Genomic DNA, 57,537 nt, shown 5'->3' with positions numbered 1-57,537 from the left:
TGAAAAGCCAAAGTCCATTGAGCAGGATCCTCACACCCCCCACCGTCCCACCCAGCCAGGAGCCAGGGGCCACGGGGAGCCACAGGGACAGGTGTTGGAGGTTTCCAGAGAAGAAGTGTCTGGCAGGCCACCAGCTTCGACAGATGGGCCAGAGAGGCCAAGGCTGGAGCAGGGGGACCTTCAGCTCACTCAGGCCCCTCCCTGTTGGCCAGCCCACTTATCCCTTGTTAGCCCTGCAGGTCCCAAGAGCAGCTGCAACCCAGCAATTTCCCCTGTAAGGCCTGGGCTGAGAGGAAGCCCCACCCAAGGAGCCTGGGGAATCTGCCCCTAGGCGAAGATCCTGCGCCTCCTAGACACTCCTGCTCTATTCTTATCCCAGCCCCCAGGGATGCAGCAAAAGTAGCTGTCATGCCCTTGCTGACAGGTGTGGGTCAACCCAGGGCAGGAGGGAGTTCAGGGCAGGGCTGCTAACCAACCAGCAGGTCCTTACAAGGAAGCAGAGCCTTGAGTGGGCTGGTTGAGGGTCTGGGCTGCAGGTATACTACAGACAATGAGGAAAGAACAGGGAGTGCTTGGGCAGCTGGGACGGAGGGCCCAGAGTAGGGGGGCCTGCTCTCCAGCCACCCACCAACAAGAGGGTGGGCCCTCCTACCCTTCTGCCCAGAATAGGGGGCTTGGGTGGTAGAAGCGGGAGCAGGGAAAAGAGCTAACAATTCCCCCTCTTCTCCTGGGGTGGCCCTGTGAGGCCACTCAGGCTCTGCAGGCACCACGTGTAGAGCACAACATGAGTGGTGTCCCCTGGATTTGTGCAAAACGACAGACCTGCCAGACTCTCCCCAACTCAGCCCCTCCTGGTCCCTGGAAAACACAGACCTGTCGCTTTGTTCCCCAAGCCCTGTTGGACACACACACACACACACACACACACACACAGAGCCATTCACCTTGGAAGGTCCCACCCAGCAGCAGTGAGAACAAAAGCTCTGCACAAGGGAACAGAAAAAGTACCCCGGGACCACCACCCTCAGCCACCTGCCTTCCCCATGCCCCCCGTTTCCTCCAGCCCTGGCCTCAGTCCCCCCATCCCCCAAAGCAGTGTGCCAGCTCGCAGGGACAGCTGCAGAGCCTGAGTAAGGGATCGCCCCTAGGGGGCCAGATACTTAAGGAACCAGTGACTCCTGCGGCCCCATTGCTGGGGCAAAGGAAGAAGAAGACTGGTCAGTCTACAGCCCAGGCACCAGCTGCACCTCCAAAGCTGTGGGTGGACACAGCATTCGAGGGTTACAAGGGATTGGTGACACGAAGGTAAGGCTTGCATCTTCCTTCAGGAAAGGGGCAGAATCTGCTAACTTCTGAGCCCAGAGGGGGACAGCAGGAGCCGGGACAGGGGAGTGGTCTCGGAACCCGGAGGGAGAAGCAGTCCAGGCAGAGAGATATCATGGGATGAGGGGGTTAACTTTAGCCCCAAACCTTCTAATTTGGAAGAAGGCTTTGGGGTCCCCTGGAAGGACACTGGACTGGGAGTCAAGAGGCCAGGATTCTAGTCCGGGTGACCTTGGACAGGTTATTTCTCTGACATCAGTTTCTCATAAACAAAATAGAGGTTTAAAAACCGCCACTCTGGTTAAATAAAAGATGGTGTGTATACCCATTCGTTGGAATACTGTGTAGCTGTTAGCAAGGATGGGGAAACTTTACGAACTGGGATGGAAAGATCTCAAAGATGTAGAAAGTGAAAAGAGGGCTGAATATCGTGTATAATAGGCTACCTTATGTGTTAAAAAAGGGTAGAGACAAAAACATATTCATATTTGCATGAAGGAGCTCCTGAAGGAGCCCAGAGACCACAAGTGGTTACCTGCTGGGGAGGGCTGGGTGATGGAGGGCTTGGGAGCCGGAGGGAGCCTCTTCACATGATGTTTGTATTGTTTTACTTTTTAACTGTATGATTGAGTTACCAGTTCAAAAAAAAAGTATAAGAAATAAAAACTCAATCTCTGTCTTTACCATGTCGCAAATGAAAGCAGAGCTGTAGCAATGCTTTGTCATCTGTCTTAGCATTCCCCCAATGCCAGGGCTCCCCAGGGCCCAGCAAGAAGATCCGCAGTTTCCTTTCAAGGCCTGCTCCAGTGTGGCTTAGTCAGGAAGTTCCTTCTCAGGTCTGACTTCATTCTCTCCTGATAATACCTCCAGCAGTGCCCCCCTAGTTCCATGTAGCTATCAGTAGTTATCCTCAACTCCCTCTGGGCCTTACTGGGTGTGCTGGGTAAGTCTAAATCCTACCTCCTCCCCCTCCAAGTACTTGGAATAGTTTGGCGCTAGTCAGTGGGGGACAGGCCCATTGGTCCTTGTAGCCAACCAGGGAAAGGGAGACACTAAGGGAAGAGAAGAGAGGCCAGAGAGAAGAGGCTTGCTGCCCAACCTCTCCTCACCCTCTCCTGTGCACAGCCATTTCCCCCTGTGTCCACCGGTCCCATCCCTACCCCACACACACACACACACATAAGAACATCTCTGAGTCTCCCTCTTGCTCCCTTCCTTGTCCTTCATGGCCTCATCCTCTCCCTGGTCCTCCCAGGTGAGTGCCCACGCCTGCTGTCACCATGACGACCATTCACCACAAGGAGATGCTTCAGGAGCACGTGTCTGTGGAGTTCTCCAGTTGCACCACCCACATGCAGACCTTCTCCCAGACAACCAAGATCGTGGGAGGCAAGTAGAGTGGGATGGCTGGAGGAGGGGGTCAGTAATCAGGTAGGGGCAGCCTTTCTTCCTCCAGTCTTTGTGACTGCTGGGCCCCTCAAGAGCCCAAGATACCACCAGCAACCCTTCCCAACCTGTGTTTCTAATCTGTGCTTTGATAAAGCTTAGCCAGCCAGATGCTCACCCACAGATCCAACCTCCAGAAAAAAAGCTTAGGAAAAATCAGTCACATGGATGTGTGTGAGTGATTGATGAACTCTCAATTGCTTAAGATCAGAGCCATAGGCAAATACCATCTCTGATGGTAGAATTTCAGGCATGGAGGAAGTTAGGGAGGTAGCAACCTTATCTACCTATGAATAATGATGCTGGCCCTGCCTCACTTAAGAAAGAGAAGACCTGGAGCTGCCAGTGGAGAGAAGATGAACACATAAACAAGTGACTTGAGCTTCCAGGCACTCAGCCTTTGGGGACCAGACTTGGGGGAGGGCAGATCCAAGGGAAAGCTGAGAAATGGTCTCAGAGCAGAACAGACTGTTTTAGTCATGTCTCTAGAGGAAAGTGATTAAAAGACGACCAGGGACCAGGATATTGAATTCCTGTCCTCCCAGTCGTTGCTCCCTCCTTCAGAGTCCTCTGTGTACAGAGGTGAAGACCAGATAAACACTTTACACCAATTCCTCCTGGCCAGTGAGGCAGGGCAAGTGGAACAGCCAGGACTCAAGACCAGAAGTTGCAAACTCAATTGACTATCGTAGCGATTCTCAGCCCTGACTGTGCACCAGAGTCACCTTAGTGTAGGAATGGGGGGAGAGGGGAGTGAAAAAACCCAGCGATATGTGAGTCTCATCTCAGAGGATTAAATCTGGTGGGTTTTTGTTTTTTGTTTTTTTAAGATCTCCGGGGATTCTGATGTGCAGCCAGCGTTGAAAACCACTGGCCGATAGTGTCCAGGCAGGGAACATAAATGCAGAAAAAAAGACTGAGGTGAACTGGACAGGATGTAGTCCATCTAAAGGGACAGTCACTCTTCACCTCCCTCCCACTGACTGTTAACATATGGGAATGTGAGTCCAGTGCTGAGGATCCAGAAATCTGCATTTTTATGTGAAATCTCTCAGTTTTTAGATGTAGGGCTATTTTTTGTTTAAACATTGTAAAGGTCAAATTAAAAAACATGTGTGGGCCAGGTGCAGCCTTTAGAACTCTGATCACTATTTAATGCTACTGGGGGACCAGAACTTCCAGAAGAGAAGCCCAAGAGACCCGTAAAATCCCAAAGACAAGTTTCCATCTAAGAGAGAAAAATGTAGAACTCAAGGCTTTGACCCAATAAAGATTGACTAGAGGGGTGGATGAGGCGTTGGCTCCCCTAGTGGTTGAAATTTGTCATAACACAATGACCCACCGACTCTAAGGTCCTTGTTTCTCGGGCAGTGCTGGTCCTGCCCCCCGCTGACCTAAAATGCTCCACCGTCCCCTCAAGATAAGGTCAGCCCTCCAATCCCAGGCTAAGCTCCGCCTGTAGCCCATTCTGACCTCTCGCCTGCCGCCACAGAGGAAGTCGTGACGAGGAAGTCCTCCAGCACCACAGAGTTCTTCAGCTTGGTGACCCGGAGTTCCAACATCCCTGCTGGCGAGAGCATCCCGGAGTTCGTGGATAAGCCTCAGCCGGTCACCGCGCCCGAGGGTGCGTCCCTCCCCGCGTCTCCCCAGGCCCCTGGGTGCTTCCCTTTCCTCCCCAGTGCCCCAGCCGCCACCACCACCACCATTGTCCTCTCAATACACAATCACTGGCTGGGTCGGGCTGAGGGTCCCTGCCCTGCCCAGGGCTGGGAGCAGGTAGAAGGTGCAGCTTGGAGGCTAAGAGGGAAAAAATAGGTCCTGTGCCCACTGCAGGGGATAAAGCCATGTTCCGAGCCCGGGTGCAGGGGAACCCCAAACCCAACATCTCCTGGAAGAGAGAGAGCGGCACCCCCATCAAGGAGTCCGCCAAGATATTCTACGACAGCATTAACAAGGAGCACGTGCTGAAGGTGCGACGTCCAGTTACCCACAAGGTCGGAGGCGGGGACCCCTGGCATGGGCTGCAGGTCCTGTCGCAAGCAAGAGATCCACAATGGAGACCCAAGAACTGGCAGATGGGAAAAGGGGCTGTCATTGCCCTAGAGGAGGGGCAGGATAAGAGAAACCGTGTCAGGAGCTGGGGGTTGCCAGAGTGAGCAGGGGACCAAAATTAGGGGAGGGGTAAGGCAGAGCTAGGACAATGGCAGAGCAAGGAGGGGGCAAGACCAAATGGAAGAGAAAGAGAGGTTCCAGAAGGTGAGTGAGCCCCAAAGGAAAGTGAAACCAAAGCTATGGGCGTGGCTAGAAGGGGCTAAGACCACGGTGGGCGGAGCCAGGCTGAGCTGGAGCGGGACCGGCACGGAGAGAGGGTCTGGTCCTAGAGTGTAGGTGAGGGTGAGGGTTCCTGGGCTCTTCAGGGGAATCTTCCAGAAGAGCAATGCCAAGGGCCGATCATCCTAAGGTCTAGCTATCTTCTGCATGCAGCCTCTGGCTCCAGACCCTTTGAGGAGAGGGAGGGATGGGTCCCTGGGAGACCTAGGCCTATAATTATTCCTGTTCCTCGTCCTGCCCGGACTTCCCACTGTGAAAGGCAAAGAGCCTCCCTTCTCCCCACAGATGCAAGTTGCTTCCTTCTCCTCCCGAAGGCGCATTCTAGGACCCTTAGCCCCTACAGCACACACAAGCTGCCCCAGAGCCCCCACTACTGGCCACTCCCTACACAAGTTCATTCATTCGGCAAGCACTTTCTAGGAACCCACTGGTACCCAAGTGCCTTTCTACAGGCGCCAGAGCAGCCTTGTTCACCCCCATTTCTTCAGGGGCTCAGGCCAATACCTGGTACAGAGGAGTAAATCCGTGTTAAATAAAGGCGTGCTCAGCCCAGTGCCAGAAACTGCAGATAAAGTTGCAAATCAGAGGAAGTCCCTATTATCCAGGAGCTCACAGCCAAGGGGGAGAATCCAATGCAGAATCAGGCTCCAAACAGACACACGCACACTGACTGCTACCTGGCGCCTCCTAATCACAGAGGCTGCTTAATCCTCCACACATACATCCAACACTCAGCTCCTCCCCCAGCCCAAAAGAAACACCCTCCTTTCCCATCTCACAGAGAGTCCCCCTGTGGTTCCCTCCCCACCTCCCCTACTAATGGCCTGACTCTGATCCAGCTGGAGCCACTGACCTCGGATGACTCTGACAACTACAAGTGCATTGCAAGCAATGACCATGCAGACGCCATCTACACCGTGTCCTTGCTTGTGACCGAGGGTGAGCCAGCCCCATTCTCCTGGCCTTTCCTCTTAGGGACCAAACTCCCTCTGTCTGACCCTGTCCCTCTCTCTGTCCTCAGGTCAAGAAAAAATGGATTTCAAAAAGATGTTGAAGAAGAGGTGAGGCTGGAAGGCTCCTCTGCCCAGGGTGTGGTCCCCCCACCCTCCAGGCTAGAGCTTCTGGAAGGCCTTTCAACAGCCCCCTGAGTTAATGGCCCAGCCTCCAAGAATCCATGGAGTAGGGAGGAGCATCTCATGGTTGGGAGAGGCTCCCTCTGTCTTCAGAGAAAGGCACTAAGTCCAAGCTTGGCACCCACTTCCTTCCAGGGGACCCCCTCCTCCCAAGAAGCAGCAGAAGAAGGTGACGGATGAGAAAGAGATGCTGGAGATTTTGTCCAAGGTGCCCAAGAAGGACTTTGAGAAGACCTGCATGGAGTATGGTTTCACAGACTTCCGGGGGCTGCTCAAGAAGCTCAAAGGGATGAAGAAAGTGGAGGTAGAGGTCAGTGCCCATCAGGGAGCAGGGAGCTGCAGGCCAGGGGCTGGGCCTTACCGAAAGTGCTAGTGCCTGTGTGACTCCCGGTGGCAAGGTCTCCCCACCATGCACGTGCATACTCAAGGGCATTCTCTACTGCAAGGGCAGGCAAGGAACTCAGGTCACCCTCCTTCTATCTCTTTTCTCTTCACCGCTCCCTAATGTATTTGCATGGATTTTGGAGTCAGACAGACCTGGGTTCAAAGTCCAGTTCTACTGCCTTATTAACTGAGTGAACTTGGGGGTCTCTCTGAACCTGTTTCTTCATCTGCAAAATGAAAATTATACTTTTCTTTTTCATTTGTTTTTGTGGTGTTGTTCTCATTCATTCACTCAACAACTCATAACTGTTAAGCATCTACACTGGAATTAGAAGGCCTATGTAACGGGCCCAGGTACATAGTGACTATTCCGCAAATGGTGGTTCCTTTCTCTTCCCTTATCATACCCGTTTCCCCCTAAATCTTCAAGTTGTTCATTGTAGGGGGAGGGGGGTGACGGGGAGCACAGTTATCTAATCAGCCTAGTCATTTCTCCCCAGACCTTCAGGGGGCTGCTCCAGCACTGGAGACACAGTCTGGGCAGATTCCAGATTCCAGATGCCTCTGACACCTGCCTTTTTTTACCACAATCTCTCAGACCATCCAGATTCTGAAGCCCCTGGAAGACATAGAGACCAAGGTGGATACCACGGTGGTCTTAGACTGCATAATGGAGCTGAAGGACCCCAATGTCAAAATGACATGGATCAAGGTGGGGAGAGCACCTAGGAAGGGCCCACCCTGGAATATCGTTTTTTCTCTGCACCCCTTTCCTTCCAAGACCCTCTCATTACCCATAAGCCCTGTCCTCTCCTCCATCCCATCAAAAGGATGCCATCTGGTATGGTTGAAACTGGATGAGAGCTGGGCTTTATTCTTAGATGTTCCACCAGTTTGCTGTTTGATTTGAGACAGTTACTTCCCTTTCTCTATACCTCAGTCTACCCATCTGAAAAGGCTGGATTAGATAGTCCTGCAGGTCACTGAAGATGGGCCTCTAAGAGAAAGTATCTAGTGAACTCATGCATATTAAGAGTTCGGGCCTCGGGAGAGGCAGAGACCCTGGATCCCACCGAGCCAGATGATGAGGCTAGAGAGGTCTTAGGGGCCTCTGAGTGTGTTTGAGGATCTTAGAGAGGTAGATATGGCACCTTCCAGCTCAGGCCGGCTTTGGGGAATGGAGACCTCTAGAAATCTCCTCCTAAACCCCTTCATCAGCTTTTCTACCTATTCCATGAGGCAGGATAATGAGCCACTGAGGATCCAGTACTCCCTGGGCAAGTATGACGTGAAGCAGGTGGGCACCAAGCACATGCTGGTCATTACCAACGTGAACATGAACGATGCAGGCACCTACAGCCTGTCCGTGGGCAACAAGCGGATAAGTGCAAAGCTCACAGTGCTGGGTAAGAATGTGGGCACCAGGCAGCACAAGGAGGACACAGTCAGGGTCAGGGCAGAGGAATATCCAAGGATGAGGTCCATGGGGACATGGGAGGAAGGCCCATGGGGCTGTGCACAGATTGCATGGGGTTGGGAGTTAATGGCGGAGAGAGACATGGGGTATAAGGGAGAGGACTATGAGATAAAGTGCTGTGGGGGCAGTGTAGCATAGTGGTTAAGAGTACAGCTTCTGGAGTTGAACTACTGGAGCTCAAATCCCAGCTTCTGTCACTTATGAGCTGTGTATTTGGGGCAAGTGATTTAACTTCTGTTTGCCTCAGTTTTCCCATCTGTAAAATGGGAAATAATGGTAGAGTCTACCTGAATGCTTTTATATGTGCAAAATGGCTAGAATAGTGCCTGGCGCATATCTAAAATCACATAGAGAAATATTCTTTCTAAAATTGCTGTTAACGTTGCTGTGGAGGAGACCATATGAACATCATGGGAGGAGGCTCTAGGATTCACAAGCAGAATGAAAGAAGGATGCTTTCCCCAACTGTGGGCTACAGGAGGCCAATGACACCTGAGTCTTTATGCCCCACGCCCCTTCACCATCCTACCCCTCAGGAGGGAGCAGGGATACAGCCCAATGAATGCCCCTCCTACTCTTTTTTGCAGATGAGCCTCCGAAGTTCTTGGGAGAGATGAAGCCAATGAAGGTGACGGAGCGCCAGACAGCTGTATGTGAGATCTGCCTCTCCAAGAAAGTGCCCAACTTTGTGTGGAAGTTCAATGGAAAGGAGCTGAAGAGGGATGAAAAGTATGAAATCACTGTGTCTGAGGATGGTTTGACCCACACGCTTAAGATTAAGGATGCCAGACTCGGTGACAGTGGCGAGTTCTCTGCTGAGGTGGGGGACCTGGTTCAGAAGGCCCAGCTCACTATTGACCGTGAGTGTTTGGGCCAGAGCTTGAGGGGTGGGCTTCATGCCACAGCGACCTCCATGTGATCATCCATCCATCCATCCATCCATCCATGTATCTGTCTATCTCCTCCTTGCAAGGCCCTTTGATGGCTACTAGAAAGATAGAGAGTTCTCTCTGCTAATTCCTAGTCTAGTGGGAGAAGCAGGTGTGGAAATGGAATTAGAACAAAAGTTCTTAAGCAAGGAGTCAAGACACTCTAGGATCTTACTATCGTCTGGGAGATCATGGGCCAAGAAATTATTAGCCTTTATGGCTCTAATATCATATATTACAGCCCATCACTCTTGACTACTTATATTCTTATACCTAGTTTGGAGAGTTGCACATGATGGTGGGTCATACATGTGAACCACTATTGACACAAGTGACGTGAAACAATCATTGCTGTGATTGAGGGAGACATGGAGGCTGTGAGAACCCAAAGAAGAGGTACCACCTGGCAATGTCAAAAAGGATGTGATGAGATGACGGCAAAGCTTTACCAAGTAAAACAAAAAGGAGTTCAGTTTTCAGAGAAGGGGCAAGAGAAGAGGACATTCTCAGGAGAGGGAATAGCATGTGTAAAGGCCCAGACACCAGAGAGACAATGCAATTCTGGCTGGAGCTCCAAGGGGACATTAGAGATACTGCCTGCAGTGCTGTGAGGATGTAAAAGCTGTTGTCCCATTTTACATATGAGGAAAATGAGACTTAGGGAGTGAATGCACTGCATACAGTCAGCTAGGAAGTAAGAGGCAGAGCTGGGACCCTCCCTGCCGGGTACCTCTGTGAGTCGGGTACACACTTCATGTCACAAGGCCCTGTGGTTTCTAGGGTCAAAAAGAGCAGGACAGCATCTAGCTGCAGAAAAGGAGGTTGGGAGCAGGACCAAGTGTTTGTCTGTCTGTCCATAGGCATCCCTATAAAGTTTGTGAGCACCCTCAAGAATGTGCGTGTGAAAGAGAGGAACTGTGCATGCCTTGAGTGTGAGCTGACATCCAAGAATGTGACCCTGCGCTGGATGAAGGACGGACAGCTGCTGGAGCGTGGCTCCAAATACAGCATGAACCATGAGGGCAAGCGAGCGGAGCTGGTCATCGAGGATGCACAGCTCAGTGACGGTGGCGAGTACACTGTGGTGGCCATGCAGGATGGGGACCCCGTGGAATACTGCAGTACTGCTGTAGTCACTGTGGAAGGTATACACCCACCCTGTCAGTCCCCACTGACCAACGCCCCAGCCCTAACAGTTTCCTACTGTGGACACCCATCAGCCCCCTGACTGACTTCAATCCTCCTCCAGACCATGATCTAATTCTACCTCCCCACGCTGACCACCCCCATCTCCCAAATTCTGACCATCTCTACCTCCTAGACCCTGACCATCCCTCATCTTTTGAACTCTATCCAAAATCCCTTGACTTCATCCATCCTTTACTTCCAGACTCTGACCATCCCCAGCAAACCTGGTCATCCCACACCCCTAGACCCTGACCAGCCCCTACTCACTATCCCTGACCACTCCTCACTGACTCTGAACACCCTCAACTCCCAATAAACGCTGGGCATCCCACAGACCAGCATAACCAGCTAAATATCCCAACTCCACTAACCACCTGCATCCCACCATCTAGTCCCCTTCTTCACCTGAGCATCCTCAGTCCCCACTGACCATCCTCCGATGATCAGCCCCCCATTAGCCATCTCCCAGAATTCCCAGTTGCCATTTCCCAATGCCATTGACTTTTCCCCAACCGCCCCCCACCTACCTGCTCTAATGCCCCCACCGACCATTACCCACTTGCCCATTTCCAAACATCTTGCTCATCATAAATGATTTTGATAGATGCCACCAGCCCTTTTCCCGTAAGCCCCTTCCACCCCGATACCCTAACCCAGCCCCTGCCCCCTTTCTCTCGAGAGCGGCTGGCCACCGTGAAGAGCGGGATGTCCGACGTTCACGCGGCCACCGGGAGCCCGGCTGAGCTGTGCGTAGTGCTGAACGACGAAAAGGTGGATGGCGTGTGGCTGAAGGATGCCGAGGAGGTCCGAGGCAGGGGCCAGGGAAGGGAATGCAGGACGAGGCGGTCGACCGGGCATACGCTCGCACTCATGACCGCCCCTCGCCCCGCAGATCACGGACTTGACCGGCGCGCAGATCGTGAAGCAGGGTGCGGTACACAAGCTCATCTTCCCCAGTATGGGGCCAGAGCACGAGGGCAAGTACACATTCAGGGCCAAGGGTGCAGACAGCGAAGCCTCGGTATTTATTGCAGGTAAGGTCGCCGCCCACTACGGACAAAGCTAGACCACGCCTGGCCCGCCCACCTACTCCTAGCTCCTCCCCCATCCCCCATGGGCTCCTCCTCCACCCCTCGGCTCCTCCCGCATCCCTGCTCTTCGAGCCTTCCTTGCCGCCCCTCCCTGCAGATCCTCCAACCATCGACCCATCGGTACTGGAGACACTGGCCTCGCACCCGGTGACCGTGAAGGTGGGCCACACCGCGAACATCAAGGTGCCCTTCCGGGCAAAGCCGCTGCCCAAAGTGACGTGGTACAAGGACGGCATGGAGGTGACGGAAGAGGAACGCGTGTCGATGGAGCGTGGGGAAGACCAGGCGCTGCTCACCATTTCACACTGCGCGCGGGAGGACAGTGGCATCATTATGCTCAAGCTCAAGAATGACCATGGCTCCGCCACAGCCACTCTGCACCTCAGCGTGCTGGGTGAGGCCAAGACGCTGGCTTGGCTGGGCTGGGGGCACCACGCAGGCTGAGGAGAGAGTTGGAGTTCGGGTTGAGAATGGGAATGAAGTGCTGGCTTTGCAGCCAGAAGAAGCCCATTTCCTAACTTCCTAACTAGGTGGCCTTGGGCAAGTCCATTAACTTTCCTGAGCCTCAGCTTCTCATCTGCGACAGGGTGGTTTTTTAAAGTGCCTGTTTCAAGTGAATTTAAAGACTATAGCAGAGTGTACAGCACGTACTTGACCTTCAGATGTTGCTGAAGTATTGTAACTGACTTGGAGCTGAGGACCTGGTTGGAAGTAAGGTGGAAATGATGTAAAAGAGAGGTGGAATTTAGGATGAAAGTGAGGTTCATTTGGGAAGAATATTGGAGTTGGAAGTGAAATGGAGTGAGGGGAGGTGAGATAGGGTTGAGGATAGAATGAAATTGGAGAGAAAGATGGAATGGGGGGTGGAAATGGTATTTGGGATGGGTCTGAACATAAAGTTAAGGAAAGAGATGAGGAGCTGGCCTTAGTGAACTCATATTCAACATGCAACACACATACACACACACACACACACCAGCTTCACCTCCTCCACCTGCATCTCCATCAAGCCGTGGGTGTGGATGGATTGGGTTTCAGTTCAGTTCGGCAGCATGACTGAGCACCTCCTCTGTGTTCTCAGTACTGGGGACACAGGGATGAGTTATCCCCAGCAGTCCCTCAACCCAAAAGGGATAAAAACTGGCAGACATGTAATTATAAAATAAACTGTAGGGCTTCCCTGGTGGTGCAGTGGTTGAGAGTCTGCCTGCTGATGCAGGAGACACGGGTTCGTGCCCCAGTCCGGGAGGATCCCACATGTCGTGGAACGGCTGGGCCCGTGAGCCATGGCCGCTGAGCCTGCGCGTCCGGAGCCTGTGCTCTGTAACGGGAGAGGCCACAACAGTGAGAGGCCCATGTACAACAATAAATAAATAAATAAATAAATAAATAAATAAATAAACTGTAATAAAAGAAAGTACTGGAGTTCTGGAAGCTGAGAGGAGGGGAGACCTTGTCTGGAAGAGGTAAGTGGGAATTAGCTGAGGCGGGGGTCCCTCAGGTCTCCAGTTCACTCATTCCTAGGGGGACAGGAATCTCGGGGGGGCAGGGATCAAGCTACTTGGGCAAGTCTTAGGAAAACAGTGACAGAGGGAAGGACAAAGGATCCGCAAAGCTCAGAATCTAGCTATGTCTCAGTCTGGTGGACCTCCAACCAGTGGGATGAAGCCCTTCTGGTCCTTTGCCCCAAAGACACATTCTGATGCTATCTTCTGTCCTTAGACCGTCCCAAGCCTCCCCAAGGCCGGGTGGAGTTCCTGGAGCTCTCGGGTAATTGTGTGCACATGCAGTGGAAGGCCCCGAAGGACAACGGCGGGCGGCCTATAACACAGTTCATAGTGGAACGGAAGGCAGTCGGCAAGAAGTCCTGGATTAAGATTGGTGAGGTGGACAGCAAAGTCACCAAATTCTCCACCAACAAGGTGGAAGAGGGGAAAGCCTACCAGTTTCGTATCCTGGCCGTCAATTCGGAAGGAGTGAGCGACCCGCTGGAGACACAGGAAGTGTTTGCAGGAAATCCTATTGGTCAGTGAGAGAGCCCTGTGCTCAATGGGGACCTCAGGGGCCACCGTGGGGACCTTCAGCCGGTGAGGAGCGCTGGTCTGTGGGAGATTCCGCAGGGTCATCTCTAGCTGCCCCACGAGACAGATGGCTTCTAGAGTAAGAGCAGAAGATCGTTTTGGACGGGAATTGTCAACTTTTTCCAGTCAGATCACATGCACAACACACTCCCGTGTGTATATCCAGAACTGTGCACAATTCCAGGGAGATAACTCCACTTGTTTCTCCATTCCAGGAATCATCCTATATCCAAGGGAGAATAATGTTACTTTAGGGATAGCCTTGAATCCACTCTAATTTTTTTTCCAAAGAAAACCCTTGACAACATTGGCATTTTAATTATGATCACTAGTTAATTACTTGCTACACTCCTCCCAACTGATCTCCATGTTTCTGTGTGTCAAGACAGTACATTAAAAACTGTGCCACTGGGGATGCCACAGGTTGGAAAATTCAAGTTGGTGGTTTTCTATCTTGGCTACACATTAGAATCACTTGAGGTCTCTTAAAAAATGCTGATTCCTGGTCTCCACCCTAGGCCAGCTGAATTAGAATATCAGGACACAGGACCCAGACACTAGTTGTTGGTGGTGTTTGGGGTTTTTTTTTTTTACTCCCCACATGACATTAATGTGCAACTAGAGTTAATCATTGGCTTAAGTTTTTTTAAGGAAGGGACCAGAGCTCAGCATGGGGTGGGCAACTGTCTACATGCTCCCCCACCTAACCTCTGCCCTCTCTCTCTCTCCCACAGAGCCCCCTGGTCTTGCCTCCCAGCCCCAAGTGACTGATGTGACCAAAGAGGCTGTGACCATCACATGGAATGCCCCCACCCAAGATGGGGGAGCCCCAGTGCTCGGCTACATTGTGGAGCGGAGGAAGAAAGGCAGTAACCTGTGGGTGCCAGTCAACAAGGACCCCATCCAGGGTGAGGTCGAGGGTCAAAGGCCCAGGAGGGACCAAGGGAGACTTTGTTGGGTGGACCCATGTACCCGTGCTGCTCTGAACATACTCCCTCCTCCAACTCCTTTTGTGGGTTTTAATAGCATCTCAGGGGCTTCCCTGGTGGCGCAGTGGTTGAGAATCTGCCTGCTAATGCAGGGGACACGGGTTCGAGCCCTGGTCTGGGAAGATCCCACATGCCACGAAGCAACTAGGCCCGTGAGCCACAACTACTGAGCCTGTGCGTCTGGAGCCTGTGCTCCGCAACAAGAGAGGCTGCGATAGTGAGAGGCCCGCGCACCGCGATGAAGAGTGGCCCCCACTTGCCGCAACTAGAGAAAGCCCTCGCACAGAAATGAAGACCCAACACAGCCCAAAATAAATAAATTAATTAAAGAAAAAAAATAGCATCTCAGGACCCCCTCTTCCACATCTATGGTCTCCTACCACGTGGACCACCCCTGGCCTCATTACCCCTCAAATTCCCATTTCAGGCACCAAGTACACTGTGGATGGTCTCCTGGAGGACACAGAATATGAATTCCGAGTTGCAGCTGTGAATAAGGCAGGCCCCGGACAGCCTAGTATGCCATCCAGCTCAGTGGTAGCCAAGGACCCTGTCAGTGAGTATGGTGCTGCCAGGCCCCAACACATAGTGGAATTAGCCGTTTGAGGTAGAAAGAGGATTTCTTCCTGGGAAAGTCTAACAGGAGGGGATCACACAGTCTCCACTCTCTGGGAGCTGCCAGCCTGATAGAGGGACAAGATTCACACACAAGAGAAAGCCAGCAAATAAAGATTGAGAGTCAGGGACAGTGAGGAGATGGGTGGAAAAAAGTTTTTATTAAATGTTGAGTATGTCTGGTTAGGTGAGGTAGTTGAAGCATGTTTGAGGATTGAGCAGGGGAGTTGGGTAAATGGTTGGGTGGGTGCTGAGCTTAGGTGGTGAGATGGGGATATCACACGTGAATGGGTGTGGTGCAGAGGGCTGAGCTAAAGGCTGGAGTTTTGAATACAGAGGGGTTGAGTGTTTAATGTATATTAAATTTGGAGGGTTTTGACTTCAAGGGTGAAAGTATTGAGACTGAGAGAATTAAATTTAGAGGTTGTTGAAGGTGAAAGGCTGGGTATTGAGCGTTTTAACTGTGAGTGTTGAAGGTAGAGGTGTTGAAAGTTAAGTTTCAGGGGTATTGAGTACAGGAATTGGGCATGGTGTTGAGTGGAGAAGAATCTGGGGGCTGACTAGTTGTCTGTGTCACGCAGAACCCCCGGGCCTGGTGCAGGGCCTGCACGTGTCGGATTCCTCCAACTCCAGCATCTCCCTGGCTTGGCTGGAGCCTGCCGAGGGAGACCCACCCTCTGGCTACATCCTTGAGATGCGGGCTGAAGACACCAGGGAGTGGTCCAAGTGCACAAAGATCCCCATCTCGTGCACCTGCTACACAGTAGGAGGCCTCACCGAGAGGCAGAAATACTTCTTCCGCATCCGGGCTGTGAACGAGGCTGGGTGTGGGGAGCCTGTGGAGCTGGACGAGGGGGTCCGTGCCATGCCACCACCAGGTGAGGGATGCAGACAGGGCTGGGGTGTAGGCCCCAACATCCTAGCTCCACACCTTCCTCTCTGGGACCTCATCCCACAGGAGAAAACTGGGCGATGCTGTGATCAAGAAAGAGTCTTCCATGCTTGTGCCTGGACAGACCTAGGGATAACCCCAGGGGCTTCCCTGCCAAAAACAAACAAACAAACAAAACGAAAACCAAAAACCCCACTCATTGCGTGCCAAATAGTATCTACTGTGTGCCAAGGGAGGTGTTAGGGATTTAGAAAAAAATGAGACACAGGACCTGCCCTAAAAAGTCTTATATAATAATAGAGGGAGACAGATGAGAAAAAATAAATAAATGCTTCACAGCATTGCAGGGTTGCTAGATGTCTGTGTGGCCTGTAGTGAGAGCATGAAGGAGAAGAGGTTGGGAAAAGCTTTGGAGGGGAGGCTTAAAGCTAAGTCTTCTGGAAAGAGTGTTCCATGATCGCATCTCTGTCTCCTCCATCTCAGCTGCTCCCAAGTTTGACCTCAGTGCCCGGCTGAAAAGTCACATGGTGGTTCACGCTGGGACAGCCCTCTGCATCCATGCCGCCTTCTCTGTGAGTCCTACCCTGGCCCCCAGATGCCCACCACTTAACCAAGTTGGCTGCTACAGCTATCATAGTCTCTGCCTCTGCCTCTGCCCCTCGCCAGACCCCTGGCCTCAGAGCCTGGCAGGAGACTCCTGGACAGTGGGATAGGGCCTGCCCCCAAATACCACCCAGGTGACCCCTGGTGCCATCTCCTGTCACCACCCAGGGCTCACCACCACCCACCGTGATCTGGCTGAAGGATGGCATGCCCACCAAGGGCAGGGAAGCCATCACCAAGAGCAAAAACCACTCCCAGTTCCTCATCAGCAGCACCAAGCGCTCCGACTCAGGGGTGTACCGCATCTTGCTCCAGAATGAGTTTGGAGAGGCATACCATGACATCCACGTGCGTGTGGCAGGTATGACAACAGGTAGAGGCCTGGGGAGGCATCACTGCACACACTCCCTTGTGCTGCTTGAGTCCCTACCACTGTAAAGTCATGCCTTAAGGTAGTCAAGGCTTCTTTGGCACCACAGAGCAAGACTTTATCAGCCTTTGCCTTAAGGCGGAGGGTCGTTTTCACTTTTTCTCAGTGTCTTGAAGCCCCAGAGGCATTGAACTAGGACCCAGCCCTTGTTTCAGTCTCAGTCATATGTGGAGAGCTTCGGGACATATGCAGAGGAGGGTCTGTGAGCATAGAGAGAGCAGAGAATGGGTAAGAGGCAGGAGGGACAGATGGAGAGGAGTCCATTAAAACTTGGGGTAATTTGCCTATATGTTATTGGAAATACTTTTAAAGTTTGTGATGTGGTCACCGAGAAAGCCTTTTGGGGGAAACTTCACAGTCCCACAGTGTCATTGCCATACAGCTTCGTTAGAATTCTTGAACCACAGCTGAAATGAGCCTTCTATTATTTTTCAGTCCCCCCAGATATTTAGAATTTTAATAAAAAATGTGGTGGGTAAAAACTTTGGAAAGAGCCTTTTCATTATCTTAGGTTGCAGGGAACTTTGTAGGTTTTGAGGTTTAACACATTGTGTATTATTAAATTTACATTAATCACTATGCCAAAGAGAATGTGAAACATTCTTTTGCATTGATGCATTTTGTACCTCTCTCCATTAAAATCATAACAGCCCCCCCAAATTGGGTGGCCTCTTAGAGACGGCTGGAAGCTTTATAATAAAGCCCTAAACCCCCAAGAGATAAACGGGTGAACTTTTATTGAACAGATCCTACATGCCAGGCACTTTATGCAACATTTCCGTGATAGTTATTGTTAGCCTCATTTTGCAAATGAGGAAATGGGTCTCAGAAAAGATAAGTAACTTGCCACAGTTCACAGGGCTAGTAAATGGCAGAGCTACACTTCATAAATAGTTCTTTCTGACTCCAAGACCCCCAGCTGCCTGAGAGTTAGAAGAAGGTAAGGTGCCCCATCCCATCCTCCTTAGGGCTTGGCAGGTAGCGGGGGTGGGGGCACAATACTTCAGCCCCCCAGGGTGGCTGATGAACCTTCGGACCCTTCCAGATTTTCCGCAGCCACCCACAAACCTGCAGCTGATTGAGGAGGTCCCGAACACGGTGACTCTGACCTGGAACCACAGCCCCGACGTGCAGGAGGACAGCGAGGCCCATTACGTCATCATGAAGCGGGATGCCAGCACCGCCACCTGGTTCACTGTGGCCGAGCACGTCTTCAGCAACAAGTACATGGTGACCGGGCTACTCCCCGGCAGGAAGTACTACTTCCGAGTGCTGGCCCGGAACGAAATCGGTGACAGCGACCCGCTGGACTCCAGGGATACCTGGCTCGTCAACAAGGACAAGAGTGAGTCTGGGGACTTGGGGATTCAGGTAACGTCTGGGATCCCTGATGGCGGGGATGAAATGAGGGTTGCAAGGGGTACCCAAGATTGAAGGTAAAATCTGAGGAGCACTGAGGTGAAAGGGTTAATTAACATCAGGGACGCTGGGGAGAAAAGCAGAGGTCTGGAAGCCTAGGGGAGGAGATTCCTTCGGGGTACACTGAGGGGTGGGACTAACGCGGAGGTGGGGTGGGGAGGTCCCCTTGGGGGCGGGGATGACAGTGGGGGGCCGGAGGGTGAGGAGGGGTTGTGGAGCTGAGAGGCTGACTGAGGTCCTGACTGAGGACTCAGGGAGGGTCCAAGGAGCGGGGATGACATCCAGAAACCCTGGAGGGAGGGCATTAAGGGTAAGGATAGCTGCGGGAATCTTGAAATGAGGGCCTAAATTGGAGAGAGCAGAGACCGTGGAGGCTGCGAGGGCGTTGGGGAAAGCTCGGATGGGGAGTTAAAAGCCAGATAACAGCTCAGGTCCGGAGGCTGGTGGCTGGAAAGAAGTCTAGGACGCCCGGGTCTGGAAAAGCGTTAAACCCCGCGGACCTGGTTTAGGTCTTGGAACCCATGGGGGTGGGGGGGTGGCGGAAGGGGAACCTTAGGAACCAGTATAAAGTCGGGGCCCCAGAGTTGATAGCGCATGGGAATCTAACTCAGGTCCTCGGGGTTCCGTGAGCTGGGTCTCCGGGGCGTCTTAGGAGGTCTAAGCCGGCGCGCGATGGATGGGGGCCTTGGGGTGCGCTCACCGCCCTTCGTGTCCCGTCCACGCAGTCGAGGACCAGAGCGCCAAGCTGAAGCCGTACCAGCAGAAAGACTGGCGCCACGCGCCGCGCTTCCTGACCCCGCTCAAGCCGCACACTGTGCTGCGCGGCCAGGACTGCACCATGACCTGCGCCTTCCTTGGGAACCCACGGCCCACCGTGACCCTCTCCAAGGGCGACGTCAACATCACGGCCAACTCCAAGTTCTGGTACAACTCCACCAGCGGCGTGTGCACCATCGTCATCCCCACCTGCACACTCAAGGACAGCGGAGAGTACAGCGTACTGGTGGAGAACGAGCTGGGCAAGGACCGCAGCAGCTGCACGCTCACCGTCTACGGTGAGGGTGTAGCGCCGGCCGGCCCGGGAGGTTGAGGGTGCCTGGCTGTGTCCCGCGTGGGGCGGAGGCACTAAATGGCGGCCTCCTGAGCCGTTGATTGACTCTTTTCCTATGGCTGGCACAGGCTTTTATTTAATCTGACATGGGGTGGCGTAAACATTCTCCAACTGGCCATAGTTCGTACCACTGTCCCATCTTCTTGATGTCATTTGTTATGTGCCTGGCCCCTGCAGACTTGGGAGTTTGCAGTCTCTCAGTAGTCTGTAGTTTGCAACCCTTGGTGGGCCTAGACTTGCATTTGAAAAAGACGCCAGTCATCAGGCCTAAACCAGACTTACCAATCACAGTCTCCCTGGCAGGGCTCTGGAAGGAACCTTTATGTTTACAAATTTTGCAAGTGGTTCTGATGTGCAACCAAAATTGAAGACTACTGGTCTGGGGTAAGGATAGATGGGAGGCACTGAAGGGAACCTAGTGGAGGGAGGCCCTCCGTCTGCACATACGTGTGCTATGTTTCTGCTCATGGGTGCACACATAGGGGAAATATTCTATTTCTTCCTACACACTCTACTGTCTTCACAGCTAAACAGCTAGTTGCATGAACTGTCTAAATGCAAAGATGACCTGTTTTGCTCCTCTGTTTAAACTCCCTCCTAGCTTTCCCATGATCCTTTAGATAAAAATCACAATCAACAAGGCACCACCCCCCCCACCATCTACCTCTCCAGCCTCATCCTCTGCCACTCTCTGAAGTCTCCATGGCACACTATTGGTGTCCATGGTTACAGATGCCTTTTTTTTTCATCCTGTCATAGATGCCTTTCTCTGGGGAAAGGACCTGGTCCTGTTGCTCTGTCTCTCAAATACTCAGCTAAGTGTCTGGCATTGAGATGATGCCTCCACAGTGGCTGCTGAACTGTGTAACAGAACTAGGCCAGGGAAGGCCCTGTGGGAGACATCCAGCTCTCATTCCACAGCTAGAGAGATCCCTGACAACTTAGTTCTGGTTGTAAGCACATGGGCACAGGGCCCTGGCTCCAACATTCACCAGCCATGTGACGTTGGCAAGCCACTCTGAGCTTGTTTTCCCATGTACTGCTTAGGGCTGTTATGAGGATTAAATGAGATAGTACACAGAAGTGCCTGGCACAATGCGTGGCAAATACGAAATGCCGAATAACTGGCAGCTCTTGGCCCCACACACCCAGCTGATCTTGGGAGACTAGGGCTGGCAAGGACTGAGGATCCCGGGCAGGGTCCAGCCCCTGGTTCCTGCATAGCGACTGCAAGTCCAGCAGTTTGGAGTTTCCCTTACCCCAGCATCATTCACACTAACAAATACTTGCTTCGCTCTTTCAGACAAAGATGACAAGGCAATTCTAGCCTCCGTCACTGAGAGTCTGCAAAAGAAATCGAAGTACCTTATGTGAGCTCCAGCCCAGACCAGGCATCAGGAGGATGCTGTGATGTGGGTGGGGCTTCTTGGCCCATCCTCTGTGTGTGGTCCCAGCGAGAGAGACCCGGTTCCCTCTGTGGTGCTTGTCAACGTAAACATTCAGTGAAGGCATGGGACAATAAACTGAGTGAGTGCGCCTGTGCCTGTTCCTAATCATGGTGTGCAGCAGGGACCAAGGAGATAGACTTGGGTGTAGGATGGGGGATACATAGAACCGCGACCCGAGAGCTCGGTCCAAACCCACCCACATCGGGAACGACCAGTCCCCTTCTGACTGGGCCTCGCCTTGCCTTCCCCTCCTCCACAGCCAGACTGCACCCTGCCCTCCCTCCGGGCATAGAGGGCAAAGTCTGCATCTTTCTCCCCATCCTGCCCTTCCCATTTCTTCACTCCAGGTAGGTGAGTCTTCAGAGTTCAGGGGTTGGAAGGGATCAGGACCTTGCCTCTTTAGTGTCTGGGGTTCCCACTATTTGAGAATTAGAGCGTCTGAAAGCTAGAACGGATTGGTCATCCTGCTCGCCAGCTTTCAAACTTATGTTTTGCAGCAGAAAACCCTTCCTTTAAAAAAAAAAAAATCTTAAGAACCTACTGGACTTGAAACAAGGATAGGGGGTCTTTGAGCCTCCCTCCTCTACTTTATTCTTTAGCTAGCTCCCACTAGCAGGGATCTCTGTAAAAACCCTAGTTTGAAAATCACTAATTCATTCAACACCCATATGTGGCTTGAGTCTCTTTATCACATCCCCACAACTGTACAACCCCTCTACTGATGGCGTATTCGCCACCACCCAAGGCTTCCCTTTTTACTTCTGGGTCAGGGCACTGCCCATTAAGATGCAAATGCCCCTGGAGTGGGGTGACACGTTATTCTGCCAGGGCTTCACATCTAAAGTATGAACCAGACAATCTAATCTCATTCCTCCCAGCTGTTCAACTGAGCCCAGAGTCCAGGAAGAAAGGAGATGCTTGAAGGGAATCTGGATCATTTTGGAGCAGCTGGCAGGTCTGGGGTGGGGAGGGGAGGAGTTGGGTAGCAGTAGAGGACACTGGGTAACTAGGAGTCACCAAAGGTGCTGGGTACCTGTGCACAGGGGAGTGCATCAAGGTCAAGTTTGGACGGTGGCAAATACTACCCATCCCCCATCCTCTTGATCTACATCCTCACCCACACACGTGACCAGCAAGTGAGACAAGCTCCAACCAGCACATTGTCAACAGAGCCAGGGAGCCAGCCTGGCGCCAAGATGCACCGGCCAGGATTGTGACCCAGGCTGTGAGGACATCCAGGGCCCCTGGCGCCATGCCCCACACCCCCACCTCTCCAAGACAGGCACGTGCCACACAGGCAGACAAGCAGAGCAGCCAACAGCCCTTGGGTATTTTTTATTTTTTTTTCACACGAGCAATAGGATGGAGTTGTCCCATCCTTGCTCCCCTTGCATTGAATGTGCCTCGGGTCTTATGACCCTAGAGTGTCACTGGAGCCCCCTCCTCTCACTCCCAGTGCAGAGGGGCAAGGAGGAAAGACCTGAGAGTGGGTGTGTATGTGGGGGGCGTCCCAGCTCTCTGAGCCAGGCTCAGCAACCCCTCAGCAGCTCCCTGAGGCCCTCTCCCTAAAAGACTTTGACACACAGCAGGTCAGAGACAGCTGGCAGAGTAAGACATAGATAGACTGGGAGACAGACTACACACACAAGACTCACATACAGACGCACACACAAGCTGGCCCCTTCCTTTGGCGTGGTTCACCCTAGCCCTGGGGATAGGGTCTGAGGGTGGTGGTGGGGGGCCTGAGTTCTGGGATGGCCTTTGAGAGATAGGACCAACTTGAACCCTTGGTACCCCAAACTCCCAGGCCAAAGTAGTCCCCAATCTTGCCTACCTGGATAGACACCCCTTCACCTTCCCACCCAACACTTAGAGATTAAGATTGTTCAAGTAACAAGGATAGATGTGGGAAAGGGAGACTCCACCCCATCCAATCTTCCCACCTAGCGGCCTGTGAAAGGGGCTTCAAGCCCTGGACGTGGGTCATCTCAGCACAGACTCTTCCCCTCCTCCCTCAACTCTGTGCAAATCAGAAAGACTGGAAGTGGGTGAGTTAGACTCTTCCATCTAGTAGAAGTAGGGGAGGTTAAGAGGATGAGCACCATGGCCCTCCAGAGGGGCTCTGACAGTCTGGATGGGGTAGAGGTGGGGGATATCTTCTTCTGGCTCCAGCAAGGAGCATCAAGCTGGCTCTTTTTCGTTCTCAGCATTGTCCTGGACCACTAGCTCTGCTAGAAAGATCCTTTTGCTGCTTATCCCCTCAAACTGGTGCATTCCACAGGTGGTACCTGCTGCCCCAGGCTGGTACTTCAGCCATCCTGATCCAGCTCTTGCAGCTTCCCAGGTTCTGGACCCCAGCGCCAGAGAAGAGAGGGGTGACCAGAACCTGGCCCCTCATTTGGCCTTTCTCAGTCTGTAGTCTTCCACTGGCTCCCGGCTCTCGACAGCTGACAGGGCAATGAGCATCTGGGCGGTGTAGTAGGTGGACATGATGAGGGCCCGCGAGTAGGGCACAGGAAAGCAGAACTTGTTGAGGGCGATGGTCAGGTCTGAGACAATAAAGAGCAGTGCCCCGCTGCCCGCCGCCAGCTCAGTCCAGCGCCATGCAGTCCCAACCAGCTGCAGCCCTGCCACAGCCCGCCAGCCCATGAAGCTGATAAGGGCCATATAGACCCCCACCAGGTAGGTGAAGGCACCTGTGAGGCATGGGTAGAGGAGGGCGTAGCACAGGCCCGACAGTACTGCCATCACCAGACCTGTCCGAAGAGCCAGTGGCCGCATGCCAAAGGCCGAGGCATAGAACATGTGGGTCACAGCAAACATCAGCAGACCTAAAAGTGAGAGGGGATGATGGGATGTTGAAGGCAAGCTCAGGTGAATAATGAGCGACAGGAGGTAGGGTAGGAGTAGAGTGCTTGGGATAACCCAGGAGCTTTCTTTTGAGAGTAACAGGGGTGGGAAGAAATCCAGGAAGGCAAAGGTACCCTCCCCAACTCTCCTGTGGCACTCCAGAACTGGTCACCATATCACCGGCAGGGTCATCCTCCAACAGGGGCCCCAACAGTCTTTGGCCACAGGACCCCTCAAATTCCCCATATTCTTGTTTAAAAAAACCAAAAACAAAAAACCTCCCTTTCCCAAATCCTTGGCCCCCCAGGGTCCTCTAGCCCCCAACCCCAGAATTCCTCCCAGGTAGCTACTGTGATGACTGACCGTGCACAAAGTAGCCCTGGTCCTGCCAGATGAGGAAGGCATCACCTAGAGCAGAGAAGACGAGCCCCACAAAGATGCGGGTAGCACTGGGGTGGGCCAGCAGGAATCCCAGGCCGTGGGCCAGAAGGAAGAGCCAGAGGCAGAAGATGGGCAGGCACTTGATGAGGGCGCTGACCCACGACGGGCTGGACGAGGGCAGCCAGAGCACAAAATACACACAAGTGGCTTTGAAGAAGGGCACCAGCTTGGGTCCCTCACTCTTCACCTGGAGGACATAGGACAAAGGCAGCACTCAGAGCGTGGGAGCTCAGAAGCCCAAAGCGGGGCTCAGAGCCAGCACCCTCAGCCCAGGCATCCACCCCAAAGACAGGCCCACTGCCCAAGCAGAGAGGACTGACACACAGAAACCCAGTTTGGCCTGCCCCAAGCAGCCAGCAGAGTATGAACAAGCCCATCATTACCCTGAGGCTTAATTGATTTGGAAGAGAAAGGGCTCCACTGTCCCTGCTAGTTGCATCCATTCTTGGCCCTGGGGCAGGACCAGAATAGTCACTCACTGCGCAGAAAACAGACTTTGCAATAGTGTCCCGTCCTGCAGCCCGATGCTTCTCCCTTCCTGCCCCCTCCCTCTCCTTCCCCAAAGCCCCTTTAGCCTCTCTCTGCCAGCATCAGCCCCCAGCTGTCTGGAATAGAGTGGAGTCAGCAGGAAATCACAGAGACGCCACAACTGGCCAACTCGTGATCCTCAGCAGTAGGGCCAGGACACAGGCCCAGAGACACCAGGTGAGCGCCAGGAATGTGTGAGGGTGGGCACCGTCAACCATCTCAGCCCCCACAGGCTCTCTCCCTTGCCAGTCTGCAAACTCAGCCTCCACTCCAGCTGCCCCAGCCTCAAGGTACCATCAAGGGCAAGGAGAGGAGACAGGGATGCTGCCTAGATAAATGGACCTATGAGTCAGGAGCAAGAAAACTGTCCCTGAAATACCAGCAATCTCAGGAATTGGGGGGTTGGAGAGAGTGTCAGTCAGCCTCATTTCCCAGAGAACAACAGCAACTCAAGGCCCATCAGAAAGAGAGGCAGGAAGGGGAGGGAGAGGTTCTCTTCCCAGCTTTTGATCAGAAGCCAGCAGTCAGGCTGGGAGGAGATGAGGAACTGAGAGGGGGAAGTTAGAGCAGCTGACTTGGTCTCAGCCGGATTAGGGGGGAGGGCAGCTAAAGAAAGGTTGTGTCCAAGGCCATGCAGGCACCGGGGGGCTGCTGCAGATATTCTGAATCTGTGATCCCCTGAAGCTCCTTTTCCTGGGCCTCTGGTACCAGGGCTCTGAGAGTGATTCAGAGCAGCTGAGGTTTCCGGTATACTCATGCTCGGCCCACAGTGATAGGCCTCTGGCTGGGTGAGCCGCCCAGCACAGGGCTCTGGGTACACACTCAGACTCTCAGACCTTCAGTCTCTGGTTACCTGGGACTGAACAGGCTGTGATGAAGGAGGTTGGCAAGAGGCAGATGGTGGGGTCCAGGGCCTAAGCCTGCCCTGGCTCTGCCAGGGGTGAGAGCTGTGAGAAGAGATGACTAAGTTCCTTCCTATGGAGATTCCCCCATGCAGGCTGGTCAGGGCAGGGACACGGGCAGAGGAGGGGACAGCTTATCCTCACAGTCCCCAGATCTCCCCAGCCCCCACCTGCCAGCCCTTGGAAGCATCTACTCCACACGCCTCCCCCAGCCCCATATTTCCTAGAAGGAGAAACAGCAGTAGCAGCTGGGGAGGTTTTGATAGTCAGAGAGAACCCAGCACTAGAAGGAGGAGGGGGGCGGGGGAGAGACAAAGGTTCAGGTGAGAAAGTCTGAACAAGGGGTGTCAATAGAGAACGACCTCTTTTCCTCCAGCGCGTTATCAAGGCTGTTTAGACTCAGAGGCGTGCCCTGCACCGCCCCAGACTTCTCTATAAGATGAGGAAAGGGAGGAAACAAATTTGGAACAGGATTCCCAGGAAGTCCCAGTCACCTTCCTGCTCTCCCCCGCCCTCTCCCACGCCTCGCTCTGGTCTGCCCACGCAGAAGCTTGCGGATCGCTGCCGTCCCCTTCCTCTCCCAGGCAGCGATCCAGCCGACCCGCGCCAGACACACAGCGATCAACAAAGTCACGCTTCCGAGTCACGTGCCCACTGTTTTCCTCCCTCCCTCCGACCCGCGGGGGGCGCGCGGAGGAGGGGCGCAGAGGTTTGGGATGCGGCGGCCCGTGACAGCGCCGACTCCCGCCTGGGGACGCGGGCCGCCGCGGGATCCCTGCCCTTCCTCGGCCCCCGGCTGCTTGGCCTCCCGCAGCCCAGTCCCCAGGCCGGTGGGCTCTGGCCGCGCCGGACACTGGCTCGCTCGCTCACACACTCACCACAGTGACCGGGGACACCATGGCGGAGGCGGCGGCCGCAGCAGCTGGCAGGCTGCAGCTGCCAGGACGCGCCCGCAGCCAGGTGAGGAGGCGACGACGTAACAAAGCCCCAGTGATGGACAATACCTCCCGCGCGCCGGGCGCCGAGGGTTCTGTCTGCGATCCCCACGACGTCACTGCAGACACGGCCAATGAGCAGGCTGGAGTCGGCTGTGGCGGGGCGGCGGGAGGAGTGAGGGTGGCTGGTGATGCGGGCTAGACCCCGCCCACCACCCACCCACACCCCCACACCCCCACACCCCCACACCCCCACACCCCCACACCCCCACACCCCCACACCCCCACACCCCCACACCCTCACACCCACACACCGGGCCGCTACTGCCCAGGGTAGAGAGGCTTGCCTATCCGTGGTGGCTGGAGGCGGGGCCATTAGGTCCTGCCCCTCTGGGAATTAGTGCCAAGGCATCCTGGAAAGTAACCGTGACCCCAGGCCCTGGGTGAGGACGGAGACTGGCCGAGAGACAAACACATTCTTGCTCTGGTCACATGGCTACACACATTTTTCTCATAACCCGGGGATAAAAGGCAAAGACAGATTCCCTTCAGCCTTTAAACATGCAGTCCGCACGGACACAGTTACAGTTAGACCCACAGCCTTCACTGTGTACAGACCCACATCCAAATGGACCCACGATGGTCAGCAGACGTACAACTTTCAACATGAAAAGAGACATGTAGCAGCCCGTAGACCCATACGTACGCACAAACACACTCAGGATCACAATTACTCTTAGGCATCAAACAAGTACATGGACACAAAACGGACAACCGCAGATGGACACACATCCTTCAAGGTAAAAAGAGACACATATATAGGCATGCAGCATCCTATAGACCCATGATAAACCCAGTTACTCAATTGCCCTTAGGCACACACTTCTCACAACTCAGAGGCAACTGTAACACACACAAGAACACACCAGGAATGATAGATAGGCAGACCTGAGCATACTTAAGGACCCAAAGGAGTGTGAACTAACCCCACCAAAAATGCAACTTAAGCAGATTAATGTTGATGTCACACAGACTAAAAGTACACAGGCACATTTGGAACCAAGCATGTTCAGAATCATGGGAATTACATGATGCTGGGGTTTAAAAACTTCAGTAAGATATAGATCCTGGGAATTCCCTGGCGGTACAGTGGTTAGGACTCCTCACTCTCACTGCCATGGCCCGGGTTCAATCCCTGATCAGGGAACTAAGATCCCATAGGCCGCGTGGCGCAGCCAAAAGAAAAAAATATATGTAGGTTCTGTCCTCACGGAGTTCCGTTCAGGCAGGCAAGTAAACAGTAATTATGGAGTGTGGCAATTGAAATAATTGAGGCATGAAGATATGTCTCCTGTGACATCAAAAAGATGTCAGAATCATTCAGCCTGCCTGGAGGAGCTGAGAAAACTGGGGCTAAATCTACAAAGATGAGTTCGTCTTCACTGAGTAGACACTGATGGAAATGATGTTCTAGGTGCCAACTAAAAATTGTCACTTGCCTTCTGCCTCTACAAAGTCACTAGCCACTGCAGTCACTGACCTTCAACACACCGTGAAAGAAGTTCTGGGTGGCGATCAGGAATGAGGTCCTCTGTGCTCTGGGAAAAACTGGCAGAACAGGCCTTCAGATAGTTAGATATTTTCAGAAGATTTTATGAGCCCAATTTCTTGCATCCCTCATATCTAGAAAAGCACTAAAATCATTAACAAAGACATCTGCTCCTTGTGACTAGCAACAACTTTCTCGTGACTCGCAGAAACCCTCTGCCCAAATGTGTGCTTGATTGCACGTATGTCCCTTCACTAAAATCATATATAATACTGCCCCCCCATATCTTCGGAGCAGTTCCTCAGAGCTGTCTGAGACGCTGTCTCCCAGGCCATATTCCTAATTTTCCCCACATATAACTTAACTCACAGCTCTCACGTTGTGCATTTTTTTTCAGTCAACATAGGACTGAGGGAATTGCGTATGTACATGGAAGCACAAGAGACACATTGAATACAGGGAAATGCCTGTAGTCCTGGAGTGAGCTGGGGGGTGAAAAAGGTGAACCTGGAGAAGTAAGAATGTGCCAGGTCAGAAAGGATCTGAATGTTCTGCTAGGGAGTTTGGACTTGACATAGTAGATGACTGGAAGCCAGTTGCCTTCTGTTCCTTAAAAAAAAAAAAAAAAAGAAATCAGTTTCTCTGATCGTTTTCAGTTCTTACACACCAGACACATGGAGGATACACAGAAATGGTGACCAACCATCATTCTGGGCTTGCCTTGCTTCCTCTTGTGGGGCTTTTTCTCACCAGTAGCCTCCTCCATCTCTGACCGCTGTGGTTTTGCCCTGGGATATATTCTGCTCGCTTGGTTTGCCCCACTTGGCATTGTAATCCATTGTTTACCTGATTCCTGACCTGCTGCTGAATCTCAGCTAATTTCTACATGTCTGTTCCAGATCCCCAGAACACTTCTAACCAACCCTCAGGGCCACCCCACCCCATCCCACCCGTGCCCCACTTGGAGATCTGGGGAGGAAAATCAGACAATGGTGAATAAATACTAAGGAGGGTGTGACGAGTTTAGATGTTCTGATAGCAATGCAGGGGGAGTGAGTTGGTGAGTTGTTAGAAGTGAGCTGAATGTGTGTGCCAAGTGGAGGCGTTTGGGAGGAGCTGGATACACATCTGGAGCTCAGGACCGAGGTGACACATCTTCACTCCTGACTGTGTGCTCCAACAGCTTATGGTCTGCTTTGAGGCTCCATTCTCCCAACCCCAGCCCAGGGCATTCCTGCAGGTCTCTCCTGCTCTCTCTGCTTACAGGAGTCCACTTAGGGGTACCAAATCCCAGTGTAATCCATCTTCTGAAGACATTGGTTCCAGAATGCCTCTGTCCTGCTGGACCCCTCCTGGGCCAGGCAGGTGAGCCCTAGAGTAGCTGATGTAGCCTGGGATGCAGGGTCTGCTCCTGGAGCCTTTAGGAAAAGGACAAAGATTTTAACAAAACTCTCCAGACCCTCCATTAGGGCTGAATTTTTTTTTTTTTTTTTGGCTGTGTTGGGTCTTCGTTTCTGTGTGAGGGCTTTCTCTAGTTGCGGCGAGTGGGGGCCACTCTTCATCGCGGTGCGTGGGCCTCTCACTGTCCCAGCCTCTCTTGTTGTGGAGCACAGGCTCCAGACGCGCAGGCTCAGTAGTTGTGGCTCACGGGCCTAGTTGCTCCGCAGCATGTGGGATCCTCCCAGACCAGGGCTCGAACCTGTGTCCCCTGCATTGGCAGGCAGATTCTCAACCACTGCGCCACCAGGGAAGCCCCAAGGGCTAAATATTAATGCTGTCTTGAGATAATTTGTGGGTCAGTGTCCCTAAGGACATTCTGGGCTCTTTGTTTGGCTTCTGGGCTTGGGGCCGACACACATGGGTTCTTACTCCTCTTTCCTTTCCTTTGTTTACTGACAGGGGCATCATTAGACCTTAGACATAAGCGGATTTCTCTAACTGTAATACTGCCAAATCAAGGGTCTCCTAATGGAGTTCAATAACAGGGATGTCTCAGGAGGGTTTCATGATTTTTGTGGGGTGTATGGGATTAGATGACCTCCAACACCCAAATGTGGTTACTGCTGATTTAAATAAAATCCCCCTTCTATCTCCTGAGCCTGTTTCCTTGGCTCTCGCTGCAGCAAGTGGAGATGGGCTGTGTAGTTGTGGCGCACAGGTTCCAGGGTGCATGGGCTCTGTAGTTTGCGGTACGCAGGCTCCATAGTTGAGGCGTGCAAGCTCAGTAGTTGCGGCGTTCGGGCTTAGTTGCCCTGCAGCGTGTGGGATCTTATTTCCCTGACCAGGGATCGAACCCACGTCCTCTGAATTGTAAGGTGGATTCTTTACCACTGGACCACCAGGGAAGTCCCGCTGTGTCATTCTTTTAAAAGTTGTGCACTGTCCCCTTCCCTCCTGTTTCAAGGGTACTTAGCTTTGCATAGGAAAGAATTAAGCCATAGTAAAATGAAAGCATAGATACACATTCCATAGGCAGAACGTGGTCCATTTCAGAAGGTGAGAGCCACCCCGAAACATGGGGTGGTAAGTTTTTATGGGCTGGGTAAATTCGTAGGCTAACAAGTGGGAGGATTATTCCGACTATCTGGGGGAAGGGGCAGGGATTTCCAGGAACTGGGCCACTGCCCACTTTTTGGCCTTTTATGGTCAGTCTCGGAACTGTCACGGGCACCTGTGGGTGAGTTATTTAGCATGCTAATGCATTACAATGAGCATATAATGAGGTTCAAGGTCTACTGGAAGTCAAATCTTCTGCCATCTTGGGCCTACTTGGTTCTAACCAGTTTATGTTGTATCCTCAGCAGCTGTGTCACTCTTTTAATGGTTGTGCCCTGCCTGCTTCCCTCCTGAATCAGTTGGATCTTTCTGAACTTCAATTTCCTTTGAAGTGAGGAAACCAGTAGTCTTTGTAGAGAGTTTTTGTGGGGATTCAGCTTACATATAAGGCAGCTGATACTTATAAAGTACTCGGTAAATAGTGCTTTCCTTTGAGGAAACTTAAATTCAGAGTGGGCGTTTATCTGCCTGGTATGACTTAGGCACAGTCTTTTCTGAAGATAAGTGGGATTTTGGAGCGCATCGAAATCATCTGGGAAGCTTGCTAAGCATACAGGTGTTAGCCCAGGTCGTTCTGTCTCAGTAGCTTTAGAGTGTGGCCCTGGCATTTATTTTAACAAGCTCACCAAGCAATTCATATGCGTATTGAAGTTTGAGAACTTCTGTACTAGATAACCCTTCATTCAGTAAGTATGAGCTAGATGCCAGGCAGAAACAAAGAAGAAAACAATGTATTTTTTGAAAGGCTAGTGCCTAGCACAGACCTGGCACTGATGAGCACTTATTAAATAGTTATCAAATGAAAGCCTTCAAGGAGGTGCATCCTATTGGGGATATGAGCAGATAAATCAGTTAGTAGCCACAAGAACTTGTAAGGAAAGTGGGCACCAAAGAAAGGGTAGCCAAAGGGTAACTAACGCTGTCTGCAGAGGGAGGTGTCTGAAAAGGCTTCCTAGGGGAAGGGTATCTGACAGCTTGAAGAATAGTCTGGGTTTACCAGCCAGATTAGTGGCTGTGTGCAAAGAACGTGACTAGGTATGTCTGGAGCATAGGTACCGGGGGAATGCTGGGAAATGAAGCAGGAAGAGATGTGTGTTTGGAGACTAGACTGTGATGGATCTGCTCTACTAGGGAGTTTCAACTTTAGGACGTTGGGGAGTCATACAGGTGATGGGGGTGAACAAACAGATTTTCACTGTAGGAAGCTCATTTTAGCAGTCATCAGTATGGAGTACAGGATGGCACAGTCAATACTGGAGGCAAGGAGAGTGGTTAGGAAGCTGTTGCAGTAGTCCGTGAGAAATCTGGAAAAGATCCAAACTGCAGAAGTGACATTAGAGTGTAGACAGAGGCTTTTTATGTAGTCCTTTCCCATATTGGAATTCTGTCATGCCACTGTGGTCTTTTACAAAGGTTAGGGAGAAAATCTGTCTATGAGGCTATTAAAAAGAACCTTCTTTGATTGTGAAAGTAACACACATTCATTACGAAAAATTTGGAAAATATAGAAAAGCATAAATAATAGGAATCACCTATAGTGCCACAGTCCAGAGATAATCACAGCTGAGTGTTTTGGTATATTTCCTTCCAATTGTTTTACATGCATATTTCAAGTTTTAAAATATAAATTCACCATAATTTATTTAATTTTCCCATATTGTTGAATATGTACATTTTTTCCCTACTATAAATAATGCTATAATGAACATGCTCCACATAAATCTTTGCCCACATCTTTGATTATTTTCTTAGGGAAGATTTTTAGAAGTAGGATGATTAAACCAAAGGAAATTATTATATTTATGATTCACAAACATCATTCCAGATTAATTGCCAAATTACTCTCCAAAACAGCTTCTGCTTTTGTGATAGCTATGAACCACATTAGTTCATCTGGGAAATAAACTTGTAAATTCTTTACTTAAGCATGATATAAAGATCTGTTTCTATTAACTTCCTAGAAGCTCTACTTCCTGTATTAATAATAACAAACGTTTTCTTGTGTTTGCTATATACCAGATGCTGTACTGGGTGCTGTGTGCATATATAAATATATATATATATTTTTAAAAATAATTCAGATTATTTATTTATTTGTTGTTGGGTTTTTTTTTTTTTTTTTTTTTTTTTTGGCTGCCCCACGTGGCTTGCAGGGTCTTAGTTCCCCAACGAGAGATGGAACCCATGCCCGTTGCAGTGGAAGCGTGGAGTCCTAACCACTGGACCGCCAGGGAATTTCCTCACTATATATTTTTTAATTCTTACAATATCTTTATGATACAGGCACTATTATTGTCTCCATGAGGAACTTGAGGCTCAGAGAGGCTAAGAGACTTGACCTAGGTCACATATGAGGAAACAGAAATGATAAACCCCCAAAATTCTTTAAGCAGCATTGGCCAGAAATTATATTGAAGCCAGAAGCCACAAGCCTTAGTTCCCCATTTAATGAGGAATCTTGAAAAGAATAAGTTGACTGTTGACACAGGTGCTTGGAGACAAAGCTTTTAGCTGGCCTTACATCTTGGGTAGATAATGAAAAGAATAGAGAATATTTACATATCAGTTATAAAATTTATGTTAAATCTATATTTACTTATAGCCTGTCATTATAAAGTTGAGCTTCTAAGTTTGTTTACTAAGAGGCAAAGAACTTCCTTGTGATATGACACATTGGTTTTCACGGTTTCCAGGGATTGCTGGCTAACAACCTTGAGACCATAAATTTTTCTTTTTTTTTTTTTTGCGATACACGGGTCTGTCACTGTTGTGGCCTCTCCTGTTGCGGAGCACAGGCTCCAGACGCGCAGGCCCAGAGGCCATGGCTCACGGGCCCAGCCGCTCTGCGGCATGTGGGATCCTCCCAGACCGGGGCACGAACCCGTGTCCCCTGCATCGGCAGGCGGACTCTCAACCACTGCGCCACCAGGGAAGCCCCATAAATATTTTTTATAGGAAATTACTTCTGTTTAAATGTTTTTTGTATGAAATTAGGTTGTTTACTCAAGGTTGTATACCGGGCTTATCATAAGACACTGTCCTCATTTGTCAACTTGTGATAATTAACTCCCTATGACTTCCTTGACTTAAGTAAATTTACTAGCAAAGGTGACTGAACTTGTTTGTTGGACAACACCATGACCACCGCCTTTGATATTTGTTCTTTTAGAGATGTCACCTTGATTTACAATTATGAGCACAATTAATGAGACTATTTGATTACTTTTTCCCCTACCAGATTAGAAGTTCCATAAGAGATGAGACCATGCCTGTTTCTGGCCATTATTGTATCACCAGTGTTTAACACAGAGCCTGACACATAGTAGGTGCTCAATACATATTTGGCAAATAAATGAATGATGTCTGATTAAACATGCCATATAGCCTGTAGGGATCTCACTGAGGGAGGAGAGCTAGAAATGATGAAGAGGGAGAACTAGAAGGACTGGATATTGTGGCCACAGGAAAAAAAAGTCCACTGGTAATGAGACAGTTAAAGGGCTAACAAGAATGTAGATGATTATACAGTAAAGCAATGGCTCTCAAACCGTATTCCTGCAGAACTTCAGTGGTTCCTTAATGTTCTGTGAGCTGGCCTGAACATGGCTTTGTACCACTTAAAAAAATAATCCTAGGCTTGTTCTCAATTTTAATTTTCTCAACCTTAAGTTTTAATTTCATGTATTTTTCTTAATTTTTTGATACCTGCCATCCCTTATCTATATGAAGACCTAGTGTATTGTGGCATGTTATATAACATATAGTCAGCAAAAATTTAATATAAAATGCTTCATAACGTCCACAAATAAGATGACAACCTATTTGAAAATACCTGGGGAAAAGGGTTGCAGATGGCAGGATTTGTTTTGAGGTAGCAGGGGCTGGGAGACCCCACACTAAAGCTTCAAGGCACCTTAGAACTGTGTTGGGGAGGTTGCCCAGATATAATGTTGTCCCGGTAATGTCTGCATCTGACCAGAGGAGAAAAGCCAGCTCTTTTGGTGACCATCTTGTCCCACCAGCCTGAGCTAAGCCTCTAGTTAATTAAATCCAAAATATTTTCTTCCATCCTTTGACTTTGTAATTTTTTGCATCTAAATTTAGGACTTGGTATTTTTCCTATTATGTTTTATCTCTGTTGATTCTTGTCCATGGCAGCTTTGTGGATCCAGATTCTGGCAGTAAGTTCCATAGGTCCTGTCCATACTCTCTGCTGTGGACTGAATTGTACCCCTCTTCAAATATAAAAGCCCTAACCCCCAGTATGACGGTATTTGGAGATAGGGCTTTGGGGAGGTAATTAGGGTTAGAGGAGGTCACTGTGGGTGAGGCTCTCTTGATGGGATTAGTGCCCCTATGAGAAGAGACACCAGAGAGTGTGCCCTTGCCCTCGCCTTCTCCCTCTCTCTTTCTCCCCACCATTGATATCACAGCTAGAAGACAGCAGTCTGCAAGCCAGGAAGAGACTCCTCACCAGAACCTGACCATGCTGGCACCCTGATCTCAGACTTTCAGCCTCTAGAGCTATGAGAAAATAAATGTCTACTGTTTAAGCCCGACAGTCTATGACATTTTGTTACAGTAGCCTAAGCTGATTAAGGCACCCTGTTTACCCCATTATCTCATGACTCCATTATCCTCAACTCTCCCCTTCTTTGCCATCTAGTTGCATCACCAGGTTACATGATTACTCACCTTCCAGATGCCCTTGCATTTGCTCCACAAGCTACCCTAGGTCCCACCTGGCCTCTGTCCCTGCCAACTCCAACAAAATTGAATATGCCCTCCTCTGGGTTCTCCCTCCTCTATTAATCAAAATATGGAAGGCAGAGAGAGCCACTAACATTTAGCAAATCAATTAAAAACATAGGCTCTGAGGCCAGAATGTTAGGGTTCAAGTCCGAATTCTGCCATGTTAACTTCCTAACCTTAGGCAAGTAATTCAGCCTATCTGTGCCTCAGTTAGCTCATCTATAAAACGAGGTGATTACATGAGTTAATAAATCTGTAGTACTTGGAATGTTATCTAGCGCATAGGAAAGACTCAGTAATTGTTACCATTATTACTACTCTGTCCCAGGCACAGTGCTAAGTGCTTCACATGTTGTATCTTACGTAATCTTTATATCAATCCTGTGAAGTAGGGATTACCATCTCCTTCTTCATGTAAGCAGCACCCCTGCCCACTCTATCCCTCTACCCTATTTTATTGTCTTTATAGCATCTACTACCATTCCCTTATGACATTATCTGTTAGTTTTCTTGCCTGTTGTCTGTCTCCCCAACACCCCTTCACACCTGCTAAAATGAAAGCTCTTGGAGATAAGGGACTTTATCTTGTTCACCATGAAATTCTAATACCTAGTAAGTTCTCAATAAATATTTTTGAATAAATGTCTGATTGAATGAATGAATGAATGAAAATAAGGAGCTCAGGCACAGAGAGGCAAAGTTGCTAGGCCACGGTCACATAGCAAGTAAGGGGCAGAGCCAGGATTTGACATCAGGTCTAGATGGTTCTAAAAATCCATACTGTCTCTGTTGCTCCCCAGAGCAGCAGAGATGAGCGCAGCTGGAGGAAGAAGTCAGGAGGAGAGAGTTAGATAACATTCAGCTACCTAAGTCAGAGCTTGCCCTGTCTCCTCCCACTGGTCAAGTCACACTTCACAGTTGGTAAAGTCCATGTTGACATCCAGGGTGCCTTCAGGACTTGTGACCCAGCTCCACCTTGCATCTATGAGAGGAATGTCTGGGATTTCACAGAGAGAAAGCCTCAAGTATAGGAATGGTCCTAGTTCAGGAGTCCAGAGGCCAAGGCTACAATCCCAGTTTAGCAAGTCAACTACCCATTGAAGTAACATGCCAATTTTTTTTTTGGCCTGTGCCGTGAGGCTTGTGGGATCTTTACTACACATGCCTCTCTCGGCTAAGATGAGTGACTGTTACTTGTCTTGTTTATCAATGACAGATTTATTATCCCTGTAGTCAACTATCCCTGAAAATGAGATTTATTGAGGTATTCTACCATAGAATTTCTATCATTTTCTCTTTTTATTTAATTAATTAATAATAGGGCTTCCCTGGTGGCGCAGTGGTTGAGAGTCCGCCTGCCGATGCAGGGGACACGGGTTCATGCCCCGGTCTGGGAAGATCCCACATGCCGCGGAGCAGCTGGGCCCGTGAGCCATGGCCACTGAGCCTGCGGGTCTGGAGCCTGTGCTCCGCAATGGGAGAGGCCACAACAGTGAGAGGCCCGCGTACCGCAAAAATAATAATAATAATAATAATTATTATTATTATTATTATTATTATTATTTTTTGGCCACACCACACAACTTGAGGGGTCTTAGTTCCCCGACCAGGAATCAAACCCAAGCCCTCTGCAGTGAAAGCGCAGAGGCCTAACCACTGGACGACCAGGGAATTCCTGAGAACACTCCGCTTAAACTCTCTTAACCTTTCTTCTTTTTTCATTTGTGCTGATGACATGATTTTATTGACACAAATTAATAAACAAACTCACCATAAAGGGAACGTACTTTAGTACCAATTAATTGTCAGAAAGGCTGCCTTAGCATTAATTATGCCTAAATTTTAAAATGCTGTATTTGGCAGGAATTCCCCAAAATTTAAGTGAAAAATATATGCGGAATGGCCAACTAATTTGCTACTCTGGGTACATTTGAGAATACATTTTTGGGAAGAGATATAAAATGATTTTTTCTGATAATTACACCAAGGCTCAGTTTTAGTAAAAATTTTTATTCTTTGTTAAAATAACTGGCTTGTAATATTTTCACTTAACATTTTAGATATTCTCTTATAACCTTTATATGGAAAATGGTGGTATTTCAGCACTTTCCTTGAATTTTAGTTTCTTCCCTTGTAAAAAGGGGGCAATAATCCCTACCTCACAAACATGTTAAGAAATTCACATGGAATAATGTGTGTTGAACACTTGGAAGAGAGTGTGATACATAGTAAGCTTTCAACAAATGGTACTTCTATTAGTTTTCTTTTTCTGCATAACACATTAACCCTAAACTTCACACAACAGGCATTTTGTTTTTTTTTTTTTTGCGGTACACGGGCCTCTCACTGTTGTGGCCTCTCCCGTTGTGGAGCACAGGCTCCGGACGCACAGGCTCAGAGGCCATGGCCCACGGGCCCAGCCCCTCCGCGGCATGTGGGATCTTCCAGGACCGGGGCACGAACCCGTGTCCCCTGCATCGGCAGGCAGGCGGACTCTCAACCACTGCGCCACCAGGGAAGCCCTCACAACAGGCATTTCTTATCTCATGGTTTCCAGCAGCCAGGAATGCAGAAGTAGCTTAGCAGAGATGGTCTGACTCAGTCTCTCAAGAGGTTGCAGTCAAGTTGTCAGCTGCTGGCCTAGGGCTGCAATTATCTCGGGGCTCAAATGGGGCTGAAAAATCCTCTTCCAACCTCACTCACAAGGTTGTTGACAAGCTTCAGTTCTCAGCTGCACAGAGGCTTCTATTCCTTGCCTCACAGGTCTCTCCAAAGAACTGTTGACAACGTAGAAGCTTGCTTCTCCAGAGTGACAGATTGAAGAAAGACAGGGAAAGCAGGCACCCAAGGTGGAAGCCGGAAACATTTGTAACCTAATCTTGGAAGTGAAATCACTTCATTTCTGCCAGATGCTAACCCAGGTACCATGCGGGAAGAAACTACACACGGGTGTGACTATCACAAGGCAGGAACCAACGGAGCCGTCTTGGAGGCTGGCTACTATAGTATTTGTTATTATTTCTTCATCTGGTTAAAATTCAATTTCCTGACCCCACCTCTAGACCTTCCCATGTAGTAGTACTGAAGTAGCCATCAAAAAGCCAGGCAAGTGGGGGCTTCCCTGGTGGCGCAGTAGTTGAGAGTCTGCCTGCCAATGCAGGGGACACGGGTTCGTGCCCCGGTCCGGGAGAATCCCACATGCCATGGAGCGGCTGGGCCCGTGAGCCATGGCTACTGAGCCTGCACATCCGGAGCCTGTGCTCTGCAACGGGAGAGGCCACAACAGTGAGAGGCCCGCGTACCAGGAAAAAAAAAAAAAGCCAGGCAATTTTGATCCTGGTAGTCTGCAGACAGTGGTGAATTATCCAGTACAGAGATAATTGGAGTTATCTAAACTCCAGCTATCTAAATCACAAGTTCCATGTATTAGCAAATAAGGGAAGCAGAAAGATGAGGAAAGGATTTTATGTTTGGTATTTAAAAGATCAAAACAGTCACAGTGGGAAAATTCTAGAACTTATAGATATCCATACCTTTTTATTTTTTAATTACATATGTGTTAGGAGGTGGAGTCAGTGTTTTTCAATGTTTAGGGCCTTGTCTGGAGTGCACATGTTGAGAGCCACTGTTCTCATTCTAAATTCTCTCTCCTGGACTAAACTTCTTGTTTTTCCCGTTTAGCATCTGCCCCTACTTCTGGCCTCTTTGCCTTTCTCTTCTTGCTACTGTTAATATTCTCGGCCTCTCCTATCAGTAGCATCAAAACCCCCAGTGACTAACATGGCCACAGGCTCTTTGTCAAACCAAAAAAGTGATGTCTCAGACTGTGTTACTTGAAGTAAAGTACCCAGGTGAGGAGAGGCTTCAGGCCCTGCCCTGTGCTGGTCTTTCTCATCCACAGTTTGTATGAATGTCATCTTATGCTCCGGCTGCCTGAGAAGCGGCCAGTGGTCAGGGTCCCTCCACAGCAGCTCCCTGAGTACAGAGGTTGTGGGCACTTTTCTAGCTCACACGAAGGGAGGCCAGGCATCCTAGGAACCAGAGGTTTTTCCATGTGTTCTGGACAGAACTGCCCAGGTTGCTGCTGCCTCATGACACTCTCCGTTGCCCAGGGGCTGGACCCATTTCCCTTTTCCCATCTCATTTTTGGACACATTGCCTTCTACCTCTTAGTCTGACTTGACATTCTTTGTTTCTTCTAACTTCTACTTTACTTTAAATTGGTAAAGGTAATATCGACATGAGGTTTTCAAAAGTTAACAGGTGGGCTTCCCTGGTGGTGCAGTGGTTAAGAATCCGCCTGCCAATGCAGGGGACACGGGTTCGAGCCCTGGTCCGGGAAGATCCCACATGCCGCGGAGCAACTAAGCCCATGTGCCACAGCTACTGAGCCTGCGCTCTAGAGCCCGCGAGACACAAATACTGAGCCCGCGTGCCACAACTACTGAAGCCCGTGTGCCCAGAGCCCGTGCTCTGCAACAAGAGAAGCCACTGCAATGAGAAGCCTGCGCACCACAACAAAGAGTGGCCTCTGCTCGACGCAACTAGAGAAAGCCCAGGCGCAGGAACGAAGACCCAACACAGCCAAAAATAAATAATAAATAAATAAATTAATTAATTAAAAAAAATTAACAGATAAAACCCATGCGGTGGGTAGTAAACTTCCTTCCCATCCCAGACCCCTGCCTCCCTCCATCATGGAACTAGTGTGGACAGTTTCTTGGGTACCCCTTAGAACCAGTTTATGAATTCATAAATACATCTCATTCCCTCTCTGTTACACACAAATTAACAAATTTGTGTGTAACAGAGAGGGAAGGTCTGCACATTGCGAGACTTGTCTGCACATTGCTTTGTTCACTTGGCAAAATACCCTGGAATTTTTTACTGATCAACATATAGATCTACAGCATTCTTTAAATGGCTGCATAGTATTCCATTATCTGGATATGTTACCATTTATTAATTACGTCCCTTTGCATGGATGTTTAGGCTGGTTTTTTTTTTTTTTTTTTGCTAGTACAACAATGAACATCTTCATATGTTTCCACATATATGTGAAAGCAAATTTGTTTGATAGATCCCTAAAAGTTAAATCACTGGTTAAAGGCTACATGCAGTTTAACTTTTTATATTAATCCAAAGGTGATATGCTAGTCTCCACCTACACAGTATTTCCTCACACTTTCAGACCATTGAGTATTATTAATCCTTTTGATATTTTTATTTTTGCCAATTTGAGAGTTGGAAAATATCTCATTTTAATTCAGGTTTATTCATTTAATTATGAATGGACCTGAGCTTCTTTTCATGTTTATTAGTCATGAATAAGCTGTTCTTTTTCTGTGAGCTGCCTGTTCCTTCCTTTATGATTTGATTTGTAATTCTAGCCCTGATGGACAGCAGTCCCAAAGCCCTTTCCCAGGCCTGCTCTGCAGCCACCATCAGCCCCTCCCCCGTCCTGCTCAGTCCTCTACTGCCGCCTAGTGGCAGGGGTTGGATTTACCACTGGCCCTCACGGCCCTCACGGATGCTCTAAGTGCGGGCTCCTTGCTGGGGCTAACTCCCTGTGCTGAAATGATGCCCTTGCTTCCTAGGTACCTCTTTAAGCAAATTAAAATGCAAGACCTCCAGTTAATATGAATATCAGATAAACAACAAATAACTTTTTAGCTGGTACATACTTGTACTAAAAAATTACTCATGGTTTATCTGAAATCCAAATTTAGGTGTTGTGTAATTTATCCGGCAACCCTATTCCAGGGCTTCACTAAATCCGGGTTCCCAGCCCCACCATGTCTTACCCCCTTTATTCTCAGCAAGTTCTGTTGTATCACGTTCCACCCCAGCGGTTTTCAAGATGGTGGTTGCAGGTGATACGTGAATTACTGTGGCTCTGGATTTAGAATCCTAGCTCCAGCCCCTTACAAGGTGTGAAAGCTCATGAGAGTAACATCCTCTCTGGCGCCTCTGTTTCCTCATCAGAAGGGTAAAAATAATATTTTCCTCATTGCGTTACTTTGATGATTTATAACATTAAAGCTACCATTTGTTGAGCACTAAACACTTTACATGTGTCCATTCCTGTTATCATTATTAGAGTAAAAAAGAAATTATAAAGATATTGTTTACGGGACTTCCCTGGTGGTCCAGCGGTTAAGACTCTGTGCTCCCAATGCAGGGGGCCCAGATTCGATCCCTGGTCAGGGGACTAGGTCCCACATGCCGCAACTAAGAGCACCCATGCTGCAACTAAAAAAGATCCCACGTGCCGCAACTAAGACCCGGTGCAGCCAAAAACATAAAAAATAAAAAGAAACTTTTTAGACATATAAAAGTTAAATACTAGGGAGGCATCCAGAAGAATTGAGCGTGGTGGCCATTGCGGGGGGCATCCTGGGGAGTATGGAGAGGAGTGGTATAAAATACTATTCTTATTAAAAATAATTTTACTGGGACTTTTCTTGTGGTGCAGTGGTTAAGAATCCGCCTGCCAATGCAGGGGACATGGGTTTGAGCCCTGGTCTGGGAAGATCCCACATGCCACAGAGCAACTAAGCCCGTGCGCCACAACTACGGAGCCCACGTGCCACAACTACTGAACCCCGCGCGCCTAGAGCCCGTGCTCCCCAACAAGAGAAGCCACTGCAATGAGAAGCCCACGCACCGCAGCGAAGACTAGCCCCTGCTCACCACAACTAGAGAAAGCCCGTGCAAAGCAACAAAGACCCAATGCAGCCAAAATTAATTAATTAATTAATTTTAAAAAAATAATAATTTAAATTTTAAAACCAAATGCATGGGGCTTCCCTGGTGGCACAGTGGTTAGGAATCTGCCTGCCAATGCAGGGGGCACAGGTTCGAGCCCTGGTCTGGGAAGATCCCACATGCTGTGGAGCAACTAAGCCTGTGTGCCACAACTACTGAGCCTGCGCTCCAGAGCCCACAAGCCACAACTACTGAAGCCTGCGCGCCTAGAGCCTGTGTTCTGCAACAAGAGAAGCCACCACAATGAGAAGCCCGCACAAGGCAACAAAGAGTGGCCCCCGGGGCTTCCCTGGTGGCGCAGTGGTTGAGAGTCCGCCTGCCGATGCAGGGGACACGGGTTCTTGCCCCGGTCCGGGAGGATCCCACATGCCGCGGAGCGCCTGGGCCCGTGAGCCATGGCCGCTGAGCCTGCGCGTCCGGAGCCTGTGCTCCGCAACGGGAGAGGCCACAGCAGTGAGAGGCCCGCGTACCGCAAAAAAAAAAAAAAAAAAAAAAAAAAGAGTGGCCCCCGCTCACCACAACTAGAGAAAGCCCACCCCACGTGCAACAACGAAGACCCAATGCAGCCGAAAATAAATAAATAAATTCATTAAAAAAAAAAAAAACAAATGCATGCATTCATTACTTGGTTAAAAAATTATTTTTGTTAAGTTTTTTAAGCAGAGAGGCATAAGGGCTCAGAGCTCTGATTGCCTATTTCTGTAATTTTTTACTCTGTTTTTCTCTGTTCTCTTTAGGGTATTAGCTTCCCTTGTAATAGCAAAGTAGCTGCAGCCGTTCCAGGCATCATATCAGCACAGATGTAAAACAGATAACTAGTGGGAAGCAGCCGCATAGCACAGGGAGTTCAGCTGGGTGCTTTGTGACCACCTAGAGGGGTGGGATAGGGAGGGTGGGAGGGAGACTCAAGAGGGAGGGGATACGGGGATGTATGTATATGTATAACTGATTCACTTTGTTAAAAGGCAGAAACTGACACACCATTGTAAAGTAATTATACTCCAATAAAGATGTTAAAAAAATACTGTGCAATACACCCATTTAAAAAATAACAAAAAATAACTGGCCTAAGGACACATAGCCCTTCCAAGGCAGAGCTAAGATGACAGCCTAGACCTGCGATTGGCAAAGGCAGCTCATTCCATTATTCCCTGTTCACACAACCTCTCTGAGTTTCCTTTCTCCCAGTAGCCCCCACCCTCCCCCCCTCATTCCTGCATGTATCTCACCTTTTCTTCATCACCAAATGTCTTCACCTCCCAAAGTCACCCGTTCTTCCTCCCACTCATTAAGCCCTGGTCACTCTGTTCCCCTCAGGTCACATGGTCACATGGAGGAAACTGCTTATTAAAGCCCTGCTGTCAGGTTGGGTTTGTATAATTACTGGAGGAACTCTGAGTGCTGAGACAGCTAAACACACAGGCCTGCACTGCTCAGGCCTCTGCCTCTCACGAATGACAATAAAAGCACCACTGCTGTAGCTCAGCGCTCTAGAGAGTCCATTCCAAATGGTGGTCTCTGATAGAGTATCTCATGTCTATAACATGACTCTCCAGAAAGGGGTCAATAAGGCTTTCCTCTAAGATCATTTGAGCATCAAAGAAACTCATGCATATGAGTGCACATTATAAAGTGGAGAGTGCTACAAAACCATTGGCTATTATAATCTCTTTTTTAAAGCCTGAAAAAAAATGGTGTATTTTGAAAAAGTAGTACATGCACAAGAAGAAACATTCAAACAGCACCAAAGAGAATGAGATGGAAAGTAAACCTTCCTCCCTCCCACCTGTGACTGAGTTCTCTCCTCCACAGAAGCAATCAGTTTCTAGCTCATCTTCTTGGCAACCATCCGTTCAGAGATAATCTTTGTATATACAAGTGTATGTGTGTATCATATCTATATTTGCTTTTTTTTTTTTTTACCCCAGTAGGGGCACACTTGTATGTCTTGCTCTTTTCACCCAACACTATATCTCAGAGATCATTCCATATGCATACTTATGGATCTGCCTCATTCTTTCTAAGGCCTGCATAGTTTTCCACTCTAAGGCTGTACCAAAATGTGTTTAATTAGTCTCCTACTAATGGACATTCAGATTGTTTTTCAAACCATGCTGCAATAAATAATGTCATTCAATTGTCTTTGCACACATGTGTGAATATTCTGGTAGACCATTTTCCTAGAAGGGAAATTTCTGTGTCAGAGTAGTTGCCTTTTAGATTTTTGACTGATAGGGCCAGGATATTGTAGTAGAGCACAGACTGGAGCCACGTGCTGGCTCGTCCTCTTACCAGTTGGATGAACTTGGACAAGTCCCTTAACCTCCTCATCTCTAATGCCACAGTTTCCCCATCTCTAATAGGACCTCCCCCACAGGGTTGCTGTGAAAATTCAATGAGTTAATATACAAATGAAACTGCTTAGAAGAGCACCTGGTATGCAATAAACACATAGCATTAGCCTTTATTATATGATATTATTTTCTTACTTTGTCACATTGCCTTCAAGAGGTTAAAGTAACTTATATTCCCACCATAGTGTCTTATTTCCCTGACCCTCACCAACATTGCTCATTTTCAAACTTTTGAACTTGGTCAATCTGATGGGTGAAAAGCATATCTCATTATTATTTTAATTTCCTTTCCTTTTCTTTTATTTTTTTTTGCGGTACGTGGGCCTCTCACTGTTGTGGTCTCTCCCGTTGCGGAGCACAGGCTCCGGACGTGCAGGCTCAGCGGCCATGGCTCACGGGCCCAGCCGCTCCACAGCATGTGGGATCTTCCTGGACTGGGGCACGAACCCATGTCCCCTGCATCAGTAGGCGGACTCTCAACCACTGCGCCACCAAGGAAGCCCCTCCTTTTCTTTTTTTAAATTTATTTTTTGGGCATTAAAAAAATTGAAGTATAGTTATTTTACAATGTTGTGTTAGTTTCAGATGTACAGCAAAATAATTCAGATATATATATATTACAGATTTTTTCCATTATAGATTATTACAAGATATTGAATATAGTTCCTTGTGCTATACAGTAGGTCCTTGATGTTTATCTATTTTATACATAGTAGTGTGTATATGTCAATCCCAAACTCTTAATTGATCTCCCCCACCCCTGCTGGCCCCTTTGTTTTCTGTGTCTGTGAGTGTATTTCTGTTTTGTAAATAAGTTCATTAGCATCTTTTTTTAGATTCCCCATATAACTGACATCATATGATTTTAATTTTCATATAAAAACTCAATTGCTGAATTCAGTGATCTTCTGAGTCTTATTCCTACTGAACCTCTTGGTAGCATATGACATTTGAAGCCTAGACCTATTAGATTGTCCTCTCCTGAACAACTCTTCTCCAGGGCCTGCTGGAACACTGCACTCTACTCCTGGGGTTCTCCTCCTGCCTCTCTGACTGGTCTTATTTATTTATTTATTTATATAAATTTATTTATTTATTTTTGGCTGCATTGGGTCTTCGTTGTTGTGTGCAGGCTTTCTCTAGTTGCGGCAAGCAGGGGCTACCCTTCGTTGCGGTGTGAGGGCTTCTCATTGCGGTGGCTTCTCTTGTTGCGGAGCACGGGCTCTAGGCGTGCGGGTTTCAGTAGTTGTGGCGTACGGGCTTAGTTGCTCCGCGGCATGTGGGATCTTCCCGGACCAGGGCTCAAACCCGTGTCCCCTGCATTGGCAGGCGATTCTTAACCAGTGCGCCACCAGGGAAACCCCTGACTATTCTTTTTTACTTGTTCCTCTTCCTCCTTCTCTCCTGCCGTGGCTCTCAAGACCTTCTCAACATGGGTTCACCTACTTCTCTGACCTTATTTTCTTCTAAACACATCTACTTGTTCTCTGAACACTTATATATGTTTTCCTGCTTCTCTGTCTCTGCTCATGTTCTAAGTGGAACTCCATCACTGTTAGGGTTGCCAGATAAAATACAGGACACTCAGTTAAATTTGAATTTCAGATAAACAACAAACTGTTTTTAGTGTTTATCTGAAATTCAGATAGATATCTTATTTTATTTGCTAAATCTGGCCACCCTACCCCCAGTACTTTGTACCCCTAATGCAGTTAACATTTTGTCTGACATCATTGTTACTAGTGTTCATACAAGAACTAAAGCCCTGGCCAGGCAAGGGCTGGGTCTTTGTATTGTACATAGGGCCAGGCACACAGTAGTTTCTCAGGAAATATTTGCTGAATTCGGTGATACAAATTTTCTTTGGGTACAGGAAAATTACTCCTTTCCTCTTATTCCTTACCTCACTCCCACATTCAGCAATTGTTCTTGGTGATTTTGAGTAACCATATATTAGTTATCTAATCCAAGCTCTCTTAGATTATCTATAATTTCACGTGTATATGTTTACACCTGTTCATGGATTAATTGAAAGATAAAGAGGCAGTCTAGCATGGTGGCCAGTCTCTCTCAGATTTAAGTCTTGGTTCTCTTTAACCAGTTGTACAATATTAGGCCAGTTATTTCATCTCTTCAAACCTCAGTTTTTCCATCTATAAAATAGGAACAAGTGCCTTACTACAGGCACTTATGATTAAATCAGCTATTATGATATTGAATATTGAGGGCTTTCATTTGGCCAAATATGTGGGGTTTTTTTGGCCATGCCATGCAGCTTGCAGGATCTTAGTTCCCCGACCAGGAATTGAACCCAGGGCCCGGCTCCTAACCACTGGGCTGCCAGGGAATTCCCAAAAAAATGCTTTCTTGTTTTTTTCAAATGGTAGACCTTTTCCTTTTTCAAATTGAGGTAAATTGACATAAAATATTATATGTTTCAGGTGTACAACATAATGATTCAATATTTGTATATATTGTGAAGTGATCACTACTGTAAGTCTAATTGACATCCATCACCATACTTAGTTACAAAAATTTTTTTCTTGTGGTGAGGACTTTAAAAATCTACTCTTTTAGCAACTTTCAACTATGTATCCCAAAGTGTTTATTGCAGCTTTTATGTGCATGAGCAGGGAACTGTGCTGGTGACAGGAATAGTAATGGATAAAATAGGTTTGGTCCCTGTTCTCATGGACCTTACAATCTAACACTAGAGAGAGCCAGTAGTTAGAAAGAAAAAACCACAAATAGGTAATTACAAATTGCGATAGGTTCTATGAAGCAAAATGCTGGGGGCTGTAAGAATTTACGAAACGGGTCCTGAGCTAGTTCAGGGAAAGCTTCCTTGAGAAATAATACCTGACATTTATTGAATACTCACCATATGCCAGTGTATTAGCTTGCTAGGGCTGCCATAACAAAGTACCACAGACTGGGTGGCATGAACAACAGAAATTTATTTTCTCACAATTTTTTTTTCTTCTTCTTTTTTTTTTTTTTTTGTGGTACACGGGCCTCTCACTGTTGTGGCCTCTCCCTTTGCGGAGCACAGGCTCCGGACGCGCAGGCTCAGCGGCCATGGCGCACGGGCCCAGCCGCTCCGTGGCATGTGGGATCTTCCCGGACTGGGGCACGAACCCGTGTCCCCTGCATCGGCAGGCGGACTCTCAACCACTGCGCCACCAGGGAAGACCCCAATTTTCTCACAATTTTTGAAGCTAGAAGTCTGAGATCAAGGTGTCAGCAGGGCTGATTTCTTCTGAGGCCTTCCTCCTTGGCTTATAGATGGCCATCTTCTCCCTGTGTCTTCTCTCTGTACCTGTGTCCATATTTCCTCTTCTTATAAAGACAACCATCATGTTGGACTAGGGCCCACTCTAATGACCTCATTTTAACTTAGTTATCTCTTTAAAGACCCTATCTACAGGGAATTCCCTGGTGGTCCAGTGGTTAGGACTCTCGCTTCCATTGCAGGGGTCACAGTTTCCACCCCTGGTTATGGAACTAAGATCCCGCAAGCCACGTGGTGCGGCTAAAGAAAAAAAGACCCTATCTACAAATATGGTCATACTCTGGGATCCTGAGTGTTTGGATGGAAGAAATTTTCTCATATTGAGGTGTGGGGAAGTCATCCTGGCTTATACATGATTTAACTTTAAACTTTATGCTAACTAGAATAGCCTGTTTTGTGGCATATTAAGCATACACTGTACATCTGCTCTAACCATTAAAGAAAAGGGTGCATCATCCAGAAGTAAAGAATGTCTGTTTTGAAGATAGAGATAAATACCTCCCTTCCTGGAACATCAATGCTACACTCTTTTGATGATAAGACTCTCTTTGCAGGCTCCAAGTCCAGGCTGATTTGCTGTGTACGTGCTCATCTATCTTCTTTGAAATTTTGAAGGAATGTACCCTATAATGTTTGATGTTCTTTGCTCTGACAAGATACAAAGCTGTGCTAAAAACCATGCTTCTTTGCAACAGTGCCTCAGAGCTATCTGAGAGACTGTCTCCTTGGCTATAGTCCTCAGTTTGGCTCAAATAAAACTCTTTTCTAGTCCCATTACAGATTGTTTATTGCTTATTTCTGTCAACAATATGAATTTGAGGGCACAACTCATCACATAACAGCCAGATATTAATTAGCACTTACATGCATTATTTTACAGCAATCCTATCATTGCTGCTTTACTATTATAGATTAAACTGAGGTACAGAGAGAGGTTACGCACTTGCCTAAGGTCATACAATACCTAGGAGTCATGAAAACTGGGGCTTGAACCCTGATAACAATCACCACAAGCTTATGGAGTGCTGAACAACAAGTTGGAGCTGGCCCAGCAAAGGCTAGAGGGCACATACCAGGCAGATGGGATTATATGCAAAGGGCCTGGAGTAGAAGAGAGCTTGGCACTTCTGACAGAATGAAAGAGTCAAGTTGATAACGTTAAAGAAGAGGGCCAGAACCTAGGGGCAGGACAGCAATAAAGACGCAGACCTGGGCTTCCCTGGTGGCGCAGTGGTTGAGAGTCCGCCTGCCGATGCAGAGGACACGGGTTCGTGCCCCGGTCCGGGAAGATCCCACATCCCGCGGAGCGGCTAGGCCCGTGAGCCATGGCCACTGAGCCCGCGAGTCTGGAGCCTGTGCTCTGCAGCGGGAGAGGCCACAACAGTGAGAGGCCTGCGTACCGTAAAAAAAAAAAAAAAAGACGCAGACCTACTAGAGAATGGACTTGAGGACACGGGGAGGGGGAAGGGTAAGCTGGGACAAAGTGAGAGAGTGGCATGGACATATATACACTACCAAATGTAAAATAGATAGCTAGTGGGAAGCAGCCACATAGCACAGGGAGATCAGCTTGGTGTTTTGTGACCACCTAGAGGGGTAGGATAGGGAGGGTAGGAGGGAGACGCAAGAGGGAGGAGATACAGGGATATATGTATATGTATAGCTGATTCACTTTGTTATAAAGCAGAAACTAACACACCATTGTACAGCAATTATACTCCAATAAAGATGTTAAAAAAAAAAAGAAGGCGGCCAGGGTAACTCATAGCAGTCCTTTCAGGCCACGATAGGATGAAGATTTTGGTCTTCATCCTAAGAACAATGGGAAACCATTGGCTTTATCTGCTGAATAGAGAACCACTTGAAGGAACTTTCAAAATCTTAGTTTTAATTTTTAATAGATGAGGAACCTGACATCTGTTAGTTTTTTCAATATATTACACCCAAGATTCCATATAACTTACAATCCTGTGAGGGGGAAATATTTGTAGAGTTGGCCTCCAGCAAGTGTGAACTACTTAAAATAGATGGGTATGTATTTGAAAGGAACTATGGCATAAGTTACAGTATGCTATGCTGGGTTCCACAGAGGGCGTAAAAACATTGAGAACTACAGTTCTGCCATTGGACAAAGGCTTAATTTTGGTCTGTTGTTTGGGCAGCCTTAAATGGAGAAAGGTAGTTAGGGCCACACCTCAGCGTTAAACTTCGGTTGAAAAAGGAAGACAGAGAGGCTTTGCCTAATATTTTTAAACAGCTTTATTGAGATAAGTTACATACTGCAAAATTCACCTGTTTTAAGTGCACGATGATGTGCCATCAGCACATCCAGTTTTGGAGCATTTCCAGCACACCAGAAAGATCCCTACTGTTTGCAGTCGACCCGGCCTATTCTTACCCACAGCCCCAGGCCTGCCTAATTAGTGTATTTTACTGAGTAAAAATTACCCCAGATAACCTTAAGAGGAACCCTCGACTGAATATGAATACGTACATATAAATATATGTACGTTTTGATCAGTGGGCCTAGTATATCCAGGCCGGGGGTGTATGTGAGAAATTCCTCCATTTATCCACTGAGCAAAACACACAGTTCGCTGCCCTACATGGGGCTTATTATCTAAATGAGGCAAAAGCAGTAAGCGGGCGCCTCTATACACGGCATGCGTGCATGTGTGTAGGAGGTGAGCACACGCCCTGTGCCAAGATGCTTTGAGCAACGTGTGTGTACCCAAGACAGACGACCAGTCGGTGCGGTTTGCGCCTGCGCAGCTTGGCGAGTGCCTACAAACGGGTAACTGAAACCCCCTGCTCGAGACCTGTCGGGTCTGCTGTTGGGACGCCGCCGTCTCAAACCTGAGCGTCCACCCGTGACACCCAGCGAACCCAGGCCTGGTAGGTAACCCCTCACCCCCTCGACTCCCCTACCCAGAGCTCACAAGGGGCACCAAAATTGTCAGGGCTCCCGCCAAGGCCCTCAGGGTAGCGATTCTCTCCCTTGGCCACACCCCACAGTTTACTAGGCCGAGTCTCCTTGGTCGGTGAAGGGCTTAGTCCCGCCCCTTCGAGCCGACGTCAACAGCCACGTACCACGTTTCTACGTGTCTGAAAGCGGAAGTTACGCCACAAACAAGTGAGGGAAGCGGCGGACCTGGAAGGGTACTGGCCGTTGGAGGAAAGAGGGTGGGCAGACGGCTTTGGAAGGCTCCGGAAGTGGTTGTGCACTGGGGGGGTGGGAGAGGGGCTGGTCAGGCAGTTCATTCGGATGTTGCTGGTCGCCTCGCTAAGGCGCAGGTTCACTCTTCTCCGAGAGGCTGGCCCAGCCCTCCGCCTCGGCCAGAATGGACTTCAGGGAAATTCTCCTGATAGCTTCCAAAGCACAAGGTGTCAACAACGTGCCGGTAAGTACCAGCCGGGGCGCGACTGTAGGAGATCCTGGACTTCCAGTTACGAATGTGTGGCCCATGGAACTTCCAGGAATCCGTCTGTCGGCTCTGGGAGAGGAAAGACCTGGACGGCGTTTTTGTTTGTTGGTTGGTTGGTGGTTTTGTTTTTTTCTCTTGGACATGTACTTCTGAGTACTGGGGGTGAAGGCGGGCTTGAGATGCGAGGCGGGAGCCTTCTGACGAGCGGCTTGTTTAGGCTGTTACCCCTGCAACTTTGCGCTGGTGAGTAGAGCCATGCCTGTCACGTAGTGCAATCTAGCGCTAGTCGTTTCTCGCTTCGGCGTAAACTTCAATCCAGAGGTTGGGGAGTTCAGGAATTTTAGGGACTTGGCCTGATAGCTTTTGAGGCGATTTCCCACTGATCTTTGGGTCAGCGTTTTGTGACTTCCCAAAAAAGTTCTTTGACTTGTGGCCCCACCCACTCAACCAACCAGGTGATTGAATTATCACCTCCCAAGGCGGGAGTTGAGTGGATTCCACGAAATCCTTGGCCAACAGAATGAGTGAAATAGTTTCAGCTTCCATTTATTTGTGGTCTTCCAGATTTGTCTTTGTTTCAAATCTAGGTCCCATTTACTCAGTAAGGTTTGCTAATTCGCTAATATTCGCAGAGCGGTGTAAGACTTTAAATGAGGTAGTGGGTGAGAGTGCCTGCTTTGCGGGGGTGTAGCTGTTTTGCATAAACTAATCATTTCTGTATCCTCAGATGGTACCACAGCCCAGCTGTAAACCGATAAATTGCATTGTGTCACCTGCGGTTTGAGCGATGAGGTGTAGAGCTCAAATGGCTCTCTTTTAAAGTCAATTCAACTGGACCTTATTGAGCTCTCACTATGCATTTCTTAGATTTTTGTATATTTGCAATATTTTTTCCCTCCCCTGCGCTTTTCTTGTCTTTTGAGGCTGGCTCATTGTTTTTACTCTTTTGAAGATATTGATCTAAAAATAGTAAAATAACTGGTAAATAAAACTGATATTCATCAGCTTATTATATATATTCACATCCCATCCGAAATACTCCGAATGATCTTGAAGTTATGAAACCTTGAATGACAGAATTACTTTCTGCATCTGTAAATTTCCTAGACAAGTCGATATTGGATCTAGTAACATTCATATTTGCATAAATTAGGTCCATATCTCATTCTACATCTTACTCAATTTCAGTGGAGGTCAAAGATAGATAATACTAGCCCTGATGCCGAAGACTATTCTGTGGAAGAATCAGAACCAAGTTACTCGTTTCTTATTCTAAAAACCAATGGTTGCTGAGAGAAAAGTACATATTTCTAGAGCAGAAGTTTTCAAACTATGTCTGTATTTCAGAATATATATATTATCGATTTATCTATATTTGGAATAACAAAGATTGGAAGCAAAAAGGAAAATGGGTAAATTGGTGGTCATTTAAAATTTAATAGATGAACATAGGCATGTACTTCATGAAAGCATGCTTTTCCCTCCCACCCACCCCAAAAGCTAGTAAGCCTGGAAGTTTGATTTAGTTATCAGCATTATAACCCTTACCTTTTTACTTCAGATGAAAGTAAGTCACAAAAGAAACTATTGAGGAATAGAGCAAGATTGTATTTAATTTAATCCATTATCTTGTTTTTACTCGATTCATCTAATTATTTTAAGTTATTGAATATTTGCTTTATCAGCTCAAAGTAAAGCCTTTTAGAGCACACTATCACTTGTGAAATCTAACACATATTGTACAGTGTAAGATTGTTACAAAGCAAGTATCCTTATAAACCACCATCCAAGTCAAGAAAAACATTTCTGCAAGTGCACAGACACACACACACACACACTCTCTCTCTCTCTCTCTCTCTCTCTCTCTCTCTCTCTCTCTCTCTCTCCCTCCCTCCCTGCTTGACAAAAACTTTACTGATTGAATTATGGTCTGAGAACCACAGAGGCTTTGCAGTAATTGCAGATAACTGCATCCTTCTCTAGTGCTTGGTTCATATTTCTCTTTTAGCCATCTCTTCCCCCACCTTCCATTTGGATCCTATCGGAGCTGACTTTCGATTTCAGTCATCAAGTTCCTGTGTCACACCTTTGCTACAGAAAAGAAGTACACTAGCATTGATTGGACTAAAATCCAAGGGAGACTAAAATCTGAAACACCTGTACAGCCATTTGGAACTCTTTACAGGGCTTTTATTTTTAAGAAGTGTCTACTGTATATGACTTGAAAAGCAATGAACAGTTCCCATTGGGACAGCTTTCTTTTACATTGTTTCTTTTTAAGAGAAATAGTTATCTTTATAATGTTTTAGTTAAAAGAAGGATTGTATCATGCCTAGAAATATTAAGCATGCTATCATTTCACAGTGGAAAACTGAATACAAAAAAACAGCTGATCAAGGTGATGTAACCAGTCACTGTTTTTAGCTCTGTTTATTTTAAAGGAGGAAAGATATTTTCGGTAACCTTGCCCTTAATATTTTTCTCCCTGGGTTCCTCTAACAAAAGCAAAGTGGTTGTCTTGTTTAGTAGAATAGAAGAGCTTAGAATCTGGATTCTTACAGGTTACAAGTAACTATAATTGATGGCTTGTAGCGCATGAGGCAAGTTAAATGGTCTTTCTCACAGTCAGTCTGAAAATCATCCCAGACAAGATACTGTAGCTCTGGTGTGACCCTCAGATCAAAAAGTAAGGGGAAGCCTTCATGTGGTATCAGACATATAAGGATTTGGGGAGCTATAGACCCTTGAGGGTAAGAATATAGGTACTTTATAGTAGTTACATTTCCTTTTTTTTAAATTGAAGTGTAGTTGACTTACAATATTGCATTAGTTTCAGGTGACAATATAGTCATTTGATATTTTTATAGATTATACTCCATATAAAATTATTATAAAATACTAGCTATATTCCTTGTGCTGGTTATATTTCCTTTTTTATTTTTTAAAAACTTAAGAATTTTTAAAAATTATTATTGGAGTATAGTTGATTTACAATGTTGTGTTAGTTTCTGGTGAACAGTAAAGTGAAGCAGTTATACATATACATATATCCACTCTTTTTTAGATTCTTTTCCCATATAGGTCATTACAGAGTATTGAACAGAGTTCCCTGTGCTATACACAGTCCTTATTATCTATTTTATTAGACAATAAAAGGTCCTTATTATCTATTTTATATATAGTCGTGTGTTTATGTCAACCCCAATCTTCCGATTTATCCCTCGCCCCCCCTTTCCCCTGGTAACCATAAGTTTGTTTTCTACATCTGTGACTCTATTTCTGTTTTGTAAATAAGTTCATTTGTACCATTTATTTTTAGAGTCCACGTATAAGCGATATCATATGATATTTGTCTTTCTCTGTCTGACTTCACTCAGTATGACAATCTCTGGGTCCATCCATGTCACTGCAAATGGCATTATTTTGTTCTTTTTTATGGCTGAGTAATATTCCACTGTATATGTGTACCACATTTTTATTCACTCCTATGTCAGTGGACATTTAGGTTGCTTCCATGTCTTGGCTATTGTAAATAGTGCTGCAGTGAACATAGGGGTGCATGTATCTTTTCGAATTATGGTTTTCTCCAGATATATGCCCAGGAGTGGGATTACTGGATCATATGGTCATTCTATATTTAGTTTTTTAAGGAACCTTCATGCTGTCCTCCATAATGGTTGTACCAATTTACATTTCCATCAACAGTGAGGGAGGGTTCCGTTTTCTCCACTCCCTCTCTAGCATTTATTGTTTGTAGATTTTTTGATGATGGCCATTCTGTAGTTTTGATTTGCATTTCTGTAATAATTAGTGATGTTGAGCCTCTTTTCGTGTGCTTTTTGTCCATCTATACTTCCTTTTAAAGAATAGTATAGGCCAACAAAAAAGTTTCTGCAGGCAGTCACTTTGTAACCCTTGATGATAGTTGATTATAACTGGATTATTTCCCACTCTTAGATGTGAAGATGACTTTGTAGTGCCTGGGGCAGCTTTAGATTTCTAGCCTGGAGCAGTACTTATGAACTGGTGTTTTAGGGAAAGGGTCTTTTAGAAACTACTGCCCCACAGAGATTATGTTATTTCTCTTCCCCATCACTACCTAGACAATCTCTTTATGAATAATAAGGATGATAGTAACAACAATTAACATTTATAGTGCTTCCTTTGTGCCAGGCACTGTTCTAGGCACTTTTTGTATATTAATTAATTTAATCATCATAATAACCATATACAGAAGCTTGTTTTACAGATCAGGAAACTGAAGTCCAGGGAGATGAAGAAATGTTCCCAGAGTCACACAGCTAATAAGTGACAGGGTTAGTCATGGCAGAGCAGAGAATGTAGTCCAGGCAAACTGGCTTCAGAGTTCTTGCTCTTAATCACTACCCTGTGTTGAATGAGGAGAGTCTTTTGGAAATGGGGTGGTGAGGAAGGTTGTCTTCTATAAAGCCTGAATCCATCTAGCTCCCTACCCCCAACTCCAGCCTCATATAGCCTTGGGCAGTAACCCTATTGTTGTTTTGATGACACTTCTCAGTGTACAGTAAAGTCTGATGGGAGAGAAATTTAAAGACCAAACTAACAGCATATGGAAACTGGAGGATAGAGATTTACAGCCTGTTTGGGAGAGTGCCAGCATAGTTAACAGAAATAGAGTCTGAGGTTGAGGGAAGGTTCAGTGGTGGACCTGTTTGGGGTAATGGCACGATCTAAGAGGCAGATAGAAATTAGGGAATAGCATTTAAGAATGAGGTTCGAGCTAGAGATGAAAATGTTGGGATTAAGTTAGAAGTGAAGCATTTTGTAGTGGGAACACTTTTGCCCCTGAGTCAGGAGACCTAGATTCTAATTCAGACACTGCTACAAATTGTGTGAGTGATAGCCAGTAGTAAATACACAGTTGTCTTTTGGGGGCCATTTCTAACATGAGGTTGGACTAGAGGCTCTGAGGTATCCATTTGATACATTTTATATAATCTGGTATACTTTTTAAACACAATAATAGTAAAATTTACATTTGACCCCATAGCAGTCTCGAATAGCATGCTTTTTGGTTGTTTTATTTTCACCCTCTTAGCTACCCAGCTAAGCAAGCCTAATGCAAATCAGTGGTTTTCCAGGCCTGCATTCATTCCCTGAGTGTGATGTTTTGAGAAGATTGTAGAAGTTGTGTAGTCATTATTAAAGTTAAGGATAAATTCTTTTATTTTATTATTATTTTTTTTTGGCTGCGTTGGGTCTTCGTTGCTGCGCGCAGGCTTTCTCTAGTTGCGGTGGGTGGGGGCTACTCTTCATTGCGGTGTGCGGGGCTTCTCATTGTGGTGGCTTCTCTTGTTGTGAAGCACAGGCTCTAGATGCGCGGGCTTCAGTAGTTGTGGCTCGCGGGCTCAGTGGTTGTGACTCGTGGGGTCTAGGGCGCAGGCTCAGTAGTTGTCACGCATGGACTTAGTTGCTCCATGGCATTTGGGATGTTCCTGGAGCAGGGCTGGAACCCGTGTCCCCTGCATTGGCAGGTGGATTCTTTTTTTTTTTTGCGGTACTTGGGCCTCTCACTGTTGCGGCCTCTCCCGTTGCGGAGCACAGGCTCCGGACGCGCAGGCTCAGCGGCCATGGCTCATGGGCCCAGCCGCTCCGCGGCATGTGGGATCTTCCCGGACCAAGGCACGAACCCGTGTCCCCTGCATCGGCAGGCGGACTCTCAACCACTGCGCCAACAGGGAAGTCCAGGATATATTCTTTGAATATTTCTAACTCCTATTTGTAACCAATGATAAACCTCTAATTTATATAAAACCATCAGGAAATATATATTTTCTACAATTACAACAATATATTATCTCCTGATTAAAGAACAGCTTTCAAGAAGGAATTGACTATTGATTCTAATATAACATATTTGGTGAACATATATTTCCAGACTGAAAGCTCCTTATTTTCTTAATCTGACCATGACAGTATAGTTTCAATGCAAGGAACACATGTGTTTAAAAGTGACTTAATATTTTTTAGGTCTCTTGGCTTCAGAATTACAAATCTTGGCAAAATCTCTGATACTGTATTTCAATGGCATGTGCTTCACTGTTGTGGATCTTTCACTGGGGCCCAGCAGAATGACTGAGTCGGCTTGCAGTATAATAAAATGGGTACACTTAGGATAAAAGAAACTCTTGTCCAGCTGCTTCTCATGAAGCTCAAACAATGAAGCAGCCTGGTGCCTTGAGTCAGATACAGAATTGGTGGATGCGTCTTGATGTGTTGCTGCTAGAGCTAAATGTGACCATCTGATGTGGGAGAA

General features: G+C 48.1%; 3 protein-coding genes across 3 annotated transcripts in view; 2 read left to right on the top strand and 1 right to left on the bottom strand.

Annotated features, from left to right (window-relative positions):
• Positions 1 to 2,603: 2,603 nt before the first annotated feature.
• IGSF22 (immunoglobulin superfamily member 22) lies at positions 2,604 to 20,816 on the top strand (the record flags this gene model as incomplete). Its single annotated transcript, XM_079709588.1, has 22 exons — positions 2,604 to 2,712; positions 4,262 to 4,393; positions 4,603 to 4,739; positions 5,940 to 6,039; positions 6,122 to 6,161; positions 6,369 to 6,543; positions 7,216 to 7,329; positions 7,861 to 8,023; positions 8,682 to 8,954; positions 9,884 to 10,168; positions 10,891 to 11,015; positions 11,104 to 11,245; positions 11,400 to 11,696; positions 13,025 to 13,327; positions 14,118 to 14,291; positions 14,800 to 14,928; positions 15,569 to 15,865; positions 16,363 to 16,451; positions 16,651 to 16,843; positions 17,958 to 18,257; positions 19,057 to 19,386; positions 20,746 to 20,816. The coding sequence occupies 22 exons, from the start codon at positions 2,604 to 2,606 to the stop codon at positions 20,814 to 20,816; spliced, it is 3,978 nt and encodes a 1,325-aa protein (XP_079565714.1).
• Positions 20,817 to 23,284: 2,468 nt separating this feature from the next.
• On the bottom strand, positions 23,285 to 26,510 carry TMEM86A (transmembrane protein 86A; the record flags this gene model as incomplete). The annotated part of the gene is given in 6 exon segments (XM_079707822.1): positions 23,285 to 23,721; positions 24,104 to 24,368; positions 25,563 to 25,573; positions 25,576 to 25,612; positions 25,614 to 25,707; positions 26,482 to 26,510. Coding segments are annotated over 6 exon segments (873 nt in total).
• Positions 26,511 to 51,158: 24,648 nt separating this feature from the next.
• The window catches only part of SPTY2D1 (SPT2 chromatin protein domain containing 1), a gene marked incomplete at both ends in the record, with an annotated part of 18,258 nt that continues 11,879 nt past the window's right edge, over positions 51,159 to 57,537 (top strand). The window contains one exon of the mRNA XM_079708020.1: positions 51,159 to 51,218. Coding sequence (XP_079564146.1) covers positions 51,159 to 51,218 — 60 coding nt within the window. The remainder of the gene's footprint in view (positions 51,219 to 57,537) is intronic.

Source organism: Hyperoodon ampullatus (genome assembly GCF_949752795.1).
Source record: "Hyperoodon ampullatus genome assembly, chromosome: 7".
NCBI classification, from domain to species: Eukaryota; Metazoa; Chordata; class Mammalia; order Artiodactyla; family Ziphiidae; genus Hyperoodon; species Hyperoodon ampullatus.
The sequence above is the reverse complement of the archived record's forward strand: the minus strand, read 5'-3'. Positions and strand labels throughout refer to the sequence as shown.